This window comes from Manacus vitellinus, unplaced genomic scaffold (genome assembly GCF_001715985.3).
Source record: "Manacus vitellinus isolate BGI_N305 unplaced genomic scaffold, ASM171598v3 scaffold_22_pilon, whole genome shotgun sequence".
In the NCBI taxonomy this organism is placed as follows: domain Eukaryota; kingdom Metazoa; phylum Chordata; class Aves; order Passeriformes; family Pipridae; genus Manacus; species Manacus vitellinus.
The window spans coordinates 1,444,880-1,516,968 of record NW_021939632.1 but is presented as its reverse complement, the minus strand read 5'-3'; positions in this window follow the sequence as shown (position 1 = coordinate 1,516,968).

The window sequence follows — 72,089 nt, the reverse complement described above, 5'->3', positions numbered from 1 at the left end:
TTTGAGTTTGACCATCACTGGTTGCTGCCCCTTTGGTCGGGTCTTTGGGACTGACTGTGGGATCACTTTTTTGTTGATGTGAAATATGTCCATTATAATCAGAAACCAAAGGACCACCCCTGGTGACCTTGGGTTTGTTTTTTTTTTTGATGAGACCAATCATCCTAGCTTGTTTTGGGAATTCATTATTAACAGATATGTTTTAAGTGATTTCTAGGATATTGTCCCACCCTATACCTTCCAGCTGAACTGACAATCTGTGTCAAAGACAGACCCATCCAGCAAATAAATTAATAGGGATTTTAAAAATAAACATAAGGTTTTATTGAAGGATCATTACAATGACTATGTGCCTCAAAAAAAGCAGATTGCTAGGATGGTACACTGCAGTGGTGGTCCTTTTGTTCAGCAATTAATGAAGTTTTCTTTCAATATGAAGTATAGTCTTTTCCAGGAACTATTCTATCTCATTGTCACATCCCACTTATAAATTGTGTTAAACTGGGTGTATGAACTAATCTTTGTTCTAGACTTCGTTTGCAGGCCATGGCTTCTATTATATTTAAGTGCTTCTCCTTGAAGCTCTAAATCAAGGGCAGCTTCCAAAGTGGGCAGCTTCTATTAAGTGTAATTACTTTAATCTGAAGCTTATGCTAAAGGTGAGGCTTCTAAACATGAGTAGCCACTAAATTAGAGTAGCTGCAGTTAAGAGCATGAATAGTAAAAGTACTTCTACTAAATAAAGGATAGTAACTAATCAAGGAGGGATTACAAATGAAGAGATGCAGGGGTTGTGTATTATACTATTCCCCTAACCAGAAACAACCTCTCCATATTTCCTCCCTTGAAAATGACTAATAAGATACATAATATCTGTATCCTTGTGCCCCTACGGGTTCAAAACCTAATGAAGTTTAATGCATACTGTTTATATGCCCTTACTTGTTTATATGCCCTTATTTTAATTGAGCATGAAGAGCTTTTAAAAGAGAATGCTTAGGATTTTCAATGGCAATGTTGGACTCAGAAACACAAAGAGAAGAATCACTTCTGTACTTTTCCTTTCTAACCGTATTTTTTGACCATCCATTGTGGTCAGTTAAATTAGCCTGTCCTCCCAATATTCATGAGGCATCTTATAATTTTTCCAAGGGACCTTTTCCTCTTGGATTCTCTGTATCATGTCAGATTTCCTAGTCTGGTCTGTGGTGTGATGCTTTACCAAAACTCTGATGATTCATTGGCTTTCTGTCTCTCCAAATGCTTCTGGGGGTTCATTTTTCCTATTGAGTCCCAATTTTCTATTCTTGACTTGGGAGATGAATGGGTGTAGTACTTCTTGACTCCATTCTAGCAGATGACAGAAGTTTTCACCCAGCATTGCAGTCATTATTCAGACAACAGTCTGCTCAAATTTTAGACATGAACTGCAGATGCAGGAACTAGAGGATATTAATGCCTCGTTTAGTGCACCATTGAAAAAAAAAATCCAAAGGGCTTGATAACTAAACTGTGTCTTTTAGTGGAATGCTCACTCATTAGTAGATATGATGGGAAAATAGAATGTGTTCTTACTGGGATAAAATACCGCCAGAATATAGAGAACTCAACTCTGTTTTCTATGTTGACAGTTAGAACTAACATCAGGTGAAAAAAATAGGCTGAGTTTTCTTTGTATGGTTGAAGGAAGCAGATAAAAGCAGTTTCATGCAGGGAACAGATCAGGTAAATACCATCTTTACAGCATTTATGCTTTTTGAGTAACTGGAGCAATTTATCTTTTGGTTTTAAGGAATCATTCTTAGATTTGATACTGACTGAATCACCTCTGTGAAATATTTTTCAGCATTCAGAAGTCATCTAAAGTGGGTTATTTTCTTCGCTGTTGTTTTCCTCATCTCACACATCAGTTCCTCTCTGTCACAGCTTTTCAAAGATAGTCTGTCAGCATACAGACTGCTGTATCAGAGGCTTGATTGCTATAACTATTCTGTGGGAGAGACTGAGCAAAGGGAAGAGAGCTCTTTGGACTCATTCTAAGTATTAGAGTTTATCTTGAGAATTTTGCTTCAAAGCCCAGCATGGCATAGGCAATTTCTGAGCAATTCCTTTTTCTCTCATTTTCTTTACAAGTAAAATATCCTATGTAAAGTAAGTGTCATAAAAGAAAACAAAAAACATCTTAATAGCCACTTTTAAATTCAGCTGAAAATACAATTACATAACCCATAGAGGTGTTTATCCACATTTTTAACTTCTAACACCTTGGAAGATGTAAGGACCATAATCTCTATGTGTCAGTTATAACTACACTGTTAAAACCAGAATTAACAATTTTAACTTTACAATAGAATCACTGACTTAAATTTTCCTTGGTAACAGGGACACAACTCTTCAAGAGAACAGATTTTTCCCTTATGGAAGCAGTAAAAAGTATCAGCTAATCAGTCAACTGCTCTCCTCTTTTACTAAGTTTATCAATCCATTATTTCAGTTTATAGATAGAAATAAACACCTTTATGTGATGTCATACCTTCTGTACAATACTTACTTCCAGAATGATTATTCAGAGCATGTTGTAAAGGCTAAAGCCAGGAATTTATTCTTGCATGTCAGTTTAGGGAAGCACAATTTGCATAGTATGCTAGAGTACACTTATTTGTTGACTGGTTCCTTTTCTTTGGCAGGAAGCTGATATCATGTATTCCAGCAGTTCTTCTTTCCAAGATTTATCAATCTTCCCTGGTTTTCAAATGGTTTTGCTTTGCATTGAGTAACAAAGTAACTGCTAAGCCAGAAAAGCTGTGACACAGAAATAATAACAAGAAAAGGGACAGCATGTAAAAACGCTAGAAAATGAAGAGTTAAGTTGAACCTGGCTTAGGAAAATTGGAGACCAGGGAAACATTCAGAAAGGCATCATTTAGGTGGAATTATGGATCTTAATCTGACAAGTCTTTGTTCCAGCAGCTGTAAAAACTTATCAGGAATTTACATTTTGGGCAACAGTTATTCTTAGCTGTTTATGCTTCACTGCTGTGCACGGTCACGAGAACTCTGACCTAAGCTGCTAGGAAGCTCGCTGCCATCTCAGACACATTCCAGCTGGACCAGAAACCAATTCCAGGCACTGTTGAATCTGCATTTGGTTTGATTTGTAAATGAAAATGAATTCATTTTAGATGCAAGTTTTCATACTTTCCTTCAAGTGGAGTGAAAACTCTTAAATCAACACTTAATATATTATGATGACGATGGACAGTATCTCTTTGAAGCACTTATGACAAAAATTAGGTTTTTCCTATCACTTTGACACATATTACAAAACCAATATGGTCATAAAAGCACAGATGTGTGTAGTATGTGCACAGGTTTGTACAGCCATTGCACCTCCAGAGTGCAGATGGAGATCTGGAGCCTGTGTTTCTTGCCTTTGGATGCACCATGCTGACATGTTTGGAGTCTTGGTCCAAAATAGAAGCATTTGATTGGAATATTGCTAGTCCTGTCTACCTGAACTAATTTATGGTCTGCTTGAACTGGCCTAAGAACTTGCGCAACTGTCTTATAAGTTCTGAAGTAATGGTTTTATGTTGTCTTGACAACATGTCATTGAGCCCTTGTTGTTAAGTTTGTAGTGAAGAAAAGGAGCAGATAGCAAGAAAATTCTCTCTGAAATCTAGTTGACCTTTGGCTGAAATCTCACATCTTCAATTGAAAAAAACAGATTAATAAGCAGTAAGCAAGATAAAGTTAAGAATGCTATTAAACGACTGACTCCTTTATATGTGGATGTCGTCTCACCACAAGATGACCTGGAGCTCCCATGGCAGTTCCTGGAGTCTTGTCACCATCTGCTAGTGACTGATGGCCATCTGCAGGATGTATCTGCACCTGTCTGCACTCTTTTTTAAAAATTAATTTTATCAGGAAACAAGATCCACCAAAATGAGTGAGAGGGACATGAATGATCCCTTCTTTGTCTCTATGCAGGTTTTCTAGATCAGAGCAATAAAAGATGTCCTTCAAATTGCATGTTCTTCAGCCCCTCCAAACACAAGGGCATTTCTTTAATTCAAATGTCACTGGCAGTTATGTGATCCACATTAGAGGTGAACTGTGAAATGTTCTCAAGGCATGTCTCAGGGTAAGGGCTATAAATCCAAGGAAACAAGCCTGGAGCTGCTTGAGAGCTTGCTTTCCTAATTGTCTCGCTATTTTGCCTGTAATCAGAACAATTCTGGCCTAGGGAATAATAGGGAATCTGAAATCCAGACCCGTCAATATAATCTATTAGAATAATTTTTTTAATTTGAAGTTATGTATCTAGGTCTCAGTCCTTTATGTTAGTGCATTGCTACTACTCTGTGCCTTGGGTACAGGGCTCCTGAGCTCAGAGGCAGTGCTGGGACAGGCTGTGCAGGTTATCATGTCACTTGAGATCCCAGAGTGGGGTCTGCTCAGTTCTGTGTAATGCTAGATTATAGTCTCATCACTGGAATGTAATGGAAAAGCAATCTCAAAACAATACCTACTGTAATGCATTTTGTTGAAGAAAAAGAAATCTCTCTTGAAATTAGTAACAGGATTTTTCTATTTTCTCTTTTGCTTCCTTACCCAACAAATTAAATTTCTTTGGCTTTTCTGAATTTTTGTTTATTAAAAGATAAAAAGACACCCTGCACATTTTCCTGTGCCCTGTTTCTTGTTCTTTAAGGACAAAAATATTTAGTATTAAAAAGAGGAATTCCTCTAGTTGCCTTTACCCAAAGTAATTTCATTAAAGTCCACTGGCTTAGCCTCATCTAAGAAATACTTTGTAGGAATTTTTTCTTCTGTTTAGTAAGATAAGAAAAATGGCAATAAAACAACTAGTGCTAAAAAGAGGTAAGAAGAAGGATCCAGCTGATAACTGTCTGAATTAATTTAATCATTCCTCTGAGAACTGTTTCAATGTAGGTCATTACAAGGGAGTGAGACTGAGGTTTCTCTCTAAAGCCCTGATGCAAGGACAGTTTACACCAGCCTAAAATTCCCATTTATTTTAAATAAGAGTTGACTCAAACCTGAGCTTCTGCTTCAGGATGTAAATGCTGACATCCACAAAGGCACTTTGACTCAACAACACCCAGCATCACAACACCCAGCATCACAACACCCCAGCATTTACAGATGGCCAAACAGAGGTTGATCCGCAAAACTGGAGGCAACCCTATTGTGCATTCCTAACAATGTCCCTTTGGGACTGTTAGGCACAGAGACATTTGAATGTCCACATCTGTTGTGGTCTTCTGTTAACACTCAGGTAATAGAAAAACACGCAGGTGGCTTTGAAGAGTTTAGACCTCCAGCCTTAACCAGCCAACTTTGATAGAACTAATATTTTACCAGCCACTAAAACAAGACTGAGACTTTACCTGTGATGATGTGGGCTGTATTCTCCTGCTTGATCACTGGGATAAAACAATATCCACCAATTCCAGACATATTATTTGCCTTTGGAGCCTGCAATGAAAAAGCAACATATAGTGGGAGATTTCCATACATACGACCCTAGAGGATACGACTTGTCAGTTATCAGTGGAATTGAGGAGCCATGTATTTCAAGTCACGTTATTGCATCTTCTCCTCCCAGTCTGGAGATGTGTAACAGTAGACTCCCCCTATCCAAACTTTACAGAAGTACTTGTACTTGAGAGTCCTGGAATACTTACCATCACTGAAATGGTTCTCAGATTGGCATTTTATATTGATAATATTTTAATATTTGTGTTCTGTGTATTCTTATTTTACATATTTTTGGGGCTTTGACTTTCCAATGAAAAGTTGGAGTTTGATTGTTGAATAGTAAGTAAAAGAAACCTCTTGTGCTGAGTTTCAAAATTGCCAAGGCTTGATTAAAAAAACCCCACAACTATACTTCAAGTTAATTCTTACTGTGAGAAAGATGTCTCCTACAAAGAAACTAGACCAAAAGGACTGTTGGAAAGTGGATTCTGCTTACCCTCCTGGAGTCTCACTGAATTGTTCTCAGGATCTCTGGTTGCCCTTGTGTACTTTGCCTTGTACATCAGTACCATCTATTTAGACTTGCTTCATTGCAAAACTTGTATAATCGCTGAGGCCTGCAAAAATATTTCAGATGAAAGCTTCAGAATTAATCGCTTACTGTAAAGGAATGTCATAAAATGTTAGTTTCTGAAAGATGTGTCATGTCTGGAGAAGAGAAGACTCTGGGGAAGCTTTATGGTGACTTTTCAATATATTTTGAGGGTTTATGAGAAAGATTGAAGAAGGCTTTTTACCAGTAGTGACAGAACAAAGGGCAATGTTTTTAAGCTCTAAAGTGGGTAGATTTAGATTAGGTATTAGGAAGAAATTCATTATTGTGAGGGTGGTGAGGCACTAGAATGGGTTTGCCACAGAAGTTGTGGATGCCTTATCTCTGCAAGTGTTCAAGGCCAGGTTGGAAGGTGCTCTGAGCAACCTCATCTAGTGAGGTCAGTGGAGTTGGACTAGAAGATCTTTAAAAGTCACTTCTAACCCAAAACAATTTATGATTCTATGATATGTGTTCATATCCTAATAAAACTTCCCATCTGAGGAACACAGAAGTTTTACTTGTGGCCAGTGTCCCAGTTTCTCTGGGGAGAGCTTTGCTGTGTCACACTTGGACCTACCTTAGTGTATTACTGACAGCAGTTCTCAGGTTGAAAGAATTGAAATCTGGGGCCAGAGGTGTTTTCTTTTGTGGCTCTATCTGTGGAGCAGGTTACTGGTGAAAGAGGAAAATGACCTGCCTTTATAGCTGTATTATTTATACTTCTCAATGAAACAGCCTTTGAGGATGAACATTAAAAAAGGTAAACAAACACCTTTTGCTTTTAAATCTTTAAGGAATAGAAAGATCTTTGGCTTTGAAGACATCTACTTAGATGCAGAAGGTGTGATTTAAGTCTTTTAGCTGAGGACTTATTGCTTTAGGTTTTAGTGAGATTTTTCCTGAAATAAATGACCACGTGTAACAAGAGAGAGCACTGGAATCAAAATTTCTCAATCTGGGAAAGATTCATTTCAGCATAGTGTGGTTTATATGATGGTTCTCAAATAGGTTAGTTAGGACTCTTCAGCTTTACTAGAAAGGGCATTCCTAATTCAGCAGACGCTTCTAATAAAACAGTGGCACTGTTAATATTTCAAACTCCTTATTGCTGAAGGAAAAAAAGCTTGTGGCATATAAACATGAGCCATACATCGTTGCTTTAAGTAAAGAACTTCACTGATAGATTTACTGCTTTTCATGGGTTTGTTGTTTGCATCTTCATATTAAAATCTCTTTTTTTTAATCGCCAAAAAGCTGCTGTTTTCATGTCAGAATTAGAGATAACACTTCTGTTCCCCCAATGATCAGTTCAAGTAATTCAACATACCCAAAGGTAAGAAATGTGGAAAAGGTTGTGTTTTTCTTATTTTTCTTTACCTCTTTTTTCCTACTGTTAGAAATTACAGTATAATAATCAGTTCAGGAGTTAAGTATAGGCGATATGAACACCTGGGAACATCACTGCTTATTTTTGACATGTATTGTTCAATGTTTACTGTTATTATTTTAAAATCATGATTTATGACGCAAGAGAAGATCTGTAGTATAACTGATTTGCCACAGGATGTTTAAGTGGTCAAAATGCCCACCAAATCTATCTTATAAAACACTAACCAAACAGTCCTCCTCTCCATCCTTCTTTTCCCTTTTTGCAGTATCTCTTTAATTTTGGCGTCTTTCTTATTGTGGGACCTGTGTACTGCTGACACAAAGCAAACCTGGACTTGTGTTGACAAGCTTTTCATGTTTTTGCTAGTTAAAAACTGCTAAAATTGTTGTGGGAAGCTTCTTGTTTCTCTTTTGGACACAGTTACATATTCTGCAATGAATAAGAAGCAATGTGTCATAAAAACCTGTCTGCATTTGATGTCTCTAGTGTTGTTATTCTAACTCCAGGTTGCAGAAAGAAACAGACCACCCTCCTCTTGGCAAACAAGTTTTATAAATGAGGATATGTTTCTTAGTCTCATTATTTCCTTACTGGAACGAAATAAAGGCATAAATTAGGGTATTGGGGGAACAGTCAATTGATTTATTATGATTTATCTTGTGCTTTTGAGTCTTGTTTATTTTGGCAGGTGGACAGAAATGGATTGAGTAGCTGAGTCAGTAAGAAAAACAGGCTTATTGAGGGAAAAGGCTGGAGTTCAAATTCATGTTATCTTGGTTTTCTCTCACAGCAGAATTCTCAATCACAGAATGATGGGGGTTGGAAGGAACCTCTGGAGATCAGCTAATCAAACCCCCTTCTAAAGCAGGTTGCACAGGATTGCATCCAGGCAGGTTTGGAATATCTTCAGAAAAGGAGACTTCACAAACTCTCTGCATAACTCAGTCCAAAGGTGCTTTGTAGATTATTCAGCACATTTGCTGAATTAATTCTTTTGTCTACTGGTCGATGTGAAATAGCAAATACCAGTCAGAGGGATCACTCCTTCTGTTTCCTAATCTGCAGAGCATGGCTTGCTTAGATCACCTCAGACCCATGTGGAGTGATGATATGGGATCCACTTGGCTCTGCTCAGTGCTCTTTCAGGCAGTCCTGACCCACTTCCACACAAAGTGGCCTAAATTTGTGTTGCCATGCCCCCCAGCCATGCACTCATGAACATCTGAGCTCTGCTGAATAGTAGAGAAGCAAGATGCCGGGGCAGTGGCTGGGAGACCTGCCAGGACTGAGCCAGCTACTTGCCCTGGCCACTGCCCTCTGCATAAATCCCAGTCTGCAAATCATCTGCCAGCTCTATGGGGACTCTTCAGCTCCTGTGTCCACCACCACCCATAGCAAAGCTCATCTAGTGTGATGTTAGTGAGTGAGCTTCAGCTGAGTGATCTGTGCTCTTGTATCTCACTGCTGAATAGAGCAGTGCTGAAGTTTAAAACAATAGCCTTCATCAAGGCAAAAATTACGGGTTTTAGTAAAAACTAGTTTTTAAAAAAAGCTACTTTAATATTAGTCTCTAGAAACATGAACTGCAGGTTGCTGTAAGACACATGACTATATGAGAGTGTGTCCATGCCCGGGAGGAAGTTTATCCATATGTGTGTTTACACAGGTAGAGGTAGATTACTGCCAGAATGCAGGAGCCTGTGAGTGCCCTGTTCCCAGGGAGCTTGTGAGGGCTTGGGTTCGGTCTGAGCACAGCAAGATTGCTCATTTCTGCAAGTTCGTGACAGCTCATGGGAGCAGCGGCTCCTGTTTGCGTAGTTCCCAATTCAGATGGTCCCCTATATCATGTGATACAAATGTGTTTTTTTTTTATCTTTTGTCATTCATGACAGATTTAACAAAGTACCAAACTAAACAGAAGGGGAAGCTGAGAGGAAGAGTTTTATCTAACTCCTGTCAGTGACTAACAGACCTCTTGTTCTCTTTATTTTGTTTAGATTTATTTTGAAATGTGATAACTTACCATGTAGTTACATGACATAAAGGGACAGAATCAGCCCTAAGTTCTGCTAAACTCCTCCCTTTCTGAATTCTGTTGTTTCTTTATAAGAAGGATGTAGAGAAGAATGAGATGGAAGGTTAAAATTTGATCTTTTTGCTGGGTGCACTGCTGTTTCCTGCAAAAATTACTCTTTCCACCAAACTCCATCAGGAAAAAAAAACAAAACAGTTTTCTTCCTGTACAGTACTTTATTAAAACACTGACTTTTCCAAATGAATTAAAATCATTCAAGTGCTATATGAAATTGTAAGTCTAACACATCCATTTTGGTATGGTAGTTGAATTTTGTATCTTAGACACTAAAACTGTGCTTACTTTGATTATCTTCTATCCCTTGGTGGCCACTTAGGTCACCTGTTGTTTTGCACCAGCTTTGCATAACACCAGAGGAACAAGCTATTTCAAGAAAATATCAGTCTCTATTTCCCAAATCCCATTTGTTTTCCCTGTGTGCCTAAAGCCCAAAGACACAGCAGCTTGTGTCATTCTGGTGGGCAACAGGAAAAGCTCTGGCTATGAAATCTGAATCCCTTGTACAACTTATGGAAATAGGAAAAAAAAAATTTCAAAAAATAAAGCCACCTCTTTAAGTTTTAAGATTGTTTGTATGCTTTCAGGTTTGTTTCCCAAATACAGTAAACCAAATCTCTTGTCATTTAAGAGATGGGCTACCTCAGCTGTGATTTTAAGCCTACCAGCTTCAGGGATTTGCAGGTATGAATGTGGTCACCTTGCATCCTGTGTTAACTATCTGGGCAGCAAAGGTATAAGTCATGATGAGGCATCTGAACTCTTGGGTGTTGGTCCTGGACTCTGCAGTGCTGTGGTACATGTAATGCTGAGGGAAGAGGTGCTTTTGGTAGGAGATTGTAGTGCACTATCTATCCTATAAACCTGTTTAATCCCAATTTATACTTATCTAGGGCATAAAGAAGCTTTGTGGGTTAATGAAGGCAGAGAAGCTGGGGGAAAAGAAGGAAAAAACTGATAATTAGCAGAACTGTGGTGCTCATTTGGAAATCCCTATGCAGATGAGTAGCCTTTACCAGAGATTTTGCCCTGGAATTCATTATTAGCCTAGTGAATCTTGGCCATTTGAGAGCAGAGGATTGCATATATTCATCTGTGACTCAAAGAAAGAAACAGTTTTTTAGAGGGTGGTGGTCTTTCAGCAGGGTCTGGATTTTGCCCTACTTTGCTCAGATCACCTGTATCCCTGCCAAAAGCAATATGCCATGTTTAATAGCTTCTCTCTTTGGAAGTCCTTTTCCCCTTTGCGTAGTCAAATAAAAGCTGGCTGAATTTTGAACCCATCTCTTCTCTTTGGACAGTTCTATCTCCATCAATACATCATCAAGGGGCTCTCGTTTGGATGATGCACTGTCCCACTCTGTACCAAGATACAATTACTGCAGTGAAATACGGCTAAGGCAGCACTGCCAACTGCCAGGGAGGGCTTTTGTGATTCTCGCCAACTGTTACACCACTATTTAAGGGCAATGAATTATATTTTGAAAGCCTGAGTACTGGGTTTAGAAAGGGAAAAACAGCATTGACTGCATTCAAAGCAAAACTGCTGAGAGCAAACCCAGCCTGGATGTTTATAGTTTTAAATGACTGATGGAAACTTTCAGTCTTTATTTTCACGAGTGAACAAGCATCTGCTGTTGCAACTGCTGGTTAACAGGCTCTTTTCTCCATATGAAGTGGATCCAATTATATGCTCTAGGCCATCCCAAGAGAAGCACAGAAGTAGCTCAAAGCAGGATCATTTAATAAAGGAGAGGCATAGCATTATTGAGAGAGTATAATCTTTGCTGTACTTAAATAGGCTGCACTGAAAGGGAGTTTGCCTTTCTTTCTCTTCTGAAAATAGCTGTTTTAATGGCAGAGAGAAAGTACACAGTGTTTTTAATTTTCCCTTGTCTTTGCTCTTTTAATTCATGCTGAATTTTATTTATTCTATACCAATATACGTACAGGGTATATTTTGTCTCATCCAAATCCCTGTGAAAAAAGTGATGCTCTTCCCACTGACTTTGGTGACCTTTGGATCAAACTGCTAGTGCTGTTTCTATGACAGTTTTGGCAACCAATTCAAAGATCTTGCAGACAAACAAAGTTTTCTTGACAGTTATAAAAAGTGACAAATTATCTTTAAAAATTTCTGGAGGAAAAGCTGCACGCTGTGAAGGCATTTCTTGGTGTTTCAATTTTTTTTATTACATTTTGGTGCTGTTCTTTTGTCATCCAGGAGATCTGTGTTCCCTGCTTAAATTCAGTTTCAAGTATTAGATAAAACTGTATTCTTCAATAATTATTTATCCCATGATCTCTCTCTCCTCTGTCACTGTCATCCACCTCACTGTCTTCCATCCAATGTACTTTTTCCAGCCTGAGGAGAGAATGTCTGCCACTGGCAAATGGGAAAATACAATATAAGAGTTGTTTATGACAGATTGTAATTTGGTCCCCTGTAATTTTCTAACTTCTTTTCCATCAATGGCCCAACTAAATTTTTCTTCCCTATCTTTCCCACCACTTGTGAAATTTGTCCTTTCTTCTTCATCCTTGTAACAAACACTTCTTAATTCAGTCAGCTTTTGGTTATGTTCTGCAGTGCTGCTCCTTCTAGCTTCCTTAGTTGCATGTTGTTTGACTTAAAACTCGCAAAGAAAACATTTTTTCATTCTTTACTACATCAGTCACAGCATCTCTTAGTTGTCCTCAGCCTTTTGATCTTGTTTCTTCCTCAGCAGTGATCCCCATGAAGTGATTTGCTCAGTACCAGGCAATGAGGGTTGTAGCAGCATGATTGACTTATCAGGTTGAAGCTCTCTTGCAGTCAGAGATCACACGTGGCTGCCTGCTAATTGGTAAAAAGGGAAAGGGCTGAGAATACTTATGTTTATAAACACTTTCAGAAATATTCCCACTGGAAGTATCAAAAACATTAATGTAATACAGCTAGTGGTGGGTACCCACCTTTTCTGTCAAAACTTGGCACGTTCTACTTCTGTTTCTGACTTTGGCAGATTGGTTTGCTTTCTAAAGGACTCTTCTGAATCTCATCTGTTCATAAACCCCTGGTCACTCTCCAGGGTTGTCTTAGTCAGGTGGGATCAGTTCTGGTTCCAGAACGAAGGAGCTGCAACTTCACCTGGACAGGAACATGAGCCGTACAATTTTTTTGTAGCAGGATGATTCTGAACAAGCATATCCATGTGAATACTGTGAATGTTTACAGCTTGAATATTTATGCAAATACATTTCCATGCAGAAGTCAAGCATTTCTTGAGAATCAGAAATGTATGAATGGTCTTATTTTTCTTCAGCATCTTTCCTTTTCTATCCTAAATCTTACAGATAAGAGAGTTAGTTCATGATCCTCTTCAGTTCTCCCCCAATTTTTCTTATTTTCTCTTCACTGAGGGGGCCTTTAGCTTTTCATTCATGAAAATTATTTACTCTTAATTTATTCCAGTATGTTCTTGCTGAGACTCTGCAGGTCACTTTATAGCTTACTGTGCAAGCAGTTAAAGGAAATATTTTGGTCTCTTTTTCTCTTTCTAAAGCAACTATTTCCCCCAAATTGATAGTGTAATCCAGTACAGTTTAAACCAAAGTTATTTTTGCAGCTTACAGGTTCAACTTCAGATGCTCAATAGCATTGTAGTGTCCTACATGGTAATGACCCATCTTTTGGCTTCCACTTCTGTGCTCTCTCTCCCTGTATGGGGTGGGGTGGCTCAAATTTTGTTAAGGAGCAAATCTTAATATTCACCTTAGGATTTTTTTGTGAAAGTAAGGGAAACTGTGGGTCCTGGTTCGTCACATGCTTCACGTGCAGTTATATTTAGAACTTCCTCCTGGTCCCATCAGAAGGCGATTAAATATCAATATGGAAACAGGGTGCACTGATCAACAGGTGAAGAAGCCTCAGGGTGCCTTTCTGGCAGGCTATCAAAAGGTCTTTCTGGGAGTTAAAATACATTGTCTCAGTGTGGTTTTTGGTTTTTTTTATCCTACAGTCTAGTATGCAGCCACTTCACCTCCTCCCTTCTTCGCCATGGGTAACAAATCGAAAATTTTAAAGGCTGCTGAATACTGCGCATTTTCACAGTAGGTCAGGTGTTTAGCACAGGTGTTTCTGAAATAGCATTACATTGGTAAAGGCCACTGTGCCTGATGGCTTTACAATTTCCACTTCTATCCATGTGAAGTAGGAGCCTTCCATAAATAAAACAGGCTGCAATTTAAGTTTGTAAAAATGATGGTTAGCTCAAGAGCAGAAAGGGTAGGTTTGGATCTTATTCACAAAGCAGAGCTTCAGCTGGTGAAGCTGCCAGAGATCTGGCAGACTCAACAAAACTGTGGGTCTGAAATTGCACCCTTGTGAATTTAGCTCTTTTAGGCTATAGAAATCAGTTACATGGAATTTCTGATTTCTCTTAATTATAATTGTTATTCTTAAACATTTCTCAAATTTTTTCAGTCAAGGATGGATTAACAAACTATTCTTTTTTTCTATTCACTATTTACTAAACATGATGTAACTATATTTCATTTTCCTATATTTATATTCAAATTATTGAAATTTCTAAAAGAAGAAAAAAAATCTGTGTTGTATAACAAGTACAGAAGTTCAAATGATTACTTGTGCTAAAATTCATGAAACTTGCAAGTTAAATGAAGGTTTTTACATGGAATTCACATAAGACTGCAATATAACTCAGTACAACACAGAACAAAATGAATAATACAGCTCCAGAAATAACAGCAATCAGAATTCAATGCTTTAATTTGTGAATGTATTTGCACACTAATTTTGTATTTGTGTAGTCAAGGATGCAAGTTTTGTTTTTCTTCAGAGTCTGCTTTCCTGTTGGCAATATTCTATTGTTATTTTCATTACTATTATTATTAGGGTTTTTTTATTATTATATTTATTCTAGAACCGCAGAGCCAAATAATAAATAAGGCTTTCTTGTGCAAATGCTTTGTTGCCATATAAAAAAGAAATAGTATCTACTTTGAATATGTTATAGGATGCAAAGAAAGGAGCATAGAGTAAGGTTGGAAAAACATAGGACTAAGATGAATAAATCTTGTATAATGGTTAGTATGTCAGATAACACAGTGCCACGCTGTACGTTTGCGCTTAGAGTCTAAAACAGACTCTAAGGTTGTATGAATACAACTTCATTTTTGCCTTGCCAGTGATGTGATAAGGCAGAATTTTTGATATTTCACCACTAGCTTTAGCCGCAAAGGAGTTCAGATATGCTGAATTTATCCCACATACATCCCTGAACACAATGGCAAATGTAAGGCTGATGCTCTTTTCTTCAGAATGGAAGATCTAATAAGAACTCATGGATCTGGGATGCTACAAGGGTGCCCAGTGAGTCCTTAGTCAAGAGACAAAGTTCCATACAGTATCCTTAGCCAGCAGGAAGGCAACAGTCTCTCAGATAAACCTTAGATGTTTTTTCCCCCAAAATTACCCTTAATTGTCCTCCTGACAGAGCACAGAACCCAATATATCAGTGATATGACTTACAGTATCTGCAGCGATCTGTTCGAGTAGGTGATGATACAATTTGCAGTGCAGATCCTGTAAATGTTTACCCCACAGTTAAGAATTTCAAATCTGCTTGCTTTTGACAGAGAATCTCATCCAGAAGCTGCTGCTTTGGAGCTTTTAGTTTTTCATTCTTCATGCACGAGTGAATTTAAAAACAATCCTTTTTGTCTGTATTCCATAGTCCCTAATTTTAGATTTTTCTCTGCTTTTAACATCCAGTCTAGCATTTGAGCCAAGACCTACTTTCCCTTTGTGGCATTGTCATGCCACTGACCTTGTGCCCATCTCTTTTGTGCAAAACAAGCAATAATGAAAGTCACATTCAGAATGAGACCTTGATGTGAGGATCCTCTGTTGAATGTTATCTCATATTTCAGCAGTTTTGCTGGCTCCAGAGCTTGGAAACATTCACATTTCCCACTAGCTGGGATAAATCCTTTTTTAAAGTGTTCTTCTATCTTGTCCTTAAACATGTGCTTAACCAGACCATTCAGACTCACTTGGCATGCAAGGTACAGGGATCAAAATGATGCTCCTTTGAGTGGATACAGTCTGTTAATTCTATTTTGAGGAGGTATCTTTCTCAAACACAGCAAAGATACCAAACATGTGGAATGCTTTGAGGAATGCTCTATGACTCTTGGCATCTTTTCATCTTGCAGTGGCAAGAGCATGGGTTTGCCAGCATCATTGAGTCCTATGGAAAGGGAACATGTTTAGGTGTTGCACTGGAGAGGTAGGGTTCATATCCTTATTTTTTCAGGCAGCAGTTTATAGCTTAAAAATGGTCTGAGGAGTCCTAAAAAGTACCTAAACTACATATAAATTCACTTTAAATCCTGCACACTGGCAGTGTGATGTAGGAAGCTTGAGGAGGGATAAGAACCAAACTTAATGTGGAAATTCACCTCTTATTTGGACAAAATGTTTCCTGTCACCATTTCTTTAGAAATGTGAAAGGAATGTATGTAACCTATACTTCACAAAGATGTGTCTACCTTATTCAGAGCCCAATTCCCCACAGAAATCAAAACTTCCTGTGAAAACAAAGTTTCCAAAACATTACCTTCATGTGCATGAACTGCCTTAGGTTTTCCATTCCTGCAGAAAGTTTCCATGCAATTTTGTAAACTATTTTCTCACAAAGCCACTTTAAATTAAACAAAACCAAGTGCCATGAGGAAATCACAGTAATACACATTAGTTCAATATTGTGTATTGATTTGTATTGATTCTATATTGATCTCTTTAAATTATTATGCTTGGTTCTCCTTGGAAAGGGGAGTTTGGGCTGAGAGATACATTACCTCTGGTTGACTTGGTTACATCCCTCCCCTGGTGGGTTGTGCTAGATCAAGGACTTAGCTAAAAGATACAGATCTGTGGGCTGGATTTTTTTCAGTGGAAATCAGTGCATGATTACTATTGCATGCAAAAAACTCTTTCTGTAATGGAGTCGGGATGTTCAAGGGCACAGACCTGTATTTAATATCTTGGAAGAGTTTCTAGATCCATTGATTTAAGCATATCCACGATCCCCTTTTATCGTCAATTGAAATTTGTGAAAATGTAGTCACAGTTAGAGACTCACTGGGACTACAATGAATCTTGGGGTTTTTAACTGTCTCATGATGTCCTTGGAAAAGTTTGATTGCTCACTAGTTTTACCTGGACCTCATCCAAAAGGTCCAGGCAAAGCCAGTGAGCTTGATAATCGTACCTCAAAGTGCCAGAGTTGTCATCCTCCGTATTTCCATTGCTTCCTAGCAAAATTAAAATGACAGATGTCACAGTTCTGATCATAGCTTCTCTTATAATTCTTTCTCAAGAGTACTTTGGGTGCAATCCTTCAAGTACAAAGTATCATGTGCTTAAAACTCTTTCAGTTCTTTTCTCAGTCTGAGACCAAAGAAACCCTAAAAAAATCATTGTTTATTCTTCTGTCAATGAGAATTAGAGCAAATAGATTTAGATTTTTCCAGTCTAACAGTGAAAAATAGTGCAGAAGGTAGCTGTCAGCTGTCATTTCCAGCTGGCTGGGAGCCCTGTTCGCAGCTGGTAAGCCCTTGCACATCACTTCAGACACTTGTTGCTCAGCAACTCAGGTATCAGACAGCAATATCTGGTCTCAGTTACCTGAATTATGACAGCTTAGACTAGTACCCTGTTTACATATCTAGATTTGTATTTAAATGCCTACAATCAAATACCCAGGTTGGATTATTCAGCCTTTAGACTATAACTGCAAAAATATTGTTCAATTTGCTGTATGGTTTTACCAGGGAGGGTATTGCCTTTCTGTCCTATCTGTTACTGTTCTTTACAAAACAGTGATACAGAACAACCCACCCAATGGCAGTATTTGTGAGGCTGTCCAGAAATGGAGGGTTTAGAAATCAAAGCATTAGTACACCAAGCATTTGATCAGCCTCTCAGTTTGATTTCAGAAGTCAGTGGAATATTTCTTCGAGTTTCATGGGTTTTGAATCTAATCCTGTAAGGTACCATGCAAAAAAAAGTAGAGAAGTGACCTATTATTTTCTAATAGGGCTTCTGAATTTTTTTCTCCCTTCCAGATCCTTCTTTGAGGCCTCACCTGTTCTGACTAAACCAGTCGGCTCCTGACATTTGGATAATGGCTCAGCTGAAGCACACACATGCAGCAGGCTAAGTTTACCCTTTAACTTCCAATTTCCCTTTCTGATGTGATGTGTGATATTTGGGTTGCCCTGCAGGATAGCTTCTGAAGCTAAGAATTTCACTTGTGTGTGCCCTGAGACCCAGAGGTTATCACAGACCAGATGTACTCTTTTCCTGCTGGACGCTTGGCACTCTTGTTAATTAAGGAGATGAAAAAGCACTTCAAGCTTTCATTCTGTCTCTCCCCTATCTTTATCTTGCCTCACCTATTTTATCAATTGCCTTACTGTGGGAGCATCCTTTAGCTTTCTTCTACCCCAGGCTGTCTTTAAAGGCACTAAGCATTTCGACACATGATGATCCTTTCCCCCATTCTGTTCTCTCCAAAAGTGGTTGAATCCCATGTTTTGTTTACTCTTTTGACACGTCCTAAATTCAGTCATTATCATCTACCACAGTAATGCCCCAATTATCTCGACAAGACATCATTGTGTTACTGAAGACATCCCAGCAGCTTTTCAGAGCAAAGACAGCAATAGCAGGGCAGAGAATGTACGGAGAGTTTCTTCACCAGTTCAGAGATTCAAGCTGAGAAAGTCCTTCATGAAAGAATTTGAAGTTGTCTGTAGTGTAAGTGGATCAATGTTCAAACTTCTCTTGTGTACAATACCTGACACGCAGCCTGAACTAGAGGGTGGTATCCCTTCTCACGGCAAAGAGGTTGGAACTAGGTGACCTTTAAGGTCCCTTCCAGTCCATGCCTTTCTATGATTCTCTGCTATGACTTGTTTGTGGTGTTCTAAATGGAAAGCATCCCTTCTTCTCTTTCTGATTAGTCATTGATTTCCCCTAATGCCTCACCATAATCAGTGTAGTGTCAATTCACTGAGCTGTTTCAGGTATTATTTCCCCCCTCTGGTTGCTTAGACATGAAATGCTCTCTTAGTGTAAAAGTTTGCCAAGCTCTACCCACAAATAATTTTTAAAATTAAAACAAAAAAGCTCAACTTTTTTTTTCTGAAAGAATAATGAAATGATAATCGTATGTATAATTTATTCTGATGTTTCAAAATTGTATGGATATCAAGTATTTTTCCTAGTGATTTTATATTCCATTTCATCACTTTGTAAGTGTGTATGGCAATGTATTGACTATATTTGAATCTGACCCATTGAATTACTTTACAGTGACCATCCACTGAACCTTAGACATACATGTTTCAAATTTTGATGTTGCTAATTCAGTTAGATTTTCCTGCTGATTTACCCACAGAAACATTAAATATTAAAAGGGATGTAGGAGCTGTCAAACATTGTCTCTCTTTTACATATTGTCTGATTTTTAAGTAAATTAATTATTCAATGATAACTTTGGAAACTGAATAATCTCTGATGTTTTGATCAGTGACACTGCTGGTCTCTCAAAATAACGACCTTTAAATAGAAATCATTGAGGCTTTTTTGCCCACACTGTGGCAAAGCACTGATAAAGAATCCTCACGCTGTATTAGATAAGGTAGTACTGTTGTATTCTCTTTGATCTTCTGTAGTAATATAAACTTAAGAAGATATTAAATAGCCAAATCATGCTGCATCTTTACATAATTAAGCAAAATCATGTCATTAGGAAAAATGGGTTGAAATTACAAAGCAATCTTGGGATGTAGATATGTGATTTAGACACGTATCTTGTATTAAAATGAATGAGGATGCCAGTGATTCCTTTACATCATTTTGAATATCTCAGCAAAAATATGCAACTTGAGGCTTTTTAGAACTAAATGATTATTGATGTACCTTATCTTTCATACTGAAATTAATTTAATAGCCAGATAAATATAGTAACCAATTGTATTTCATATGAAGTCTCATTTTACTTTATGCTACACAAGCAAACAGTACCATACAGTCAGAAAAACAGGCTAAAAATAACTCACAGCCATGGGATCATTAATCTTGTTTTCTAGCTCTTCAATAACAAAACCTGGACTTATTTTGACAGGAGGAAATGCAGGTTCTCTAGATTAACTATTCAGTCATGTGTAGACTTGGGGCTATTATTCATAGACTATTAAACACATATACGCATTATTTTAAAAGATATGAATTTTTTAATTTTTAATGGCTTCCTTTTAGCTTTGGATATTAATACAATAAGCCTTTCTTCAAGGGAAGAAACCAATTCCAAAGTTCATGTGTGTTTTAGCAAGAGTTGCATCTGTACATTTCAGACTAAAGATATGTTTTGCCTGTTGCTGGTACCAATTGTTTTGTGACTATGCTAAAGGACTTGGAAAGAAGATCAGATGATATACTGGATGTTCTAGTCTATATTCTGACATGATCAGTCAGATATCACATGCTTCAGGCTGAGGCACTAAATAACAGCTTACCATGAGATTGCTTGGAGTGGTTTGTGGCAGGAACTCAGATGTTGCCCTTAGCATGTAAAAAATCCAACTTTATTACATGCATTAGGTTGCTTCACCTCTTTCTTGTTAGGGATTTCTATGCCAGTGTAACGTCAGTAGAAAACTATTGATTTCAGTCTGGTTATACCAGAGATGCTCAGGAATGAAGCAGGAACTAAGCCTTAATTTTTGATAGGTGGGTTTCTTGTTTACATCGGTGACAGCTGAATGAAAGTAATATTGTATTATTCTTTAAAAGGCTTGCTATTAACTAAGTGCCAAGCAGTGGTGTAACATTTAGGGTGCAAGAAGCATGACAGAGCTGCCTTTTCATGTACCATGTTATAGAGGAATATTTTTATTTTCCTCAGAGGCTGTGACTGATTAATAAAGCAACCAAAGAAGACAGAGAAATGTCACTGAGGTCTAAGTGAAAGAACATGGGAAACATATGTATTCCATTTGTTAAAACAAAGCCATTCTAATATCCACCCATGGTCTTCCTTGCAATACACAGTGTGATTTGCTTTAGGCATTTTAGCAGTTATAAAAACCGTTTCTATGAAACAATTCTACAGAAATGTGTTTCTATAGGCTTCCCTGTGAGTCCTATGTGGAGAAGTTAAGCATCACATGGGGGGCTACCTGCTGCAGTCTAGAAAAAAATTGTAGTAACCATCAAATTACTATTTTGTGTATCTGGATGGACAAAATATTTAATATGTCATCTCAAAGGATTAGCACAGTACCGTCAAAGATTACTTTCTCCCCAGAAAGTAAAACATAAGAGCTAGACAGTGAATATTCCCCTGGAGGCTGAAATCTGTGGCTTTATACAATTAAATTGCAATTGCAGAAAAGGGCAGAAAAGGCTATTTGGAGTTTCTATTTGAAATAACTAATTTATTTTTTTTTTTCCTATAGTCAGATAAAAAGTGAAAAAGTTATATTTACAATGCGACATTCAAATTCACTCAAAAAGCATTCCCACTCCCCCCTCCCCCCGCCCCCCGTTGTTCACTTTTCAGTTTCTTTGACTGAAATTATTTTTTCTTTGAAAAGGAGCACACAGTCACCTGGATGGTTTTGTTCACGTGAGTATTGATTCTGGTTCCAGTTCTATAAGTAATTTTTTAGACATTCAGAATTAAGCACAGGAGAAAACACTTAACTGGAGAAAAAAAAAAAGTATAAAATGTCCCATGGAAGTGTGATTTAAATGGAGAAAGAGACATATTATTCTGAAAAATGAGATTGCTATTATTGGCAACTGATAATCATAGTTTTAACAGTTATTAATTTATTTGTATTACTGCTTAGGGATAATGAACCACCCCTGTGTTATCAACACTGTTTCCACCACGAATCCAAAACAGCCCCAAAACAGCTACTATGAAGAAAATTATCCAGTCAAAACAAGTCAAAAAAAGTTTTAAATTCACATATTATTTGGGAGATGAAACACTTTGGTGAAAGCATAAAAATGCATTTCTAAACAGAGTTCAAGCTACTCCACATAATATAATTTCGTGCGGTTGTCATTTCTGCTTTTGTTGCTCAGTGAGTGGTGAGACATTTTGTGACTAGATAAGTTTTATCTTAGAGGAGCATTTCTTAAGAAGGTTGTTTTACAGAGTTTTCTGAAATGTCAGGTTTCCAATGAGCTTTTTTAGGAAGCTTCTACTGCTCTCTTTCGTTCCCACAAAACTTCAAAGTTAGGTTCAAATCTTACCTTGAATACTCTTCAATGCTTCTTTACATTTTCTTTGCTGTATGATGTTTATAGAAAAGTGAGTTTGGAAACACAAAGCCTGTAGTTAGATGGGCATGAGGGCTGAGGTAAAAAGCACCATCAAAGGAGGCACCTGGTGGGACAGAACCTTGCCATATGCACTCTGATTCTCTAGCAGGCCACATTAAAAAATAATTTCAGTAGATATCCCGGTGTGCCTAAACCCTAGAAAAAGAAATATCGTATAATATTTGCTTTTATGTATTCCTTTTATGACTTTCCTCAGTTTGTGTCACAACATTAGTGTTTTCTTAATGGTGTTTTAGAGTGTGAGTTAGATTTTATTTTCTTTTTCTGATAATACATAGCTTGACAGAAGTCTGTAAGTTGTGATTAGAGCGTGCCTCCTGAGTAAACTATATCTGCAGTCTCTGGCTAATTTTGAATTGTTAGGAAAAATATGTCTGTGTTTTTGCTGGGAGTTACATTGTAGTTCTGTTCATTGACAGCTAAATCCACATGTGCTACAGTACAATAAAAAACATAGCCATTATTTTGTGGAAAAAACTTAACTCAGTTGATGACTGTTTTTCTCTCTAGCGTTATTTTTTGTGGGGGTGAAAAACCTCTTTTTTTGAGACTATCATTCACATACAGATTGAAAAAAATTAGTTTTACTTTTGTCTTGACTATTAACATTTTTGTGAAAGTTTTGGGTGTTTCCAGTGATGAAAAATCCTGCTATTTTCCAATTTACTTATTTACATATTCACAGGAGGGTATGAATCAAATAAAGGCTGGTTGAGGTGTTATACTGCACTGCACAAAGGAGATAGGGTTAAAGGGTCATATTTTTTTTGATCATGATCCACATGATCCTTTTGCAAGCACCTCGATGGGACTTGAAACACTTGAAGGAGGAGTCAAGCCATAAGGAGGTAATACTCAGCAAGAATTTAACTGGCTTTTGGATCCAGCCTGGTTTGTAAGGAGTTGTGGAATCTATTAGGCTGGAAATCACTATAAATGTGCCTGTTTTCTATTCTCATAGATTATGTTTCCCTGCAGCCTAAGCAGATGTCATCGAGAATAATCAAGCATAGCATCTTCTCCTCATATTTTAATATAAAGTAGCTTATCAGCTGATAAGAAAAAAGATGCATGTCGTATAATCAAGGAAAATCAGACAAATATTAGCATATTAAATCACCTCTACCCATAAACATCATTCTGAACATACAGTATTTCAAGGTGAGAATGTCCTTTATGAAGTGAACTTCTGTGTACATAAAGGAAAATAACTCAATAAGTAATTTTCTGTATTCCCTTTGCAATTATCTTTGATATTGAGCAAGAATTCTTTCTTTCAAAATCCAACTTTTATCTATCACTCTGTCCTTGGATTAAAACGCTGTTTATGGCATCCCATTTGTTGCCATGGAAATGAATGTAATGACAGATTCCACATTGGGGATTCTCTGGAAGAAACAGTATGGGGGGAAGATTTAAGGGGGGAAAAAGGCAAATATTGGTTTCTTTTGGAATTAGTGACTGTGAGAAAAATGGATATTGGCTGAAAGAAGAACTGCTTAAAATTGAATGTGTGTACACAAGGCTTTCAATCTGTCAGAATTTTTTTTTTCCATAAGAAATCTGCATTTTGCAGCTCTGACCACCTAGGACAGAGGTACTTTGGAAGGAAATATCCTAATTTCTGAAGAGTTGTGTCCTTGAGAAGAGCTGCATCATCTCTGTGCTTATTCTTGAGGAGTGGGACTGCTTCAGACATCTGTTCTTCTGCCCAGCTGCTCTGCAGAGATTCAGAGCAGTGATGGACTTGCCTTTTTATTTTGGGTATTTGGCTAGAGGTGTGTGTGTTGCTACAGAATTGTGCTACTCTGCTGTGTCTCCTCACATCTAGGGTTTGGGAAGATGCCACAGGCTTACAGCTGTGTGGGATGCAATGGTTGCGCTGGTCTTGACATCTTTGCTGATGATTAGCTCTCACTGATTAGATGGTACTGAGTCATCAGGCAGCAAGGAGAAAGTTTGTGCTTTGTTTTCTTCTTGTGATGAGCAACTGTTTATGCCACAGAGTCTGCTGAAACCAGTCCCTCTTGCTTGTGCAAAAACTACTTCAGATGCAATGTTAACTTGCTGCTCTGGAGATGACTAGTGCCTCAAAATGTAAGGAAACTGTCAGATTTTCCTGCTCAGTTGAGGAAAAGTTTGGATATGTGCAAATGGGAAGTAAATGAGTAATGAGTAACTAATAAGAAAGAGATAGGACACTGTCTTCTCTCTGACAGTGCTTTCCAGGAATGTTAATAACTGGAGATGTCCACGGCTCGCTTTAAAGGAATTAAGTTAGATTGTCTTTCTAATGTCCATTATATGCCTTCAGGAAACAGTATTATGATAAAGATTTGTCAACAGCAAAGAACAGAGATGTTCCCCTTACTACCTCATTAACATAAGCATATTTTAACCAAAGCAAAACATATTTAGTATATTTAGATTTTTCTGCAAAAATTTAGTTCCACTCAGTGCTACCAGATGAAAGTGTCACAGAGGACAGTCTTGTGGAGGGAAGGGTCAATCCTCCATACATGTTTTCCCTTATTAATCAAAGGGACCTTCAAGAGTTTCTCACTGCATGTCCAGCTACCAGTAATATATCTTTCCACAGACACTAGTCTAACTTCCCTTATGCAGCTTGAGGATAGAGGTTTGACACTCCCCAGAACCTGTTTCAGTGCTCATCTCCTCTTAGTCACATCATCCGTGCTGCACTTTTTAACATTTTTAATTTGTAGCATCTTTGTTGTTGTTGTTGCTTTGCAGGTTTTTTATTTTGTTTGTTTGTTTTTAATTTAAGCAATGTTGTACAGTCCACACTCAGATGTCTTGTCATTAGTCTTTTAGTCTTATGTCATAGGTAATAGCTTCAGGTCACAGGTAATAGTTTTTTATTGTTCACCTCGAGATTCTCTCCAATTTGTGCATGTGTCTTAGATGTTCCAGTGTCCTACATGGATGGTAGTACTTTAGCTAAGATTTTACCAAAGCTGAAGTGACTGAAGGGTCCTTTCCCTTGCCTGTTTCCAGTAGAAAATATTTACATTTCAGTAAGATCAACTTTTTTTTTGCAGTAACATTGTACTACTGATTAATTTTCAGCTTCTTACACACTATCTTACCCCAGATCCTTCCAAAAATCACCTGTTTTGATATCTGTTCCAGGATCTGTTCTAGTCCTTATTTCATTAAGCTTTGTTTGCATCTGCATGAGGTAATATAGTCACCTACTCCAGTGAAGTGTAATCCTTCTAGAAGTCCCACTGGGGTGTGCTTAACACAGCTCAGCTTAACCTGAGTAGCAGGTAGCACCATTGAAGTTGAAGCCTGTTGTGTGGAGCCTTTAAGAATGTGAGAAAAAGGGTTGCTGGGAGCAGGTGATTTGACATCCATGATTACATCTTGAACATTGCAGTACCTAAAGTTTAGTCTCATGGTCATAAAACCCATGTAGGATTTCAGTCCCATGCTCCCAAAGTAACAATTAAATGTACCAAAAATAATACATACTCCCTCTTTGTAAAGGAAAATGTCATCCATGAGATGTATAGTCCACAAGACTTTTACACTCTACTGTTTTACATTTACAAAAAGTGTGCTTTGATCAGGTTAGTGACCTGAATTTTGATGGATCAAGAAGCCCTAATTAATTATTGATGATTTGCATTTAATATTTTATTACAAACCAGTAAGGAAAAAGCTTTGCATGTGGATATTAAAAATATTTTGATGCGTTTTTTGGCCAGAGTTTATCAAATGGAATAAATTACCTTGAAGACACAATATTCTAGTAAACTAGAAATATCAATCATATTTGATAACACTAACAATTATTGTACTTCAAAAATGTCTTTGTTAAGGATATATTTTTAGCACCCAAAATTATATTTTTAATACTTCAACCAATGGACAGTTTTGGTGTGTGTTTGCTTGGTTCTTCTTTACACAACACAATTTCTGAGAGAGAACTCTTAAGCATGTCTATCTGGTGTTTTGTCATGCATGTATAATTTTCCATTTCTGCTGGAGTATTCTGCAAAAATCAGACATTCAGTAAGGAAAATGTCAGCAGACATACACAATCAAAGACTGAATAAAAGGTTTTGAGTTAGCTTCAACTTTGTTGGAAACAAATTCCCCTCTTTTTTCACAAAGTAAAACTTCATGAGAAAAAGGGAATTGACAGTGGAATGTACTTCTGACAGGATTTATATAGTCACACGTAACTCCCAGTGAGATCAGGAAAACAGAGTTTCCTTGCATTAAGTATCCTGCATCACCTTACATGTGATGAAATCAAATTCAACCCAAAATTGAATGCAAGCAAGACGTTCTCAAAATGTCCTGGTTTGCTCACATTTGCTACCCATATCGATAAACCCAAGCTGTTTTATGGCTCTATTTATCAACCAGAGGAATTTTTACACTACTAAATTCTTCTTGTGGCATTTTCACTTTGAGTGTCTAATCAGATTACAATGTGTGGCCTCCTCTTAGGAAACAAAGAAATTAGTGGTTCCAACATTACAGAATTGAAACAAAGTATGGGGTACTTTCAAGATTAGCTTTTGTAAGGATGTCAAAATGGCTATGTGACATAGAAAGGGTTACAAGAGTTTCAAATAACACCTGGCTGAAAGCCTGTGTCCTCAGAAGGGGCAAGAGCAGGAGAAACTCTTGTAGAGAGGAGGGAAAGGGAAGATTTGCTTCCCCTTATCTACCTGAGATTATGTGTAAACAATTATCTTGGGGTATAGGCTGCTTTGTCTTGGGTTGGAAGTTGTTTCTAGAAGCTGGAATTGAGATCTGAAAGGGGACATCTGTTGAAGCCTTGGCCGAGATGCATCCTTGCAGTTTTGTACTCTGGGCTATGATATATGCAGAGTTTATGCTAGACTGATCATTGCACCATCTGAAATCACTTTCTTATCATTAATGCATTTCAGTGAAAAGAAGGGTTTTTTGGCTTATGCTGCTGAAGTGAATGGTTATATTTGCAATGTTTTGCTTTGCTTTGCTTTACTTTTTCTTCTTCTGATAACAAGATAACAGTATCCACCTTAACATCGAGTAACCCCTCAAAACTACTCTCATCAATGGGTAGGAGATAACTAAATGTTATTTCACCTTTAAAATGGTCCTTATGTTTTTCTGTTTGATTACTGACTTAGAGTCACTGAACAAAACCCACGAAAATGTTCTTACTTACGTGAGAATTTGAATCAGCAGATTTAAAGAGCTTTTAAAGACATGAGAGTTTTTCATCTGGCTTTTAGAAAGCAAAGGCAGAGCCCTTTAATTGCTGCAGTCCTTTGACTAATTACCTATTATAACTATAACTAAGCCACAATTGATTCTGTAATAATTGGGTGTTACTGGGGAGGATGCATATCAGAAAGCACATCTTTCATAGGAAAAGATTTCCAAAGTTAGGTACACTGTAATTATTCAAGGACAGACAGCTTTGAAAAACAAGCACATAAGAAGGTCAGGCTGAGCAATTATTTTTGTTTAGAATAACCCTTCTCTGGGCTCTTATTACTTGCCATACGCCATACACAGCTCTGATCAGTGTCAGGAAACAGCCAACAAGCTTCTGCTTGTGACTCCTGTGGTGAACCAAAGAACATGTGAAGTCGTTAGAGTGGGGCAGCTCTTTGACAGTAAATGGGAAGCTTTGAAGATTTCTGCATCAAGTAATAATTTTCAAATGTGAATTAATAAACATATCTCACAGAGCGTGTTGGATTTTCAGTATGTTTTTAAAGTCTGGCCATTAGGTCTTGCAATAGCTGATCTGTAAAACAGGCTTACTGGTTCTGGGGCATGAAACTGAAGTTCTTAAAAGTTTTGTTGAAGAATTTGAGTCTTCAGTGTTCTCAGATCATGGTGGAGTTAGGGTTCATGATGAAAAGTTCCAGATGAGATGCTGGTCTACAACTGAGTGCATCTTAACTTCCATATACTGTAAGATAACAAACTGTACTATGCACTTCTATATATTTTTTCATTTTCTTAAGATTTAAGATGAAAATGTATAACTGAATTCTTGGAATTACTCATTTTACTAATTTTACCTCTATTTCTTCCACGAAATGGTAAAGAAAGCATATATGTGTATACCTTTTGACAAAAAAAAATAAGACGTTACGAATTGCAAAGCACAGACAGATTTTTTGGTAATTTTTTTGTTGTGTTTTTCAGTACCAGAGTGGCACCTGGGGGTGCTTCAAAAGTAAGAAACTGGTTTTTCTTCTCCCTCTGATTGGGAGTAGGACAATTATTCTAATAAAATAATTGTGATAGTTCAGGCACTGAATCAAAACTTCATATGAAACTTGCTCGTAGAGGCATGCAACACAGAAACCAGACAGTCCATAAGTGTTTCTGGAGGGTGTTTCTGTTCTTTGGGGTAATTAAGCACTGTTGCAGTTGTAGCTAAAATTTTTGGTAGCTCCATTAGCTTCCTTGTGGTTTGACATTGGAAAGCAACACCACATATCTGTTTACACAGAGGCAGAACATTGCAAAACATAATTGGGCTTTACTGAATATATCTAAATAAAATCTTCAAATCATGTCCCAGACTGCTCTAGGCTCAGAATAAAACATAGTGAAACCTGTGTTATGTTTTCCAGGGGCACAGATTCCCACATTTGCAAAAAAACATCCATCTAGTCAGGGCTCTGGAGGGATTATCTCCTGAATACACTAGTACCTGTTTCAAAATAAGACTGACACTTCTAATTGACTACTGATAGAAATGCTGCTTCCTCCTGAAGTGGAATCACACCGGAAGTCCTGAGGATGATGAAGCAGATAGGGAAAAACAAAGGAAGTTTGCTTATTTTGGGTAATGTTTGGTTGGTTTCTTAAAGTACATGGAAATGGATAGACTGTTGCAGCAGTCAGAAAGAAATGTCAAGGGTGTTCCAGCCATGAAGATTTACATTTAAGTTGAACAGCTATGTACTACCCTGTAACTGTGGATACATAATTAGAAGAGGAATAATAGTATTTGTTTAGAATCTCTGTATATGCATAAAGAAGAGGAACACTGTATACCTTAGCATTCACTTATTATATGAGTGAGGGAATGGAGTTTGAGTGTGTTTCTTGGTAATTTGTTATTTTTTTTATTCAGAAATGAATCATGCAAAATGATTCTTAAAAAATTGAGTAAATCACTGTGTAGAAACAATTCTGCACTAAACAAACTGCTGCTACTGGCAGAGAAACTTACTATAATCCTAAGTCTTTCTCTACTCCAAGTGAAAAATCAGAAAGTCTTGTTATAGGCACAAAGATGCCAGTAGAAAGGGGAGTAGGATCTGAGGACGTCCTGTAAAGCAGATGAGAGACAGGATGCTGTGTAAAACTAGAGATAAAAAAGGAGACAGAGCAATGGGATGTATATGCTTACAAAGATACTGCCTCTCAAGCAGAAATGGGTCACGTTGGGTGGGAAAAAAAGCAACCTCAGGACAACAGAAGAGCGACCTGATAAAGTGCAATATACTGAAAAGGAGGGAAAAGCTCCGGGGGTGGGGGAGGGAGGATGCTCAGATTGGCAAAAGCTGAAGCTGACAAATGAAGGGCAGAGTACAGACAAACAAGGGGATAAACCTGCAAGTGATTAAATAGACAATTCAAAAGACATTAAATGCCTGTGGAAGACAGATGGAGTTGACATTAGGAGAAGAAAGCTGCAAATAGAAATGGGAGGAGCAACTGAACTTTGGGTTCCTCTCTAGGGAAGAATTTTATGTAGTCTTTTTTTTTTTTTAGCAGAATTGGCAAAGCAGATGACAGACTCATAGAGGAATGATGGCTTGTCTTTTATTCACTTCCAGTAGCTCTTGTCTGCGTGCAGATCTGATCTCCGCCCTCCTGTGAATCATAAGTGCCTGGTACACCAGACACTTAGACTGATTAATTTGTATTAAAATTAATTTATGTGACAGCTTATGCTGAATATTACTAATAACTGTTTGATGCAGGATTACCTGGGTTTACTGTGGAAAAAGAGCAGGCTGATTTTTATAGATTATTGTACATTACGGCTACGTGTACATGATGAGCATTTGAAAGAGACCTCTGCTGCACAACTTGGATGTGAGTCCAGAGTTTGATACTCCCCTCTAATTTGGGTGTATTTAGTTTTGACTTGGCTCATTATGAATGCAGAGACCAGCTGCAAAATTCAGATGCTGTTCTAAATTTGGAATCTGAAACTTGCCAGAGGTCAGGGACTTTCAGAGATAAAAGCAAGGTTTAGAGCTATCTCTAATAGGAAGATAATATACATTTTAGAAGGAATGACTCCAGACTTCCTCTCATCTGTGATATACTAGGTATATCACACAGTGAAGGTTTTTACAAAACCTCTGTTTGAATGACCCTCAATGACAGTTCTGTGTATTACCTGCATCAAATTCTAATCTTTTACTGTCCTTAATCAGTTGTAAATCTGTAATATTTCTATTAGGCATGAGAATGGAATAGCATAAGGGAATACTATCTATGGCATATATGAGCAAAGATGTCACTTATTATTATAAAATATAGCATTTGTGATTCCACATTACTCTTTACAAGTTCTTAGGGCTAGATCTGGAAAACAGTTCCGTGCCTAAGGCAGGATTGAGGCAGAATTTAGATATTACTCCAAAGCAGTAAGCCAAAATACGTAGTTCAGCTCTTTGCTGCCTACTGAAACAGGTTGTCTGTGGTTTTGACCAGATGTTTTTTGTAGGTGCCTGAGAAGTTGGTGTCATGTTTAATTCTCACAGAGATCCCAGCTGACTGGTGTGCCGCAAACTGTTTCACAGCTTGGCAGAATTATACTTATCAGGAAATGCAGAGGTTTATTATTCACCTTTTTATTACTGTAATCCAGGTCTTTCTGTGTTAAACCTAAATGTCAAGCAATATTGTTGGAATCCTGTGGGAGGAACAGTGGCAAATTAGGAAACCTACACAGCACCACAGAGATTAACAAATTCATCTTGCCAGTCTGAGCTGACATGCTGATTCATAGGGGAGAAATTTCATATTATGCTAGTGTGCTTCTGGGAAGGAGAGATATGGGGAATGGTGCCCTTAAGAGGTTTGCCAGGAGGTGCTGGAGAAGAGGAGCACTGTGCCGTTTGGACATTGCTGTCAAGCACTGCTGATCAGTTAAAAGGGAAGGGAGCAAACCTCTGCCAGCATCCTCGGTTCCGAGGGATGACTAAAGAACACAGAATGAAGCTCACACCAGGCTTGCCAGATGACACTATTGAAGTATCTGACAACAAACTGGAGCCTGAATCATTCAGGTGTCACCCTGCATAAATTTGTCAGGTGCTCCCATTGGGCATGCTGTTCATTTTTGTTTCCTACATCTTGTCCATGATCTATGGCTTACATCAAGGTTTCATGCATTTAAAGTACCTTGTCCAGTGCTTCTTTTTTTTTGCTTTATAATAAGCCAGGGAGTTTTAAATGGAGCCCATCTGGTTGTATTTTAACTAGGATATTTTTTTTTTCTTTATGTAGTTCTATGGAAACACCAGCTTTTTCTCTCTCTTTGAAGAGGTTTTGCCCTCTCTCCTGTTCAGTTGTGGCCCCCTTCATCCCTAATTTTCTTCACATTCCAGAGATGAGAAAATCTTTATACTGATTCTGCAGACACAAATAGTTCAATTTCAAAAGAAATTAAGTTTCTTTCACTACAGAATACTTAATTGTTTAAAACCATTCACAAGTTTACCATCTTGTAGATGGCAGGGTTGTTGCTCTGGTGTGAAAGAGATGGTGTCCCATGGTCAGCACATTCTGGAAGAGAGCAGACACTGGTTGACACAGCAGCTGTTTCTGGGCAGGAAGAAAGCTCAGAAAACATCTGAAAAAAAGTTGGAACTGATGAAAGAGGCTCAAGTTGTGAGAAATTGAGTGATCTCAAAGTAAAACTGATGTGGCAAAAAGAAATGAAAAGAAGATGGGAGGACTGAGTGGCTCAAGGGACTTGTAACTGGTACAGAAAATTTTATGCCTTGGTCAGTGGTTTGAATTTGCACAGTCTTACACATGAACACTGTTCAAAAATCATTAAAATGTTCTTTTGTTTATTTCCTCAGGTTGATGCCATGAGAATTATCATGGTACTTTTTCTACGTTACTTTTGACAGCCCAAAGTTTGGGGCCAGATTCACAAAGATGTTTAGGTGCTTAGTGTGCATCAGGCATGTTTGCAGTGCAGTTAATCACATCCTTAAAAGAGGATTTCAGTTTGTGCCTCAATGACCTTTGTATTACACCTGTCAGTTAAGCAGGACTATCAGTATTATGTGGTGCCCTAGTGAGTATAAACTACTCATCCACATTTATTGGTGTAAACTCCAGTACGCTGAAAGGAATTGACTTCTTAATTACTTTGTAATCTTTCATAAATAAATGTGCACTTATTTTACTGATTTTTTTTTTCTGTTAATTCTCTCTATGAGAAATACTGAGTTGAAATTTTTAAACTGTCTTGAATATCCAAGGGAGTTCATATCCAACTGAGAGACACACTGTAGAAGCACTTTTATGGACTTCGTTGGCAGCTGGGAAGTGAGGATACTCTGATTTCTGGGTGGGATGTTTTGTTTTCTGTTTGATTTGTTTGATTTGCTTTCTCTGTTGTGTGAGTGTGTTTGGATTTCTTGAAGTGCTTAATGATTCTGTCGGTTCTGTTAAGAGAGTGATCACTCCAGGCAGGAGAAGAATATCAGAGGCGTCTTAGATCTTCATCTCGTATATGGAAGGAACAACTCATGATGAAAAAACTCCTTGTGTTTTAGTCTCACAGCATGAACTAGAGGGACTGGCAGCAGTGTCAGTGCAGTGTCAGGAGCCTGACAGACCTGACCACTCTCTCCCAAGCCATTTGGCAGCAGTGTACACATTCTGAAGGCACTCTTTAGATTTCTTGTTTTCTCTGGTGGGATGAGAAAAGTTATCCCTGCTAAATGAGTGCCACAAACCTCCAGGCAAAATACTGCTTTGGGGTGTACATTTTGGGAGACAGGGTCAAATAGGGGTACTTGCCTTCACTAGATGTGTCCTACTGCTATGTCCCATGGATACAGCCTTTGTCCTATTCCTGCTTGTTCCTTTCATGCTGTGATTCATGAAGAACTGAGTATAATTGAGCCTGAGTCAAGCTGGCTCAGTAGAGAAAAGGAGCTTTGTTGAACTGAAGAATTTTGTGATGTCTGCATACAAACTATACAGTTTACCTGTAATTTTACTTCATTTAGAACTAGGCCTAAGACAGAACTGACTGAACAGCTTTTTTGTATAGGGGAAAGTGACAAGAATGTTATGCAAATTAGTGCAGCACTAAATTGCTCAATAACTTTGAGCTCAAGTGAAGACAGCTGCAAATCTCAGAGCAGCCGTGCCCACCCAGTGAGAAGTTCAGCATTTGAAATGCTCATCTAGAGAAATGGCTTTGGAGATCAAGCCTTGTATGCATTGTGTATGATCTGAAAAGAGGCCCTGGATGAAGTCATATGGAAGGATTGATCCATGTATGTTAAATCAGGTGAGGTGAGATGCAATTAGGAACTACCTGTTTGCTGAAACACTGCAAAAATCCTTAGAGCATCTCCCAGAAAACAGAATCCACTGGGAATAAAAACAATGGCTGCTGTTAGGCTTGATGAAGACCTAAGGTGTAAATTTCACCTGCTCATAGAGCACAATTTTTTGTCTCTGCCTCAGTAGCATCCAGCTCAGCTGGAGATGCAACATCTAAATAGCTGTCGCACCGACTTGTTTGTGATGCCAGTAATATGAGCAGAAATCACAAAATGTTGTCATTTTAGCTGCATAAATCCAGGCGAGACTTCTCTAAATCTTGGGAGAGAGTGGAGATAAAAAGTCTCTCTGAATTTTTTTTAGTATGATGAGATGAACTATGCACTAGGAGTGCCTATAGTCTCAATTTTCTCTAAAAAGAAGGTGGATGAGTAGCTCATGTGCAGATGTGTATTGCAGAATTGCCTATATTTTAATCCTATAGGATAGAAAACAGGTTGAATAACAGGTTATACCCATTGCTGTGGATATCACTACTGACCATATCTTAATTATGCAGCTTTCAGAAGGTGTGAATCAGGGGCTAACTTGTTTTCAGTGCTTCTCTGTTATTAATTGCCTGATAAGACAGTCTTTTCACCTATTGCATTTGTATAAGGTGTAGTCATCTCCAGTCAGCATGGGTTAGTGTGACATCAATTAAAGCTCAAAATGAAGAAAGAAGTGTTATAAGTATGGGTTTTTTTCTCAAAATAAGCATTTAACTGGATGAGTGTGCACAGTGTGCTTCATTTTAGAATCATAATCGAGGTAACTAATGGACCTACAGTCTTCACAGGAAAGTAACTGTTTGCATGGCAGGTTGAAAAGAAGTCAACACTAGACAATTTCAAAGATAAAACCAAAATTAAATTATGGCCCATGTCATCATTCCCTTCTCTGATGTTTGAGCAGTCTAATAATGGAATATATTTATTTTATATATGAGACTTTAATCTACCACAGTCTATCTTGCACAAACAACAGGAAGCCATCTATGGTTCACATAAAGTTCTAATTTTAACCTCTAAATTTGTGATGAAAAGAGGAAAATCAGAGGAAGTGATGGCTTTCTGTTTTACCCCCTTCCTTATACTTTGTATACTTGCAGATGATATTTGTTGGCAGATTATATTTGTAAAAGGAAGGAGACTTGCACAACTGGGAATATGTTGTTTTTCTTTGAAGTTCACATCTAGTATTTGAATCCTTTTAGTTGTTATGAAAGGCTCATGTGAGATGAATTATGTAATTACCATCACAAATAGGATCCCATGGAGCAATGCCTTATTTTTATGATTGGGGTAACCTACTGCCTTACTCCTAGGTTGTGGAAATTCAGGCTAAAGGAAACTGTAAGGTGTCACTGAGCTCATCTTCCAGCTCCCAGACAGGATGAGTTATGATGCCTCATTTGTGACAAAACTTAAATCTCCAATCATGACAACTGCCTATGAAGCTTGCAGAGTTTTTGCCAGAGTTTCATAGTGGGGAAAGATGCAGGTTAGACATTCTCTCTCACTTTAACTTAAAACTGTTACTGCTTCTCTTTATCACAAGCAGATTCCTCCCACATTGCAGGAAACTTTTATATACTTGAGTACAGCTATTGTGGGCATAGTATCTCTCCTGGCCAAAATAAATGGCATTCTAGCACTTTTTTCTTATATTTCCTAGCATTTCCGGAGGTGCTGGTTGTTCTCATTCATCTTCCCTGGAATCTATGCAGCAAGTCTAGCGAGGTCTCTCTTGAACTGCAGCATAGTGTCTTATGCCAGACACAGTAATTTCTCAAGGCTGTCCTGCTGGGCAGCAGAACATTGCTGCATTTCACACATCTCTCATGTGACACTTGTTCATACATCTCAGTATATTTTTTGCCTTTCTCTCAGTAGATTCTGTGCTATGTTATTATCTAGCTCCTGCTCTCTTGACCTGCTCCTTCACCTCCAGTCCATCACCTAATTATTTTTCTCTGTAAAGTGCTACACTTGCCTTTATGAAATTGCATCTTATTTCTTTCTTTTCTTTTTTTTTTTTCTTCCTGATTGTCTCTCCAATTAGTCAGGATTGCTTTGAATTCCATATTTATCCTCCCAGTTGAGGGTGTCTATGACCGTAAAAACTTGCTCACTACTCGATCATCAAGGTCACTAATGAAAAATATTGAATAGTTCCACATTTGGAAATAGCTCAGGGAATACTGTTCAGTCCACCTTCCACTTTGGTACTGCTAAAGTGATTCTCTGACTTTAGTTTTCCAGCCAGTTAGATATCAGCTTGATAGGCACCAGTTCCCCAGCTCATTCGTGAAATACTGGCACTAGAAAAACAACTGATAAATTTGGTTACCACATTTCTGTCTCTTTGATAAACAGTGAAGACAGCAGACATCCACCCATGGTGAAACTTTGAAGGAAAATTTGTGCTCCTACAAACCAAAGTTGTTCATCTTGCTAAAATAGAACATAGTTTTACACCCTGCCTATGTAGTGAAACCAGCCCAATCTCTCTGCCATGACCATTAGTAAGACCAAATCTGTTCCCGTCTAGGAAGGCTGGGCTAGATCTTGACCAACCTGTGTTGTCCTGACTTTTGGGCTGGTTTGTATTGCCTGTCTACTGTATTAGCAGATGCACAGTTTTGGTGTCCAGACCTCCAAATGCCACACAGGCATTGTCCATGGTTTGTAGAGAATGGAGACACATGGGTTTTCTCTAATTTTCTGGCCCTTTTTTCTCCCAAGGGATGGGATAATGGAGCAGAGTTTTTCAAAGAGTTATAACAATACATAGCTGGGCAAAGTCTGGTTTGTAGAACCAGGCTGATAATAATTTGGAAAATGGCAATGAATATAAATTGCAGGTAGAGTTAATGAGACTGTGGTTTATTGTTTAAACACTAAATTTTCTTAAAATGTCTGCAGCCAGTAGCATAATTATCGCATGGATTTAAGCTTGAAATATGTGTGTTTGTTCAATAAGAAGTACTAATGTGAAAGTACATTACTTTCTTTCATTCTGTTACTGATACAGTATTCAAATGAGCAATTTTTTCTAAGTTAAACTGCATTAGCTGCTTCATTGCTGTATAAAAATTTGGTTGTGTACATTTAGTCTTCATGCAAATCTGGTCGTGTACATTTAAAGTCTTCATGCAAATTAAGAAGTCAAGAGTTGGATCTGCTCTCTCCTACTCTGTTCATTTCATTCATTGGCTGAATAGATTTGCAAGCTAAGATTTCACTTATTACTTACAGTTGTTTTCTCACATTTATTTCAAATCAGTATTCATGACCTGGAAGCCAACATATAATAGTGTAAGTCAGAAGTATAACAATGAGAACCGACTTTTGATCAAGAGTGTTTTCTGATAGATTTCTTGAAAGCTTCATAAGTGGCTACTGAGTTTTCTTGATTGATTTATACCCTGAGCAACATCCTTTTCAGAATAACTGAAGTCTGGAGTGTATGGTGTAATGGATATTTTAGAGGAGGTAGTGCATCCATACCTCTACTGAGTATTATCATTTATTATGAGGAACTATTTTCATGTGCAACATAGATGTTGCTCAGCTGTAATCAGTAGTTTCTGGATCATGATAGAATCATGGAATTATTTGCATTGGAAAAAACCTCCAATATTGAGTCCTACCTTTAATTATTATCTTTTATACTGTTCCGGGTGGCAATTAGAGTTAAATCAAATGTCCATGTGCTCTTGTCAAAGATGCATTCTTAATAATTGCTGATCTTAGAATGGAAATTTAGAGAAGTGCTAGTTCAAATGTTTTTTTCAAACAGCTAGTAAATGCAATCAATACTTGAGTGCAATATGCAGGTTTTCAGGAAAAGGGAATCTCATCAAGAAAAGAGTGACAAGTATAATTAGAAGCTTAAACAGATCAGGTAAGAAAATATAACAGTTAAGACAAACCTGCAGATCTTAAAACATAGATGTTTGTGTTAAACATGTTTATTAAACCCTTCAAATATGCAACTGACACAAAACATTGAAGTATGCCTGAAAAAAACTTGGTTTAAATGACTTAAAAACAGAGCTTAGCAACTTCTTCTGTCTAAAAGTACCTAGACAAGAAAATGGAAAGATTTCTTTCTTCTATTAAGTCAAAGAATCACAGCCTGAGGAAGTTGCAAGAGGCATCACATGGGAAGATTCTTGACACAGGAAGTTTCAAAGCCAAGAAAGCAGACTCCCAAACCTGGAGTATTCCTGGTGCTCAGTCCCAGTGAGTCCCCATGGGAAGCCTTGCAGGTCCCGATCCCAAGATGCTGGGTGGCCAGTTCAGCTTGCAGGGGAGCCAGTTTCCCAGCAGCACAGCTTGCCAGGAACACTTTCTTTTCTTAGAAATCCTTGAAAGAGTCACTTACAGGGGAACATTTACAGATTACCTTTAATAGATTTCCTCGTCTCTTTCTCTTGTACCTTCTCTAGGAAATCTTGAACTTTTCAATTTAACCTATAAGCTCATAGTAGTTATTCTTAGATCTGCTATAGGTAAATATTTTGTCCATGGCATACCTAAGAAAGCAAAATGAAAATCATAACAGTAAAGCTCTCCCACTGTCTTCCAAGATTCATCCTTTAGTCCCACTGGCAAAATTGCATCTGCAATAGTAGTCATTAGTATTTGGAGGAAAAATGACTGGATTACTCTTTTCAGAAAATGAATACTACAGATGAATTAAGTGCATGGCACCATTTCAAATTCAATAGCAGTATGATGATTTGATCTTTATATCCACTGAGGAATTGCTAGAAAACAGCCTCACTAGTTCTGCAGATTTACAGAAACCTGCAGTGATAAGCCCAAAATAAAATGCTGCTTAACCTGAATACTCAGGAAAAAAATGCACTCCTTATATTAAAAAAGTGGTGGGAAGTAAACTACCCAATTTTTTGAAACTAAGAACTCGACTACAATTTTATTTCCTCTGAATGGTTTAGATGACAAATGACAGAATTTATAGTTTATAGAAAGAAATAGCTAAGAAGTAACTGCCTTGTAATGGCAAACATAAAACCAAAATTTTGTTGGGTAATCATTTTACTTACAGAGCTGCCTAAAACTGTAAAGAAACTTCATTCTCTGCTATTTATGTTGCTCATGTTTGAATGCATGTTAACATGCTACTATGATGATAAGGACCACAAAAAGGAAAGAGATTACTGAGGACATGTTAAGAACTTGTTTCCCTTTCTAATTTTAGCTACAAAGACTGATTTCTAAACTCTGCTTTCTTTTACTCTACATAATTTATGTTAGTAAAAGTCCCATGGAGCTTGTTGCAGTGAGCTGTTGTGACCTTCATTCAAACACTGATTGTTGTTGTGTTTTATAAGCTTTCCTGAGGAACAGGGACCCCTGGGACTCCTCAGCAGGAAGCCCCTTGGTTAGTGGTGTATATTATAAGAAAATGTAGAATTACAGCATTGCACAATGACAGAACTCTGCATGGGAAAAGGAAAGATCTTGAGCTCCAGGGCATAATGTTCTTCAACCTGTGAAAGCCAGAAAAAAACCTTTATTTATAGCTCTTTTCAATCTTGAAATGCACCCTGTGAAAATTTCTGTGAAATTGTTGGTATTGACAAGCAAAAAGAGACTGAGAGGCTGCTTTTAAGAAGGTCCTTAAGCATTTCTTCAGACTCTTCTAAGCCACTTTTAAATCATGCTAGACAAATTCAAATTACTCATGGAACTGAAAATAATAATTTCCAAAATAAAAACCCCAAAATATCAAGGAACTGGAGCATTTCGGAACACTCCATCTTAAGATATATTAAATTGACTACAAATACTAATACAACAAAAAGTAAGTAGCTTTTGGAGTTCCCAGCACACTTGCATGTAAGGAACTTGATTTGTTATAAATGAGATTCTTAAAATATTCCTGATAAGGTGGAGAGGACAGCACAACTGCCATCAATAATAGTCTCAGACATTGACACAGCATGACCTGTGCTTCTGCCAGCTCTGTGTAATAGTAAAAAGTTTCTAGCAATGGAATTGAAATCCTCTGCTTATATTATCTACCGTGACATATCTCTATGTAGTGGAATTTTTGATTTTTAAATTATGCCATTATCATATGTGATATGCCATCATCATTTGTTACCTACTGAATCATGCATGGTCTCCAGATTTCATTTCACAGATTTTACTAAAATAGTCAATAAAAGTTTTTTTGCAGTTTACTCTGACACATTTAGTCTTGCAAAAAAATGAAAAGGCACATAGAAAATCCAAACAAACTCAAAGATCTATGAAATTTTAAAAACTCCTACATCTCTGGATTATTCTTTAATGTAATTTTTCTATCAAAAATGTCTTTGGAAGGAAGGTGTTGTTTAATAACACCTGATCAGTGTTGTTAAAAATTTCTTGAGCAACAGCCTATGCAGGCATTGTTTGACTTCTTCCTACTCAAGATCCTTTAAGTCATCAGACTATCAGGCTCCCAGTTGACACTCTGCTCACAGGGAAGTTTAGGAAAACATCACCAGACAATTTCAATATGCAACTAATTAATTCATGAATGTTTTCTTTCTTAGCATTTCCTTAACTTTCTGTTAAAGTTTCTCAGATGTGTATACAGCACAGGTTAGTTGTGTAAGAAACTGGTGATGTCCTGTAGCTGCTGTGACGGCTGAGGTGTCAAGTCATTTGGAATTTGAAATCTGCTTTTTCTGAAGGGCTTTCTCCAACCCAGCTAATGTAAAAAAAGTTACCTTAGTCTGGATGGATAAAATGGGAACTGTGGAGATGGAAGTTGAGTGTAGGATTTTAAGGTGTAGGATCTTGAGGTTAACAGTAGGATCTTTTGGATAGCAGTTGCATTTCTTTTTAAATATCGCCTTAAAACTTAATATTTACAACAGGCTACATATACATATCTATAACTCTGAAAAGATGCATGCAAAGTAATACCAAATCATAGAATAGAATTGGCTATTGTCAAATTTTTGTAGAGGTTCTGCTAGAACTTCATCTTGCCTGGAAGGAAAGCATGCACTTAGAAGCATCAGTCTTCCTGATCTGGCTTCCAAACCATGCAGGCCAGAAATGTGCAGGCTTTGGGCTTTTGCTAAGCACACACTTTAAAAAGTAAAAATTCATTGACTGAATGGGTACTTGAGCAGACAGTTCGTCTATCCCTGTCAGCAAAGGGAAGATGTGCTTAACACCCACAGCAGCTATTTAATTAAAAGTTTCCCACATAGGTAAACTACCAGACCTCCTTTGGGTGAAAAAAAAAAATCTATCAGTGATGAAAAACTGCACTATATTTGTTCAGTTTCAGAGTTGTTTTTAGATGTGTAGTGTGAGTTGGGTTGGAAGTGAATTGCAATGACAGTGGCAGCATGGTCTGTGCTGATCAGATTCAGCACAGTCTGAAGCCAAAGAAGCAAATTGACCTTGCTGAAATGAACCTATTTTACCCTTGATACTTCAGAGGGATTCCATGTCTCTGAATAATTCTGCCAGAACAACCTTTATATGAACAAAGCTTTTCTGTATAAAGCAGCCTTCACACAAATGGCAAATACCCATAAAATCAGGATATGCATAAATTGAAGTAATTGTTAAACCTGCAGAGCCAGGCTTTAATTGTACTCTCAAAAAGAGAAATTTCTACTTGAACATATTTTCAGTACTATGACCTCTCTCCAGCTAATTCATAGTTAATTAGCAGTTAGTTGTGGTTTAACCTCAGCCAGCAACTCAGCCCCACTCAGCCGCTCACTCCCTTCCCCACAGTGGAGTATGGGGAGAGGATCAGAAGGGCAAAAGTGAGAAGACTCGTGGGTTGAGATAAAGACCAATTCCCATGGGCAGGTAGGTGTAGTCAACCCCAGAAAATCAGGGCTTTATGATGTGTTAATGGTTACTTGGGGAGAGAAACTCCATAATCCAGAAAGTCCCCCTCACCCTTTCCTCTGTCTCCCCCCAGCTCTATATGTTGAGCATGATGCATAGTATGGGATATCCCTTGAGTCACTGTCAGTCAATTGTCCTGCATTGTGCAGCCCCAGCCTCCTCACTGGTGGGATGGGGTGAGAGGCAGAAAAGGCCTTGGCTCTGTGTAAACGCTGCCCAGAAGTAAGGAAATATCCCCGTGTTATCAACACAGTTTCCAGCACAAATCCAAAACCCAGCCCCATACCAGCTACCATGAACATCAGCTCTACCCCAGCCAAAACCAGCACACAGTTATAAATAGCTTTGGAAACCAAGATTTCTGCCTTCAAAAGTAATTGAAGCCCACACCCTTCACAGTCCCATCAGACACAAGTTTGAGTATTCGTGGGTGTTCTCATAGTAGTTTACTTTTCTAAACTTTGTTTTATCATTCAGTACATAAAAAGTCTCTGCTACCAGCACCGCAGTGAGCAATGTTTGGAAAAGAAGAGTGGGAGTTAATGTGTCTGCTTTATTTTCTTTACACCTGCAATAACTCAAAATAATAACAACTGTGCCTCTCTTCAATGAAAAAAGAATAGGTATACTCATGGCTCTTGAAAAGCACTTGGAGACTCATGGGTAGTAAGCCAAAAAAAAAAGTAATTTAATATGGTTGTTTGTTGACATAAAGAACAGTGTAATCGAAGTGCATCCTCTAGAAGTGTCTATGCATAACTCTTTGGCACTGATCAACATAATGCTTATATTGCTATGTCAAATTAAGTTTTATAATGGCACAAATAAGCCATAATTTCATTTATATTGCCATTTGGTAACAGATCCTCTAAAATGTGGTGGTTTGAGTTATACACAGCTCATGTTTACATCTGTTTCTGCAGTATATTTGTCCAAAATATCTTGGAAACTCTACAGGTAAGATTTGTGAAGAAGACCTGGAGGGGTATTATTCATGAATTGTCTTCCCTCTTCAGCTTTTCCAAAATATAGAGGAAATGTTGAAGACCTATTGGATATTACTGTTTCTGCCACTGGTGAGGAAATATTGGTTGGCTCTTCCTAGGACCTGTGTATATCTGTGATATCAGTGTATTCTCATTAATGTTCACCTGAAGACAAATTCAGAGGGTCTTGTTGCTTTCTGCTCTGTATAAGAATTTTAGCAGAGAGCCATTTTTTCCCTCAAACTCTCCTTCATTCACAGCTTTCAGAAACATTTTCAGGGGAAGTTCACAGCAATTTATGCTTTCTTAGCTGGGTGTTTCTTGTGTGCAAGAAGTAATAAACCACAGGAAGTATCAAATATACTTCCTTTTGCAGGTTAGATTGTATAGGGTATAATATTGTGGCATTGTAGCAAGGCTTCCATGACATGCTGTGCTGCCTCTGTTTCTTGTGTTGGGTCAAGTTTGTTGCCTCCCTGCTGGAGGAGCAGGAGAACATCCATGGTTCTGGAGGTCCACTGCACCATCCTCCTGTTGCTCTGTCTGCTTGCATTGTACTAGTGAGTAAAAGCTGTTCTTTTGTTATTTGTATGGAGTTTAAAGAGGAGGGAAAAACTACCTATTGCAGTGTGTTTGGGTCAAGGTAGATTTTCCACTGTTTCTCTGGACACCCTCTGGACCCTGGGTGTTTTTTGTGCTATTTGAGGAAATGGAGTATAAATGGGCTATTTGGACACTGCTGCATACAGGGTACTGCAATAAGTGCTGTCCTTTATCTTTCCTGTGCATCTGGTAGCAAGCCCAGCTCCCACACAGAAGGGTTGACCAGCTTCTATGTGTGAGTTACCTGTATATTGAGTCTTGTGTGAGTAAAGCAAAGGCGTTTTGTGTCCTCACCTCATTTACTGTCATTTACACCTTATGATAATTTATTCACATCTGACAACTGTCCTTCTATTTAAATGGTTTTAAGGACTGATATAATACAAATGAATGAAAAAATATGGACATCATTCACACAACCTTATTATTGAGGCACTAGGGCAGAAGGATTCCACTGCAAACAGGCAGGTGAGAAGAGATGAAGTTCATCATTAAGGCTTTGGATTGCTATTGTGATCAAGAGGCAATTAATGTATTTTGGATTTTATCTTATTGTGTTGTCTGTTAGCCTTCAGAATAGCTAACAAGTACAGAAATAGTTACCAAGTACAGAAATGTTGTCTTGATTTGCTTTCTCCTGCATGCAGTGACAGCATCTTAATCTAGTTGATCAATTATCCTCAAGGCAAAGGAGGGCAAGTATTAGAATTTTCTTATCTGTATTTGTTTAAAGAAAGAAACCAGCTCTTGGATAATTAAAGGACTATTTAATTAAGTGAATCTGAGAAATCATTTGGATACTTACTTTTAGTTTCAAAAGCAGACTAAGTATCTAGGCAGTTGGCCAACTTCAAGACAATGAAAATTGGCCCAATAAAAAGCATTCTTTGACCTTTTTCTGTTATAGTTTTGGGGGTGAGAGATGGGGGAAGGAATCTTTTCTTCAACAAAACAAGAGCATCATTTTCTAAATGCTCTATAAAACAAAATGTGTTTCTTGCCATAGGTTTACATGATCTTCCTTGATATCACATATGATCCAGACTGAAAAAAATGCCATTAATTTTGTAAGCCACAGATGATTATTTCATTGCAAGCATCAGCCTCTGAGCTTGTAATCTGGGTAGTATCCTTGGTGTTGGGATTGTTCTTGCTGGTATTTCTCCAATTCTTTTTGAATTAAGGAGTAAATTAAAAAAAAAAAAAAAAGAGAGAAGACAAGTTGAATTGAAAGCCATAGAAAAAAATTCCTACTCTAATGAGGAATGTGTTCTCATCTTTTCTTATGATCTTCTATCTGTTTGTTCTCTCATTCTTAACCCCGAGGAAATCCCTGTTCTGAGTGCTGCATGCTGGGCAGCAAGTAGTGGTAAACAAATATCAGGGATAGCAGCATGAGAAAGAGATGCATCAGCTGAATTCCTACACTATTAATGGGCAGCTTGGCATTCAGAATTTGGGGTGTAGCTCTGGAGATATGGAGGTGTCTGTATTTTACTTTTATTTCCTTAAGCTTAATCCTCTTTGCTGCCAAAACCAAGTTTCTGTTCTTCAGTTTACTCTAGATTTCAGCAGCACTGTTTACTGATTTGGTTAGCCTCAAGTTGGGACTAAAATATATAAGTGCAAATGACTGTAACTGCACAAAACCTGTGTGTTCTTGTACCTTTCAGCATTGTAGAGGAACTCATGCTTACAACCTTGTTTATAGACAAAGAGGAAATACACCTTACATATGTAAACAAGGATTTATCATAAGGATAACTGGAAATGTAACGGTTCAAATGAAGAATCATGGTAACTTTTGTGCTTTCTTCTTCTTCATGCTAGGACCAATTTGGGATAATTTTAATGTTTGCTACTGTCCTTTTTAATGTTTTTCTTGCTTCATTGATCTGCAGCTTTATGTAATTTTCAAATGGACTTACTCTACATGGTTCTTTGTACACACGTTAAATACTTTGTTTTCTGTTACCACCAAAAAATGTCTTTTGCTAGCTCCAGGTCTGCATGTCTTTAACCACCAATAAATTGTTTATAGTCATGAGGTCTCCAGTGCCAGCCTGTGCCTCCTCTCCTCTGTCCTGTATCAATGTGATTTTTTTTCTTCCATGTTAAAGAGAGAAATATTTTCCTCAACACTTGAGTCGTCTTTCTGACCTCTGTTGAAAACACTTGTCTGATGGCTTGTCCAAGTAATTACTTATCTTTCAGGAAGCTTAATTTTGAAGCATCCTACTTTAGTCAATGAGGAAAGACAGTCCTAAATTTGAATTAGTAATATGAGTCTCCTGAAAAGCTACATCAATTCATCAAATCCTTCCACTGTCCCAAGTTTCCTTTTGGATTTGGACCATTTATTTTCTCAGTGACACAGTGCCCATATGAACAAAACCAATAAGAAAGCCCAGGGCATTACAAGACTGTGAGGTGCTGATATGATAATGTGCTTTTTCTTTCCAGCTACAGTTAGGGTAGGAGGTGCATGTGCATATGTAGGAGTTCTGAAAATAGCTCAGAATGCATCCTCTGCTTTTTTTATACTACTCTGAGATACCATTAAGTATTAGCAGCTACTTCAAGCAACCCATAATCTACAAAAGTAGCATGGGGATAAGGCACAGATGGCTGACTGCAAACAGTAGCAAGCAGGTTCAGAGCAGAATGTTTACTGTTCTCCAAATCTCTTTGTTCTGTTTCATGGCAGACCCCCAGGTGCTCCTGAGAGATGTCCCAGGGGCACACATTGGCTCTCCAACAGGTTTTGAAACCTCTGCAAATCTCCTACTCTTCATCCAACGTTGAGCAGGTTCCCATGGTGGAATAAGGATCAAATGAAGGTGTCCAGGTCAGAAACACAGCTGAAGCCATCTGTTTATCTGCCTCCTATCTAGGTGTGCTCAGAAATGCCACAGGATGAATGCTGGTAATATCAGTCCCTTCTCTCTGACAGGAAAAAGCAGGGATAGAGCTAATTTCATAAAATGACACACTATAAAATTGATGAGTGTAAAAGACAGATTTTGATAACTATTAATAGAAAGGTCAGAGTTGAAAATGTAATAGCTAATACATCATTTTCTCAGAAACTAAGTAGCTGTATAGGTTATGGTGGACATCTGTAATAGTTGCAGCCTAGAAACTGTGGGTAGATTAAAGGCAGGCTCTTGTCATTTAGGTTTTTCTGTGATCTATTTACTCATCCCTCTGGTAGAGCAATAAAAATTCTTGTTCTCCAGAAGTTGTATAGAAAATAACAAATTCCAGATTAATGATGTGACAGTCATAGCCTGTGATTAGGTAGGTAGGCTTTCTGTGGACTGTTTTGAAAAAGTGATATTAAATACACATATTTGCAAAAAGATACTTTACTCTCCCTAAATAGTTTTTCACTAAAGGCAGTCTTCATACTATGTCTATGGAAATTTTTCCTATAACAGTGGTGTTCCATGTCATTTATAACCATCCTACAAAGTTATTCTAGAAATTGTCACTCTGGGTAGTAGTGACAAAGATACCTGGAATATATATTTTGGTAATCACAAATACATCATAGAAGGGGAGTAATTAACAGTATACCATGTATTGTGAGGATCTGGAGAAGCAACTCTTCATTTTTGTGACAAAAGCTTCCCAGATGCTGACAATTAGGCTTAAGCAGGGGTTCACCCAAGGATATGGAGAAAGTTCAAGGCTAACCTCTCAAGCTTTCTGAGAGGGTTTTGACAACAAAATGATTCTCCTTAGGAGAGAAAACTTGAGTTCAATGAGACTGATGTAGCACAGTTGTTTGTACTACAAGAGGACAGAGCCCTTTTTCTTTTGTCTGGATTTGAAGAAGTCCAGACATGACAATATCCTTGAAGTGTCTTCCTTCTGTAATGGACAAGGAGCTAAGGCCAATCTGTACATCCTTATGAAATATCTTAGGAAATACCTTTCAATCACAGTGTCTTCATACCACATTGGGCAGGTGTCCTAGGCATTTCATGCAATTTTAAAGGCCTTTTTCCTATAAAACATAAGGTCACTTTTAATTTTTTATATTAATAATTTAGAGACACAGGGACGGCTTGTTATGGGTTGTATGCTTCTCTGTGTTCCTTGCTGCATAAAATTTGAGGGATGAAACCCAGCAAAGCTAAAGTGCTTTGAAGTATGATGTCTCCCAAGTTACCAGTTTAGACTTACGGTAGAAACTTTGTCTTGGGATGAGTTACAACATACCATTATTAAATGTCATAAAATCATAACAAAATAGGATATCACAATTTTGTTTCTACTTCTACAGAAGCAAATTTAGTTGCAAAAGAGTTGATTTGAGGAGGAACTGGGGAAGCAGAGGCTGGTACCTCAGTGCCTTTACAGTAGCTCTGTTTTGGAAACAGAGTTCAGCATTTTCCAAAGAATGTTGCCAAGTTGACCACCAGAAACAGAGGAATCTCAAATGACCACTGATTTTGTCTCTAATATAACCTTGTGCACTTTAGTGAAAATTTAGTATTTCTTTATATTGCTACAAAATACTTGTTGTGATTATTTTTCAGCCTACTGAAATCTCTGTTTGCTCTAGCTTTGATTGTTTTATCTGTCTGAAAGGTGTAAAACATGGTTTCAATTTTATAACAGATAGCAATACTCAGAGATTTGGGGTTAGATTTGATGGCAAGAGTATTTGAAAAGAACCCTAAAATTGCTGATGTATCAGAATGTCCCTTGAATATATTTAAGAATGTAAAATATTGTACCAGACTTTTATCAAATGCAGAACTGATTAGAAAAAATAGAAATTTTACCCCATGGGAAACTTCTTGGAACAAAGGTAGAATTGTTGTCAAACTAAGGATTTATCCTGTCTGCCCTTCCTTAGTAGCACACTCAGTCATGTGGTGAAGGTAAAGAGGGAGAATAACAATCTGAGGGTTATTCAGATGCGAAGCTCTCCCTGGATGGGGCTCTGCAGGAAATTCCACATTAGTGTGCACTGACAGGCTCAGGAACAGCACTGGGGAAATGACTCACCTCCAGGAGTCTATATCTGTCACTGAGGAAGATGGAAGAGTCGAACTCTTCTGACTGAAGAGATAACAAACTGCAGAATGGCTGGTGGCCAGCTGCCAGCAGCTGCCAGGAACACAGCCAGCCTGGGAAAGTCTGTAAGAGGTTACAGCTACCAGCTGGGCATCTTGGAAAGCTAAATGTACATCCAAGGCATTAAATTCTGCTTTCTTTTAAATGCTTTGGTGTTGAATGAATGTTACTCGTTTTATTTAAGGCTGTCTGGTCATTTGTCATCATTATCTTTAGTCCCGGGGGAGGACAATCACAGGGACAGAAAAAGTCAGGACACCTGAGCTAATTGTGGCTGTCTGCAGCAGAGGGAGGGCTCAGAGCCCTGCTGACGAGATAGAAAATTATGTCAATTAACCTCAGAAAAATTAAGTGCAAGGTTCAAGGTCTGTAAGAGATTATCTCAAGGACAGCAGAAAGGAAAAGAAGTGCCATTACCCTGGAGATGGTGGCATGGGTTTTCTGGCACACAGCTTCACCCACACAGGCACAAAACTTGGCAGAGTTGGTTTAAAGATGTTCCCCTCATCGCCTCCAAAAGCTGCAACACTTCAGGTTGCCTAAACTGTCCACTCCATCTGTCCAAGTGGCTGCTGTTTTTTGTGATCCCTCCCCCTCTACGTTAGACTTCCCTGCCAAAAAGATGAATTGTGGCATATTGGTACACCTCTGTGCACCTGGGAAGGTGCACCTGTGAGCCCAGGTCATGTGGAGAAAATGCTCTGATGCATCTGGATTAGCAAACAAAATTACCTAAAAGAACTAAGAAATTTTTTTTTTTTTACACATCCTGACTTTATTATGCTTGAATAGCTTTATAGTCTCCTGTGTTTGCAAGGCTTCCTTGCCTCTGCAAACAAGATTGTGTTGTAAATATCCATTTTACATGCACAGAGACAGTATAGATATATCCAGTTTTCCAGCAGGACTTCTTTAGAGAAATGCCAGAAAAGCAAAACATCTTTTAAAACAGTGGATTTTTTTCCACATCTTTCAGCAGAGAATAATAAAGACAATATTCTGTAATTTACTGTTCAGTATACACATTTTCAGATTTTACATCTCTGAAGGAATATAGTTTTAAAAAATGCCGGTATATTATCCCATATTTTATTTTCATTATTTCTATGAATGATGTCTTAAGAGAGAAATAAACCAAATAATGATACTACTCAAATTCACATTTTTTTGGTAACCACATTTAGTATTGTTTTTCATTTAAAATATATTTAAATAATATTTTAATATGTCTCACCATTTTAATATTTGATATTAAGTATTAAAGCCATTCCTGGTTCTATAAAGAATAATTTTTAGTTTTAGCATTTGGATAGGTCTGTCCAAACTTAATCTTTAGGCACAAACACATGAAATTTGCATATCTACTGATTTTAGGGGGTGATTTGTACAATATTCCAACAGGTTATTAAAAAAAATTATACTTTGTGTTGCCTACTCTTGCATTCTCTAGGGGCAGCAAGATCTCAGTTCCCATTAGCAGGATCTTGACCTTGGATGCTCCCAAATGGTTTTAGCACTGTAGCTAATTGCCTGTGTCTTAAATACACTGACTCTATAATAAGAACAAAAGGGGATAGCAAGTTTAGCAAAGCCTTCAGTGTTCACAGAAATTTTTCTCTGGTGCACTCAAGATAATTCATAGCTTAAGAAAAGATCTTATCAAATAAAAATTTGGGGTTGTTCCTTGCCCAAATTTTAGCTACAATCACCAAAAAATGGGTCACTCTTCTAGACCCATTCTCAACTGAGTGACATAGCAAAGGCTCCAGGACTGTTATTGGTGTGTTGTGAAAACATACCTTGTGAGGCATTTTTTTTTTGTTTACCTGTTCACATTTTCCCTCAAGAATTGGTTTAATGAGGTGTGGGGGTACAGAACTCATAAACAGTAGGAAAGATTCTGCAGAGAGCTTTGAATCAGACATATATTTAGCAAATAATAGATGTATAGAAATGACAAATGTAGTCTATACAATTTTAAATCCATTAGGGCAACATTAAAGAGAATGCATTAAAAAATCACAGCCTATCAGATCTTAAAGAGAAAGTGATGGATTTTTGAAATATGAAGAGATTTTCAAAGAGAATTAAAAAGAAAGATCTTGTGAAGATCATCTTTTCCCCAAAGGCTAGAACAGAGGGTTTGACCCAAGGTTAAGGCAATTAATGGGAATTATTTTCAACATCTATAATGAGGTGTCTCACAAAAGTCGAATTGACAAGTGCTGAGCCTGCTACCTGGGTGCTTGATCAGAATTGGGGTTATTAAGGGGAAGGCACCAGTAGATGGTGCTCAAGAATATAAAGAATTGTTTCTGGTTCTGCAGGACTGACTCATTCCTGCACAGAGTTACGTGTGAGCAGCTTTCTGCATGATGTGCAGAGTGCCTTGGAAAAAAAAGGCCAGATCTCAAGAGAAATCCTGTACATCCTGTGCATCCTGTGTGTCCTAAATACTGTTTGGAACATTCTGGGTCATGATCTCTCCAAAGGAAGGGTCAGTGCAATTCTTTCCTTTTCTGTCAGGTCTAAGATGAATCAGTAGCAAGTCATGATTGGTGTTGTCAAGCAATGCTGACAAATCTGACAGTGAGGGCACTGCTGACTGCCCTAAAACCATATTTTTATCATAAAAATTGTATTGCTTGGCTTATTCATAGCATTCCTTTCCCAGAGTACTGTCAGTGTCAGTGAGAGGTCTCTAGGTTTTGTAGGAGGTGTTGCCTATGCTGAAATGCAAGTGCTTTCTCAGTTCATTTTGGCTGTGGATTTGGTATCAGTTGATCACTTTTTAAAACTCTTCTCAATGTTACACTCAGGTTTAAAACTATGTAGGAAAAAAATAGGTAAATCTCATGGATTTTTTTAAGGTATTTTGGTGTCCTGCTGTAGCTTACATCAGAGTGGCTTATGTGTTTCACCAGAAATGGAGGGCATGACAGGTGTATTTTGAGGCCACAGCTGGACAGAAAGCATTCCGGTATCATGTAGAGACTGCAGAGCTCCAGTTTGGATCACAATGGATAAATTCAACTGGCAATCTCACTGGATTTTCCACTATTCCACTATTTTCCATTATGGTTTTCCACCATAACTACCCATGTGGTGCTGGGCTTGGTATCTATTATAATGAGCAGGTTACCTGAAGTCCAACATATTATCAGATAACTGTGAAAAATAATTTAGTAAGCTACTGGAGAGGCTAAGATTTTTTTTTTTAACCACTTTATTGTGCAAGTCATAAGAACATTTGTGGGTTGTCAGAAGCCTTAATGGCCTGCTCTTTGAAAATATGTATTTCTAAGCATTCTTTGTCCATACACGTAATCTGAAAATTACCGCCTGTAATACTTGCATAAAGCATTTTAAAGGAAAATTTATCACAGCTCTTGCTGCTGCACCATGTACAATAGATTTTCTGAAACACATCCCTAGGCTTGCCATCAGGATGTCTTTTTCCTGCTTCACCACGAAGAATTTTCTTTGAATGTGTCAGTGAATTTAAAAATGGATAATAGAAAGTTCATATAATCCTTGGATACCTTCTGAATGATAATAGGAATAAATAGAGTTGGAAATGGAAATTATCCCTAGAAATAACTATTAAGAGAAAGACTAGGAAAGACCAGTCTTTTGCAAGATAGTCCTGTAAAAGTGTATTAGAGATCGGGCACAGCACGGCCTCTCTTCTTATTCCATGAAACAAGAGCCATGTTTAGGTCACATAACATTTCTTTATTTCCCTGTAATAGGTCACAGTCAATGATTAAAGTCTCATTATGATAACTATTAAAACAGGGTAGCAATTCTCCAGAAAACCTTTTGTATATTTTGTGAGTTCTATTAAGGGAACTATGAGGAATAGCTTTTTTTCTTAATAATCTCTAATTCTTATTTCATGGAATTAATTTTATGGCAATTCTGGCTGAGTACCTCTGGAAAAAAACATGTGAAAAATGTATAGCTATGTAATACAGTTTAGCCGTGGTTATTATATCAAATTTTTATTAACTTCTAGAATAATCTGTATTTTTTTTTGGTCTTTCACCACATATTTGCAAAATGCTCAATGAAACACGGTTTTATGCAAACGGGCAACTAGCAAATGTATGTCTATGCATCAGTTTAATTTCACAGTCTTGTTGAATCCTGAATAGATGGCACTTCTCGTCTGTGAAAGATAATTCATTTTAGATGTTTATGGTGGTTTCACTACTAGGCTACTAGGAAGAAAATTAACTCTATCCCAGCTGAAACCAGAACAGTGTTGTATAACTAATATTATACTAAAAGGTATAAACAATCTCATTTTTAAAGGTACATATGTAGTAATGACTCTTTGCCCCTGAAGTTTAAAAACAGGGTTGGAGAGAAGGAATTCAGCTGGGTGTAAAGGCTGATCCTACTAACCCCCCATTAAGTGCATATTATAATTTTGATTTGCATAGATGCTAATGAATACAAGATCACTGATCAGGGCAAGGCTTAACAGAAGCTAAGCACACAGGAGCATAAGGCTACAAGCTGTTGGCTTGTCAGCTCCATACATCTATTTGCTGACTCTTGCGTTCCCTTTTCCCATTGAAGAGACACGTTTGTCTATCAGAATCCTCTTGCTGTTGGAGCAGCTGACATGTGTGTGCAACATATTTGACAGTCTTACTATTCTCATGAGAATCCAAGATCATGAAGAGTAAGTGACACACTGCAGGCGTTGGGGTTTTTTTGTATTTGAGATCAGTTTAAAATCCTTAGTCCCAGCCCCACAAGATATTCTATTAACTAGAGCATCTTAGTCTCAATCTTTTTAGTTTATATTTCTCTCTATATGTTGTTTTATAGGTCTCTATAATTATTTTCCTAATTTACCAGTAAGGCATCTCTCAGAGCAGTTCAGCATTATACCATTGTCTTTGCCCAGAGATTTGCTATTTCAAAAAGCAGAACAGCAAAATTTTTAAAGCATCTGTAAAAGAGAATGTTTGCTATTTTATCCATATTTAACCATAACATTCAGTATATTCAGTATATTCTGACAAGTGGTATCCTGAACTTGCCTCTCAAGTTTTAGAGCTTTGGTTCAGATGGACATTTAATTAACACTCCTGTAGTCTTTTCAAAAATTCTTTTCATTTTTTTTTCCTGTCAGTTGAAGTAGGAAATACATGAGTCAAGGGTTTTGTTTCCTCTTGTACAAGTTCATTTATATCCCCACCTGTAATGCTTTTTAAAGTTGGATAAGGATATTAACTATTCAAGCTAATCCTCTAGTCCCAGAGAAACTGGAGGCAAAGAAAAAAATATAATGAAAATGAAAAATAAGAAGTATAAACTGGAAAAATATTCTCTTTATTTCAAAGAAAACCTGAAATTTTGGATGACAGTTTAATCTGACTTCTTTTGATTATAACATCATGGTCTGCTATATTCTCCTTGTTTAAGGAGCTTTATTCTCCCTGTTTAAAAAGCAAAATTGAGTCAGACCTTGCACTCTAAAATAACAGATCAGAAGCAGGTTGACTAGGAAATGAGTTTGAGAGAACAGGTAAGGCTTTAGAGATTCCTTGCAGGGGAAGAAATATTAATCACCTACCCTTGTTCTGAAAGTAATAACAGTGTTCAGACATTGGAACCAAAGGTTGGTATTGCTCATTACCGTCCTGAAAGAATCTCTCTCCCACTTACTATGGGGCACAAGTATGGATAAAGACAAATTTTAGGTGTAAAGCTTCTTCCCTAAACTGAAACTAGGTGCATCTCAAAGGTATTGGAATAAAATACGTTGAACTTGAACCATTGAGAGTCTGACCCAAGGCTTGTGGAAGTCAGTAGGAGCCTTTCAGCTCATGTTATTAGACTCTGCACTGGAAGCTACTTGGTTGTTACTGAAGGCAGGAAAGGCGACAACATGAGAGGAACAAGGGACCAATTCTTCTTTTTTCTCTTTTCAAATTAGGAAAATTGCCTAATTCTAACTGTCAAAACCAAAGTTTGTTGAAATCAATAGAAGTCTGTCTAAGTGGGAGCCAGTGAATAGCATAACAGCAACAAATAGCAGCTGTGTTATGTACCTTGCCACAGGTCCTTCTGGAATGAAGGCCACTAAAAATAGAAACAGCGCCGTGATAAAAGTTACCTCAGTGAGCATACCCCAGTTTTATCATGGTAAAATTGCTTTCTTACCAGTGGGGGAATCTGATTCCTTGTCTGTGCCAGAGGAATGAAAACAAACAAACTCCTTTATAATTCCTGGACTCTCTAGTATTTTTGTACTTGAGCCAAGGAACAGCTAGAAACAGAGTAGGTTTTGTATTTTTTCTAAAAAATCTGATGCAACAGAAAAATTACAATATCCAGCAAAAAGTTTTTTGTTTATATCCCAGTATCAGCTGACACCAGCAGGTACCTGAAAGACATCACAAAGCATCAACACCTTGAACAAAACCTAAGCTGTGCAGGGTAAGTCATGCATTATTTGACTTCATTGACTCCACCAAGGTTGTCTCTACTAAACAAAGCTGAGAGAAATAAACAAAAGAAATCCTTTGATACTGAAAAATATAAACAGAGATTTATTGTCTTTGACAACACAGACACTTTACAAACACTGCTGTTGATTCTTATGCAGATGAGGAAATTTTAAAAAATGTGTTTCAGCAATTTATGGTTGTCATAGTTAATAAAGTTATTTTATTAATGGAAAAGAATTCTCCATGCTGGACTTCAGAACCTATTGATTTTATTTGAGTAGCTTAGTGGTAGATTGCTAAAAGTATGAGTTCAGGAGAGCTGACGCAGCAAAAAGAAAGATAGTATCTCTTACAAAAATTTAATTATCTTGACACTAAAACTGCGTCTTATTTTAAAAATTAATCTCCATTAAAAAAAATAGGCAATGCCTAAAAGTGAAATGCCTGTCATGTGTTATTGGCAAATCTGAAATGAAACTGCAGGCAAGAATGATTGATTATACCTGAAGCAAAGAGCCATGATCTGATAATAAAACTGGTTAGACAGAAAAATATGTGACCGAGCAAGAAACCTAGGTTGGGTCTTCAGAAGTAAATGTTCTCATAAAAATAGAAGTGTGAAGCTCACATAAAACCTGAACATGTTAACATTCTCTATCTTCTGTTGGGTGGTAAAATCAAAGATCAGCAGAAATGTTGGTGAAACCAGCCTGGATCATTAGCACAATCATCAGTGCTTTTTAATGTCTTTGTTTTTCCGGCATGGAAAGAGAGGAGAGCCTTCAGCCAGCAGACTCATCTCTCAACAATGAGAAGATGCTTTCAGTTTTTCCCAGGCAGGATTTTTGGTTAAGCTGTCCTGGAGTATATTCTCTGCTCTTTACTGCAGTTTGGTATTGGTGTGTATGGAAGTTTTGTGGTGCTTACAATGTATAATTATAATGTGCTATACATAGAGGGACTCTCTGTGTGTGTATGCATGGCTTATATAGTCACAGGTATGTATTACTGTATTGATTAATGTATCACTTACAAACACGTACAGACCCACAACTCTGTCTGCAGAAACACATTTTGTATGGAAAAACCCACATCTGTATTTGCATACAGATATGCAGAAAGTATTTGATATTCTCCTTTCCCCTGGGAAGTTTGAGGGTTTAAGGCTGTAATGATGGTTCTTTGTTCTGCAGGAGCAGCAGACCCATGTGCTGAAGGATGCCCTGGCATGACATCCCTGCATTGCCAGTGTGCAGGATCATAACTTCTCCCTGGCTGTGGGTGTATTTTGAAGTGCAGCCAATCCCTAATGCCATTTACACACAATATGTTCCCTGCAGAAGACCAGCATTGACCTGGGGATTTTAGAGGTAGAATTATGTAGGAAAGCATGGGACTAGAGGACTTGGGATGAAAAAGTGAGAAACTGGCCCAGAATCACATGACTGTCTTAAAATAACAGACTCTTATTAACACATTATTAGCAACCACCTGTTTTCTTCTAGCATCGTTATAGTACAAAATCAACTCTTTTTAGTGTGTTACTGTTGCATTCCCACCAAAGTCAGAACCTAGATAATCTGTCTGCCAGACATCTAATCCTTTGCGTTTTTTTCCAGTTCACATATGACTTTGAAAAGCTTCAAAAACATCAAAGGAGAAAGCAAAAACTGAGTCTGGTGAGTTTTGCAAATCAGTAAATATTATTATTATTATTATTAATAATAATAATAAAAGAAAAAAACAAACACCAACAAACGTAAAACCCCCTACACCACAGCTCTTGTTAAATTAAACCTCCTCAAACAGATCCACATGACTGCAAGGGCAGTGCTTATCTACACAGAGCAGTAACAAAAGTAAAGACCTGGGAGTCCTATGGATAAAAGAGAAACAAAGTATTTATGCTATGGCCAAGTAGGAGATGCAGAAGCTGGACAGTCTCTGAAGTGATAATGAAAATATTTTCCTTATTAGCTTTAAGTTCACTGACATACTAATATTCTCTGGTAGTGATGAGAACAGCATTCTTGGTGTATGCTGAGCACGAGCTCACTTTTAGCACCAGCTTGTGCTGGTGCTCTCTCAAATAACCTCCCCCAGGTGCTTCCTGGTCCATCCAGCACTTGGGCTGGAGCAGCTCTGGCAGGGAAAAGACAAAGCACATCAGCTTCACCCAGGTCTTCCTGGCCTGGGAGAAGAAATGTTGAGCCTATTTGTGAGTTGTTTAATTTTTGCCTGCATTTCGGAAGATTTTCTCAGGGTGGAGAACTCTGTCTACGCGCCCACAGAGACTTTCATACATTTTTCTTCAAGGAAAGATCTTGACCCTGGAACTTGAAAGAGAAAAACTCTTCCCTGGGGGCAGCTGGGGTAAGTTTAGAGACATTTATTCTGGGGGTGCAAGAAGTGAACTTACCTGTAAAAATCTCTGCCATATTTCAGGTGCATTCTGCTCTTTGAGAGTATGGACTGAAGCAGAGACCCTCTTACCCTGTGCTTAGTAACACTGGAAAGGCACAGTGTTTTGTGTTTGCACTAATACAATAGCTATAAATTAAATGGATTTCTAAATTTTTTTTTCCCTCTGTGCATCTCAGGAACAAGATACAGTGGCTAAACTGTCTGGTAGTTTGTGATTAGGCATATTTGTAGAACAAGAGAAGGTAAAGAGATAGAGATACATTATGAGAGTTTGTCTATCTTATTTAAGAGGAAAGGAAAGCTTTACCAGTATTTGCCAGGTTCACATGTATGGACTGCAATAACAGCTAGGGTAGGAAATAAATCTTAGACATAACAGACCTCGACTTGGATGAAATTTTTGGATCACATCTTGCTGTTGAAGTTCTTTGCCACGTATAGTAATAATATGAAGGCAGAATTTTCTGGGCTATAATATAGCTATTAAAATTGATTTGTGGACAGCAGGCCTTCCGAGTGATATCCCACTGCAATGTCAGAGCCAAAGGTCTTGCCACCAACAAACAGCCAAGTGCTTCTAGGATGTTAATGACAGAGAAATGTAAATCAGCCACCAAAAATATAATTGCAAGTTTTGTTGAATTTGAATGTATCACACAGATTTCCACCCTCCTCCACATATAAAAGCCCTGCAGACCCTACTAGCACAGAATCCAAAGTATGATATAACTATTAGGTGAAAGGGTATTTATTAGGGCATCTGTGATTCAAATTTATCATAATGTCTACGATACAAAAGTCTGAAAGAACCTTGCTTTTCACTGTGGAGGTCATACAGAAAGTTTTGTGTGTCTTTAGTGTGCAATCAGGTAAACATCATCACTCACATGAACACGTTTCCATTCATCAATTTTATAACACTGAGCATTTCTACAGACTGGATCAAATTAATATATTTTTTTTGAAAAGAGAGATGTTGCATCTAAATTAGTAAAACTGTTTTTTAAAACACTTCAGGAAAAATCATCCCCCTAAATCTGTATTTCAGAGCTGAAAAGCCAGGTCTGCTCTTATTTGATTTTTATTCTAGGTCAATTCTTAATACCTAAATTTTCCATTGAGACTTGTAGGCATTCAGCATGTTTTAAAATTGAATAAGAATTATTTTCACACAATTTTTGAATTTAAGAACTGTGATACATGAATGATTTTTATAATCTGAGCCCAAGGATTCAACTTGCTGATGGACATTGATTCCTAGGCTTCATGTGCTTTGTCACCAAGGGGAATCCACACCCCTTCAAATGCCTGGGGAATGTATTCTCCATATGGAAATCCACGTTAGCCATGCTGTATAAAGTACCTGGATGAGAGCTGAATATCTACCACATCTAGAGATGCCTTCCACCTGTCATTTAGAATCAGATAATATACAAAAATTATGTTAATTTTACAAACTACATCTGGTAGTGTTTCTGATGCTTTCTTTTCCCACAGTTGTTATGGGTTACAGAAACATATCCAAAAGATTTTATTAGAGGTCCCATCTCTTAGTTTTCACATAAAATAAGTGTACTCTTGGTCTACCAGAACTTAGAATGTCTCAAATACTCTTTTAAGCTGTTCTAAACAAGAGGGATTGAATTAGTATTCCTGTGGATCTGTTTAAAATAATATAGTGGTTAAAGCATCCTGCAGAAACAGAAGGGGAGAAGGGGGGAAAAAAGGAACCTTTCAGTTCGTGTTTGTTTATCTGAATGTTATATTTTGTAGAAGGTGAAATAGCCTACAGGGTTATAATTTAAGAGATGGAAAAAGCCTAAGTCATTTGATGTGCCTGAATAATTTTGTTGTATTCACATGATATTTAGAAAATAGACATCTATTCATATTATGTGTTTTGGCTACCTAGTGGTTTAGCATCGGTATAGTAACAGTTTGCATGCTATTTTCTGTAAATTGTGTTTGCTTGTTTCCCTGCATAAGATCACACAAAGTTCCTGTTGCTGCATTCACAAGATGTATTTCATTGTAATTCCTGACAAACTATTGACAGGTGAAAGAAAAGTGGCTACTCTTTGTCACTGCATCTCTCACATTTTCCCTTTCTTGATTTAGCTTTTCTTCTCCTTTCCCCTCTATGGCAGAGTACAATGATGGCTGGAAGACAAGGTAGAATAGTTTCTCTCTTTTAAATATCTTTATTTGTTCTGTGAGTATCTCCTATTTATAAAATAATATCTGAAGAAGAAGATATTTTTAAAGATCTGACTCATAACACACCCAGGAACCACACTAGGCATTTTTCTAGCAAGAGTTTTGAGGAAAATGTTTTGCACTGTGTGAAGGAAAGGAGGGGAGAGAAATGTCAGTAATATTGGTGTTTGCCTGAAGTAACTCTGTTGACAGTAGGGGGTAATTAACGAAATTAACCATGTGCTTTATGCATTTTTAAGTAAACACAGAATATTAGTTATGCAGGAAATAGCTCTCTCATTGTTAAGCATGTGAGAAGGACCACAGGGTTTACACCAGAGATCCATTTAGCTGAAAGCACTCTTTCTTCACTTGGCAGCAATAGGTGCTAAAGAGAAATCAGAAACAGAGACTGCATGGAGCAAGTTTTCCTCCCAGCATGCTGTCCTGGTTTGTAAAATAGTGTATAAACCCAGGAAAAAACCCTTGAGTTAGAACCCTGTCCTATCCTTAACATTTCTATGTAATAGATCCAGGATCCCCAGTTATCAGAATCAGGATCAGCTTACAGATCCCTAATTTGTTTTCCTCTCACCCTTTTGTCTTCCAGCTCTCCTCAGTGTTATATTGTAAAAGCAAGCACCTAAACATGGGCTCATGTGTCTGTTTTTAAGTTCTCTACTGAATAAAGCTCCCCATCTGTAAATAATAAATCGCAAAGCTTGGGTCTGTGATGACAGTAATACTTCTCTATTTTTCTTATTTTCTATTTTTTCTGCTGGTTGCTATTACAAAAAAAACACGTTCTTCTCTGATACATAATTTAAATTGCCTAGTTTGGTTTTCTTATCCTGTATTATTTCATCAAGCTTTGAACAGAAGAGAAGTTATATCTCCTTCCACCATCTCATCCCATTGCCAGGGTGTAGGAGGAAAGTATTTCAAGATAACAGTGAGTGCAGAACATCAGGAAATCCCAGGCATTTTGAGGTCTTGGTCCCAAACACTGCTCACAGATGTTAACTGGTCATTTATTATTGGATTTGTTTTAGAAAACATTAGAAGTATTTTATGACGGAGTGGCTTGATACAGCTCAGTGAATATTTAATTTTCCCCCTCCTTTCTCTGTGGTTCCTGATGACAACTAGATAGTCACAAAGCAAACTGCCACCTTCCCACCTTCAGTCATCATCTTCCCACTCGCTCTGCAGGTGCCACACATCCTGCTCCAGTGCCTGCATTGATTTTGCTGTCCTTATGTATCAAATTCAAGTTTCTCATTATCTCTGACAAACCTTTATTTTGGGGCATAGTACTCATTCTACTTCATTTTAAAGTATTGTATCAGAGGATGGGGCTCATTTTTGGAGATCAGCAGGAACAAACCCTCTCCCCAGAGGCAGTGTCTGGCTCCACAGTAATTTTTTTCCCTCTGGGCTTCCTGAGAGTCTAATAGCACTGATTGATTTTCCTGAGAACTTAGTACAGAAGCTTGGTCTATCCAGTGTGATATGATGAATTCATGTAATTGATTTGGTGCATTCAGTATAACTCAGAAGGGTAAAACCAAGAACACGTATGGAAAGGCTGCTTTTAACAGAAATACGCTGTTGCTTTGGGGACAGCCTATTGAATCCTGGGCCAGCTGTTGAATTTTTCAAATTCAGCGCAGTAGTATGATTTTGGCAGGCTAGGGAAATGGCAAAGGAGAAATAGAATTTTATACAAAGGCAGTGTGTTGTATTTGGGGTTGTTTTTTTATACAAGCCTGGTATGAATCTGGAAATATTTTAAGCATGACTGAGCACCATAGTTCTAATAATTTACCTTCATTTTTCTACAAATCCACAAACCAAGTGGTTTAGATCCAGATTTAATTTTTCTATGATGAGTTCATCAGGGTTTGAGAGGCAGAGAAATTAAAACTCTAAACTGCTACTGATGCATTTTGGAGATTCAACCTCTTTGGACCCTGATGCAAAAGTGGCATAGTACCACCCATCTCCTTCTGTGAAATGACAACTCCCTGCTGATGTCCTTCTGCTGCTGCATCATTGCCCTACCCACCCCAGCAGGGTGGGGAGACTATGGACACCTTCACAATACTCTGATTTTCCTGTAGTGAAAGGCAGCATGAAGAGAATCAAAAAGAGATCGTTTTTTAAATACAGGGCTTAAATAGTGATGTAATGCTACTGGTTGATAGTCTTGTTGTTGTTGTTGTTTTCCCCATAAAGGAATTTTGCTTTTTTGAAGCCTGTAATGTGTGAAGTATGAGCCCTCCATTTTCTACACCTCAAACAGTGCGGAGGATAGGACCCTCACACGGACTCAGAGGTCTCACAGTAATCAGCAGCTGTGCTTGCACCATCATGTTATGTGAAAATAGGGCTATTCAGCAGGTGAAATGCAGCTTCCTGGGAAAATGTCAGAAACCACTGCACAGAGCACAGACCAACAGCTGGCTGAGAAAATACCTAGTGATAACTGCTGCACCTGAACAGCCTGGGCTGTTCAAATAAGAGCAACTATTTCCCCCTGATTATTCTCATCACCTGGCTTTTCAGAAGGTTCATGACAGAAGGAGAACACTGGCACAGCAAGGCTGAAAGGTCAGATCCTCTTCTTCCCTTTCAGACACCAGAGCCTTGCAAAAGTCACAGGTTCACAGAGTTAGAGATCTGAGATTTTTTACACATATATATGTACACGTACACGTACTTCAGAGTGAATGGGGAACTGCAGCTGAAACTGGTAAGACTTCAAGAAATCAGGCAGGAACAGGATCAAGGCAATAGGTGGAGTCCTGGAGCTCTCTGCAGGACCCTCCCTGGTGGGTAGCACTTTGCTGTCAGACATTATTGCCTCCTCCACGTTCAGTGTGTTGGGAGGCAGAGATTGAAAACCACAAAATAAAGAAGAAGCCACCAGTTTGGGCTAAATTTTGAGCAAACCTGTACTAAATTTGGCTGTCACATGCAGACCTATGAAAATGTGCTGTACAGTACACACTGATGTGTGCAAAGGGTGAAGATTCAGGCTTTGTCTTTGTATATTTTTTGTCAAAGTCTTGCCTTTTCTTTTTTTAAATGTGGAAATCTGAATTTTAAAATGCTCTCCAGAAGGTTGCTTTGATTTGGTTTACTCTAAAGGAGAGCAGAAAGGCTTAGATGTTATTTGAATGAGTAATTTCAGGGCTCAGAATTAGGAGGCAACTCAACATGAGGGCCCTTTGTGACATGTCTCCCTGCAAATAAATAAATACATATAAACAAATAAAAGAAATTAGTTATCTTTGGAGGTATTAGAAGAGTAAAAGATATGAATTTAAGAGATTATTTTTACCTGATTGTCCAGCGTTGCTGAGACAGATAAAGCAACTTTTTATACATTTTTAGTATTGATATATTTTGTAAGCTGCTGAACCACTTACCCTGGTACAGAAAGAACTACAGAAGAGAATTTAGGAGCTGAAAAATATACTGCTGTGAAAGACCTAAAGAATGCAAATCTGTTTAGCATCTCAGGAAGACATGATGATTTGATTGCAGTTTGCAAGTATTTTCATGTGGAGAAGATAGTGGATACAAAAATCCACTATCCACTTTAATCTCAGAGGCAAGCAGGTGAGAGTTGTGCCTGGAAGCTGATCTAGAGAAATTCAAATGACAACTTGTACAAATAGTTTTAAGTGTGAAGATGTCTAGCCCTCAGATTATAAAGAAACAGCAAGGAAAATGGTAGATTGTCTATCTCTTGATACCTCAAATGAAGACTGGTGCTTTAGGAGAAAGATGGTTATGCTTTATTGAGCTTAATAGAGGAGTAACTGGATGTAATAGCCTGTGGTGTACTGGAGATTAAGTGTGATGATCTAATGGTTCTCCTGGCCTTAAAGTTTATGAATCCCTAGAATATCCATACAGACAGAATTACAAAATAGAAGGATTTACTTCAGCCTCTGAATGCTGCTAGTGGTAAAATGTACTCAGCTCTGTTCTCTGCACAAATGGGGTGGCAAACACCAAGACAAACTGGCTGGATACCAGAAACATTCACATCACAACATTCTGGTCATCCTTATCTGTGAAACCCATCATGATTGACAGGAAACCCATTGCAAGAGCACGGGCCTGTTAGGCTTACTTGGCAATGAAAATGTTCATATGACATTGCTTTCTAAATAAATACAGTCTGGTAACTAATTGTGGGATGTAAAACTTGCTCTGATGGTCTCATTTATTGACCAGCATAGCTTCAGCAGGAGCCTTCAGTTTAAGCCTGACGTGTTTATTGTTATATCAGCCCTACACCTGTGTGTTTATATACACTTTTGGGTCATCATCATTATGTTTTTAGATCTGAAGTTGAGTATGGAGCTGATGCCAAGTCTATGATTAGTCTATTAGGTTCAAATCCTTCTATAACAGAGACTTCTGTAGTGTGACCAAGAGGGAGCCGAAAGCTATTATCTGTTGCTGTATTCTAAAACATGTTTTACTTCATATAATTTCTTTGTTAATTAGGCAGGTTTTAAGGCTTCCATATGTTGCGCATGATTGTGTCCTTCTGAAGTATAAAACACCACCTAATTGATTTTGCCTCTAAAAATTCAGTACTTTATTCATAATTATTTGGGGGAGGGAAATAGCAAGGCTGACCAATAGAGGAATATTTAAACCCTCAGAGTGATCCCAGAGATGGCTAGAAGTTAGAAGAATTTATGCAACCAAATCTTTAGGTATTCCATTCACTAAATGAACAGCTGTGGGTAGCCCGTCTCATCCTCCATGGTTCACAGTTTCTTAAACTTTTGTGACGCCTCTGACATTTTAAGAGTCTGCTGAATTTCTTAAGCTGCAGTGCCAGCTCTTGAATTCCACATTGATTTTCCTTAAGTGTTCTCAAATAAAACATATAAAGTAGGTTCGTGTCTGAAATTCATGTTCCTGCCAGACACCGTTCTTATGATATATTGCAACAATACATCAGAGAAAAGCAGCCCCGGTGATCTATTGCAGTAATAGTGTACTTTCTTGTAGAAGGAATGAATAGGAACTCTAAACTGAGAACTTAAACAGCTTTTTGAAGTTATCTTCTGGCAAAGGTACTAACACCTATTGTGTTTGTCAAAAGATCAAATGTTGAATTTAACCTTTTGCGTGCTACCAGTACGTTGATTGTTAAATATTATTCTGTTTTCTATTTGAGGGAATTAATCACAAATATTCAAGATTTTTTACAGAAGTATCTTCTGTAATTAAGGCCTAAATACACATTGATGTTGAAAATAGGGCTAAATAACCATTGATACTGAAAATAGGTTTTGCATTAAGAAAAAGAGAAGTAAATTTTTTTAAAACTTAATTCTCTCCAATGTCATTTGAGTCAGAAAAGAGCAAATAAATGTTACCCATCAAGGGCGTAAATGAAAACTTGGCCATTAACATCTGAAATTTGTAGTGTAATGAGGAAAGTCTTTTGTGCCATATACTATTTTTCTAGAGGAAAGAGACATATGATTCACAGTTATCCCTATGGGCTCAATGGTACCAGAAATATTTCCCCTTAGTGATGTTTTTACCTGGACCTTTTTCTCTGAGAATAGGAGTGTGCCTTCTCTTGAAGTCACCTTTTCTCAATAATTTTAGCTCTTTGATGTCTTGGTTCACTGACCTGAAAAATCTTGAGCTTTGCCTCAGACTCCTCCCAGTCTGCCTCCTGTGCTCACATCAGTTAAGTTTCAGTGGGCGGTTCCTGCTGTGATGTCTTGAGTTGTTGCTGTGGCCCTTTCAGTTTGCACACTCAGATACCAGAACTCAACCAACAGTATACTTAAATTTCACTAAATTCACACAACCTGAAACTTGTGTCTTCAAACTGTGTTCCTGCTTTATTAGAACATCAAATATTGCTGCTATACACTGAACCATTTCATAGCAAATAAATATTTCTCTCACCACCACACTGCAGTCAGAACTGGAGGTTGTTCTACCTGAACAGTTGGGTCAGAATGGTATCAGTTGTGGCTGTATACCAGAAGGCTAAGTGCTCACTTTTAGCCTCTTCTTCCACTTATTTAATAAGTGACTATCCTGAATAACCTACAAAACTACATTTCCTTTTGAGGCATTCCTTTTGTCTTTGGTATGGACAGATTTTCTAAAGTTTGCTTTCCATCTGGAGCTCAGCTCTGCTTCCTTCAGGCCACATCCTGGGTACTTGCTCTGGCATACAGCTATGTAAAAGGGATCTCTTCCTAATTTTGACCAGAAGTCGTGTGATGGAGCCAAGAAAACATTTCTGGATACAAGCTCAGTCAAAACCTGTACATTTTCATATGGTTCTGAATTACTCAATCAGGCCTTTTCCAGAGAAAACGTGCTGCCAGTGCTGTTTTAAAGACATTTTGGCCACAGTTCTTTGGATAATTTGACCTGCCAGCACAGCCATACTGCACTGAAAATGTGTGAAGCAGCAAATGAGATCAAGTGAAAACTCTAGGTCTGGTCTCTTCTGAGCCTTAGGGCTGTTTTTCTTCTGCAATGAGTTTTAAACCCATTTCCAAAATTCAGTAGGCAAAGACAGGCATTAAAGTAGCTGTGGCCAAGAGCTGTTACTTCAGTTCCCAATTTTTGCCACTCCCTTGCTCAGCACTGAAGTGTAAGACCATTTTGTCCTGTAAGCAGTGCTTCTATTTCTTTATTGCACACATTCTCCACAGTCAGCTTTCCTGTGTCCTTCTGAAACTTTTTCTTTCTTACCCATCAGATTTCTTCATAATTTCTGCCTTTTTTCAAAGTCTAAAGCAGGAAAAAAACCCAAACAAACAAAATTGGAAAACATATTTTTAAAAAGAAAATTAATTAGAAGGCAACATGTAAAGGTAATATTTCTTTTCAGTTTTCCTCATTTAATTTTTCCTGGACAACCACCTTGCCTGGCTCACTTCCAAACTCCCTGTCCATGTTAACGTAAAATGTTGCACAGACTCTTAAGGTTCAGACCAAAAGGCTGGAGAAGTGCTGACTATTTCAATTTACCTCTTTTTCTCCATTTCACATTTTATGACACAACTTCATCTTTTGGTGGATGAAAATTTTGCATGACATCCTTTTAGTGTCTGCCATCCTTGTTTTTGTTTGTTTGTTTTTTTAAACAAAGTTCCCAACCAAATTTCAACTGCTTAAAAAATAAAATTTTTCATTTTTTTATATGGTTGGTTGTTGTGGGTTTTGCTTAATTGGAAAGATGCAATTGTTTTATATCTTCTCAGCTGATGAGGAATTAAAAATATTAGTTTATTGTGTTTGGAAGATATATACTTAATCAAGTTTCAAAGTTTATCTGAATTGATGAATTCATTGTACTTTGTTTAGTAGAAATGTTCTTGAATTGTCCCTGTCCCTTTTCAGAAAATTCCTAATAATGTTTGCATATTATTTCTATTGAGAGAAGAATGTGTACATCTTTATTTAGTGCGTGTAATACAGTATGTAAACTAAATGCACGAAGCAGCTGAAAAATAACCGAATAAAACTACCACAAGAATACAGATATCTAAAAATGTGGAAATGATCTAAGATGCTCACTACTGTTATAGCTGGAAATTTTAAAACTGATGACAGTTATTTTCTTTGAGACAGTCTATCTGCTACCTCGAAATTAACTTCAAGATTTTAATAAACCTACAAAAGTGAGGTCAGACAGGTGCCAGAGCCTCAACTTTAGCAATTGCAAAATCAGGAGGAGTCAGTTTGTCACTTCATGAGGGCAGACTGGCTGACATCAATCTCGGCTGGCATCCGCTGGGGGAAGACTTGACTTCTTCCAGTTATCACCTAGTTTCCTATCTATTAGATTTCTGTGATGAGTAGAGGATATTCTGATGTTCTCTTATGAACTGTAGCACGTTCCTCATGGGAAAATTATCCATGTGTAGTCTGTGTTGCCTTGGCCTCTGTTACCTGATTCTGTAATAAGCTGAGACATATTTGCTTGCAGGAGTTGTCTGATTTGATATGCACTGTGCTTGCTCTTGAAAATAAGAAACATTTAAACCCCATGCTCGTTTTTGCATTACATAAAATATCAGGTCTGCTGTCAGCAGCAGTGATCACTGGAGCTAGACCTGCTCTCAGAACAGGTATGGTCATGCAACCGCCTGTGAGCAGGTGTGAAGCGCAGCGAGAAATCTTGTGAGGAACCTCTCTGTCTTTAATCTATTTTTCCCATCACTTTTCTGGCTTAATTCCTGGATGTGACCCCCCTGGGTCTAATCAGTGAATGTGAATCAATCTTACTTACCCACACTTGGCTTCCTCTTAGCTACTTATTTACATGATCCTTGGTAGAAGAGACATATTTGCTATATAATTCGTTCTTCAGTGGCTCCTCTCTCTACTGAAGGTTTTACTTTATGATGGTAGAAAGCACAGAAGTAAGCAAATACACATGCAGAAACTCTACCTATTTAAAATAATAGATATTTCTTACACCTGCCTGCTCTGAACAGGCTGTGTGCATGTTGTGAACTTGCTCGAGCCACAGGTTGAATGGGAGGTGCTGGGCACAGACCCCTGGGAAGAAGCAATTAGTGTTTGAGCTCTTGCTCTGTGAGAGATGTTCTGGGTCAAAAGCTGACATATCATGGCTGAAATCGCACAACACTAAACAGGTAACACCTGAAATTGTTTTGGAAAGGCTTCAAAAGACATGGGGCTCATGTGGCTCCACAGCAGTCTGAGCAAACAGCACCCTGAACACTAGATGCTCTCCACTGTTCCTAACAACACTAATGACATGGGATTTGTATTTCCTCATCATGTCTTGGAGTACATACTCAATTCCTTTTTGTACAGTAATTTCCACTGATTTGTGATTTTGCCTTTTCATTCATTTATTTATTGTTTGGAAGTACTTCAAAATTAGTATATTTAGAGGAATATCTCAGATCAGAAAGATTTAGATTAAAATCTACAGGCAAAATCTTGTTCACTTTTGCTTCAGGTCCTAGGTAAAAATGGAGTCTCACCATAATAGCAATTATGGGTGGTTATTACTCTTGATTAAAATTAAATTAAGCTGCAGTTGTCAAGTAAAAAGATTTAATTATCACATAAAAACTGTCAGCCTTTTATTCTAAACATCTGCTAGATAAGCGTGCCAGTAGCACTGATGTGGAGTATTTGCCAGATACCTCATCGACAACCACCTTTGTATCATCAGATAATTGAGACAATATGGTCTGAAATGAGTCGTATTTCAAATATGACTGTATCTCACACACTACATAGAGCTGAGAAGTCTTCCTTCAGGTCAGAGGTAAACAAATCCAGACATAGTGTTCTCTGGTAAAAAGTTGAAAATATATGTGGGTCATACCAGTATCCAAAAGGATTTCTCTGTGTACCCTTCTCTTTTCCTGGCCCAGGTTTTCAATGACTGTAAATCTCAAAATCCTACTGATATCAGTTCACCAGACCCATTTCTAAGGCTGATATTTGCAAGGGTATTTAGATGTTTACACATCCCTGAGGACCTCACACTGACATGAGCCACTATCTGAACTTCTGCCTGTGCCTCCTCCGTACCAGAGAGGAGGGTTGTATTCTGGTACCAGGCATAAAAGGACCCTGTCAGTATATCCAGATACCTGCCTGAAAGAATTGACAGGTACAGAGACCTCCTCTACGTGATGTGCTATAAGAAAATGCAGTTCTGAAACTGTGAGTGTGCTCAGGAGAACTCAGTGCTATGAGAAGAAAAATTCTAATTCTAAGCTATTGTAATATTTGGATGTTGATTTTTGTCTCTTGAAGCTACTTGAAAAGAAGATGGCGCATTTTCACGGAGTGCAAGATGTAGAAACTTTTTGGTGTATGAAAGTGGAAAAAAAGTGTCCCAGTTTTAGTTGGCATATGCAAAAAAAGCACAAAGGAAAATAATTAATGACACTGAACAGTCATCAAAAGTTACTTCAGTATTTAGCTCCATTGTCAGTGCTCAGTCACCAAGAGGGTGGCCAAGTGGAAATGGCACTTTTGGATGTTTTCTGAAAGTAATTTGCTATTCCTACTGCACCCAAAGTTTCACATTCTCTCTGCTATGCTTCCCTTAAGAGATCAAATCTATGACATACAATATTTTATACTAAAATTTTGGGGAAAAAAATCCAGGGTAGCAGAAAGAATAATCGTATTTAATAATTTGATTTGTTAAAATTTCATAGGAAAATCTTGGCCCATCTGTTGCAACTCTCTAGTACTTTTCTTAATGTGAGAATCTAGTTATCAATATTTATGCAGGAATCTGACACAAGGATATTTACTCATGGTGAAGAAATTTGCTATCAAACAAACCTCCTTATTTTATTGCTTGACAGTCAAGTTAATGCCTTTGATTAAGTCTGAAATGTTCAGATGGAATGTGTAATGTGATTATCTACTGATGTATAGAGTGTCTATTCCAACTTCATGATGTACTATTGCTACTGGTATTATTATCCTCTTTTATTTACTAACTGTTTTCAGTACGCCTGACATTTAAAGACTTACAAATCTTTTCACTAAAAGAATTAACCTAAAACCAGCCCCTACATGGTCTGAGTGATCTTTCACCTCTCAGGGGAGACAATCTCAGCAGTGAGGTGACATGGACATCCAGCTCAGCCAAGCAAAAGTAACCTCTGTCTATGGTTTGTACTTTTCCCAACAACAGACATTTCTTAGGATGTTGGATTTTTAGGATTTTCTTCCATAATCTTGGGGAAAAAAGTATATATAACTGATGTTTCTGTGCTCCTTCTTGAACTGGAAAATAGGAGAACAGAAAAGTGTAAGGCTGCAAGTGCGATGCTTTGCTCTGAAATTAATCTCTCAGATGATGAGTAATGACCCTTCCATCTTCTGTCTGACGTGGGATGATCATCCTGTCTGATCTTGGGCTTCCCCTGAAAGTTTCACGGCTGCTCCCATGCAAGATTCCCATCTCTTGCCTGGGATTCTCAGTCTAGGATTCACCCACAGTTGTTATCTCACCCTTTCTATATTGAAAAAAAAATACTACCAATGTTCTAGGAGTCCAGTGGACTTCCAGTGGCCTTCTCTCATCTTTTCCCTGTCAACTTTTGCTCTCTGCACTGCTATGTGTCTCATACCTCTGATTGTGTGAAGACTGTGATATGCATTTGGTACAGGAGGGAAGGTTCACCACTCCTGATGTCATGTACAGCTCCATGAAACTTAAATGTCTTCATCATAAGAACTCAGAATTGGGCTTTATAGGTTAATTTGCATCTGAAACTCTCATCTCTCAATTTTCAAACCAGGCAGACATTGCTTTATATTATTTATGTTTTATAGCACCTTTCAAAAGAGAAAATTAAAATCATTAGTCTTTTCTCTTTAAATGAAAATGTGGAGTGAAGTACTGCCTTCTACATTAACCCAGAGTGCACAACTCCACCTGTATCATCAGGTGGGTTTTTTTCAGTTCAGTACAAAGTAAAATATTAGCATATTTTCTCTAATCTCTTTTACAATTGGCTCTATTAGATTACCAGTTTCAGATCCATATACATGGGGGGAAAAAAATACCAAAGACCACAAGGATTGCTTCCATGTCTACAAATACTCTCTTATGGAAAAAGTCTTTCTTACACTTATTCACCTAGAGAGCTGATGAACACACTCTATATGTTTAATCCCAGCTCTCAGTTGTTCTTGCCATGTATGTTATGTGAATTTTGTTGCTGTTTTCTAAGGAAAGATAAAATCTTATGTTTTGGCACATTCCAGGTCTCTCCTATCTGTCCTTGTAGTGATATTAAATTAAATAAACTTCAAAAAACTTGTGGGCTTCACCAGAGTAAGGCCAATGTGTCTATTAAATTGTTCTTTGCCATATAAGAGCTAAAGAACTGCAGCTAGTTCCAATGTAAAATTATGATTACTGCTGGGGTAGAAGTGAAGTGTGCTTTCAAAGCAAGGAGAAAATGGCCAGAAGAGATACGATCTCTTAAACTGTTTAAAATTAACATATTGTACTAAACTAAAATTAGGCATAATTGCAGCACTTAATATAACCTGTCAAGAGATTTTTTAATGAGCTCAGTTCAAATACTCCTGCTAAAGAACGAGATTCTTTTCTGTTCTATTTAAAAATGTAATTTCAAACCTTGAAATATTATGTTTGAATGCTAGTAATATGTAGCTGAAGTTTGATGTCTTCAGGGACAATAGTCATACTATTTTGGCCTCGTATGGTTACTTTTTCACAGCTTTCTCTGCATGGGGACAGATTCTAGCCAAGCAAATAAGACATGTTTTGTGCTAGAGAAAAAGCGCTTTCACTTTCTTATCTTTTGCTGTAAAAAAACCCTAAACAATTAATCATACTTTAGATAGTAAAACCAATAGATCTTGAAATCCTAATTACTTAACAGCTTCTTTTTTGACAGGGAAGTGGGCACATAAAGTTCTTTTAAAATCTGGACAAAAGTTCCTGGAAGAATAATCTATTGCTATACTTTTATTATGAAAGCCTAATTAGTGCAAAAGGTAAGCCAGCATCATAAATTACTTTAAATGTATTTTTCAGATTGTAATTAAAATTAATTTGGTTAATACAGATTATGATTTTCTTATCTACTGTGTCTGACTTCTTTTTCTGTGCATATTTACAGTTAGTTCCCTGCTGGATCTATATATGCCACTGTATGCCTTTGTCCTCTACTGGTCTGTAGGTGAGTACTCCTGATCAAACAATTCTGCTCAATTCTGTAATTCAAATGTAGTGTTAAAA